The sequence below is a fragment of the Taurulus bubalis genome (assembly GCF_910589615.1).
Source record: "Taurulus bubalis genome assembly, chromosome: 12".
Classification (NCBI taxonomy): domain Eukaryota; kingdom Metazoa; phylum Chordata; class Actinopteri; order Perciformes; family Cottidae; genus Taurulus; species Taurulus bubalis.
The window spans coordinates 5,592,424-5,643,104 of record NC_136600.1 but is presented as its reverse complement, the minus strand read 5'-3'; the positions used below and the strand labels follow the sequence as shown (position 1 = coordinate 5,643,104).

General features: G+C 42.2%; 2 protein-coding genes across 3 annotated transcripts; both read right to left on the bottom strand.

Moving 5' to 3' along the window:
* Window positions 1–570: 570 nt before the first annotated feature.
* Window positions 571–10,973, bottom strand: LOC306744353 (protein LYRIC-like). Of its 2 annotated transcripts, XM_079226974.1 has the most exons (14): window positions 10,405–10,973; window positions 10,058–10,173; window positions 9,363–9,444; window positions 7,527–7,700; window positions 7,111–7,158; window positions 6,782–6,910; window positions 6,435–6,512; window positions 6,255–6,323; window positions 6,016–6,161; window positions 4,306–4,422; window positions 3,847–3,954; window positions 3,560–3,686; window positions 2,336–2,416; window positions 571–1,693 (listed from the first exon to the last, which is right to left on the bottom strand). In XM_079226974.1, exons 1-13 carry the CDS (start codon window positions 10,742–10,744, stop codon window positions 2,355–2,357), a joined length of 1,596 nt encoding a protein of 531 aa, XP_079083100.1. In that variant the 5' UTR covers window positions 10,745–10,973; the 3' UTR covers window positions 571–1,693; window positions 2,336–2,354. The 2 variants fall into 2 exon arrangements, with proteins under 2 accessions (XP_079083100.1, XP_079083099.1); XM_079226973.1 differs by having other exon boundaries at window positions 571–2,416.
* An 897-nt stretch (window positions 10,974–11,870) lies between these two features.
* ubr5 (ubiquitin protein ligase E3 component n-recognin 5) lies at window positions 11,871–50,350 on the bottom strand (the record flags this gene model as incomplete). Its single annotated transcript, XM_079227753.1, has 58 exons — window positions 11,871–12,633; window positions 13,427–13,512; window positions 13,662–13,806; window positions 13,937–14,050; window positions 14,489–14,644; window positions 14,738–14,822; window positions 14,975–15,153; window positions 15,347–15,407; window positions 15,539–15,669; window positions 15,885–16,029; window positions 16,125–16,212; window positions 16,412–16,757; window positions 19,327–19,447; window positions 19,684–19,901; window positions 20,303–20,416; window positions 20,970–21,142; window positions 21,255–21,328; window positions 21,652–21,885; window positions 22,561–22,772; window positions 23,770–24,032; window positions 24,142–24,399; window positions 25,393–25,524; window positions 25,648–25,759; window positions 26,021–26,144; window positions 26,839–27,078; window positions 27,241–27,401; window positions 27,618–27,747; window positions 27,868–27,994; window positions 28,161–28,279; window positions 28,479–28,625; window positions 28,763–28,854; window positions 29,956–30,113; window positions 30,448–30,545; window positions 30,694–30,817; window positions 32,976–33,071; window positions 33,848–33,999; window positions 34,145–34,271; window positions 34,502–34,712; window positions 34,871–35,068; window positions 35,157–35,311; window positions 35,394–35,505; window positions 35,637–35,783; window positions 35,955–36,067; window positions 36,486–36,595; window positions 36,765–36,949; window positions 37,115–37,232; window positions 37,564–37,718; window positions 37,899–38,009; window positions 38,164–38,280; window positions 38,500–38,711; window positions 39,396–39,545; window positions 41,114–41,273; window positions 41,476–41,779; window positions 42,266–42,385; window positions 43,743–43,819; window positions 45,153–45,234; window positions 45,367–45,411; window positions 50,289–50,350. 58 exons carry the CDS (start codon window positions 50,348–50,350, stop codon window positions 12,421–12,423), a joined length of 8,499 nt encoding a protein of 2,832 aa, XP_079083879.1. The 3' UTR covers window positions 11,871–12,420.
* Window positions 50,351–50,681: the final 331 nt, after the last annotated feature.

Below are 50,681 nucleotides of genomic sequence, written 5' to 3'. Positions count from 1 at the left end.
CAACTCATTTTTGGTTTTCAAAAGGATTATTTATAAAACAATGTGAGGGTTACAAGTGTGAATGAAATGTTTGTATATGGAAGATTTTATTTTTTCTTTATTTCGAATTATCTTATTTAATTGATAATGATTTAGGATAGGAATATATAAGCATTTTTGCTTCTACCTATACCTTTTCAGTCTTTCTGTTGTGTATATTATACAGAATATTGTATAGTATTTTATTGGAACGATTGACTGAATAAAACACAAACAAAAATCTATAGTATAGTATGTTCAAAAAAACTCAAAGAACAGTGTCTTGAAAAAGTATGTAGAACATAAAAACGTTGTTTTTGTAGTTGTAGTCATAGTAGTATTTGTAGAGATTGTAGTATATTCTTACACCGTCTCTCTCTTCTTTTCTCCTCAGATGATCACAGAGAACTCTGGACTTAAACTGATGACCGAGTTTCATGAAACATGAAAAAGTGAGAAAATGTAGTATTTAAACAAACAATGAGAATACAAAGCATACAGTAAACCTTAAATGACACAAATGAATGAGACAATAGTTTGATTAAAAGAATAAACATTTATACAGATGCCTGTATGTATGCCTGCTTATATTTTGAGCGTCTTTCTTTTAAAAGTATATTAATTATTTCAAACTCAGCGTAAATGAAAGTCATGAACACATGAATATAACACATTTCCATGACTTTTCCAAAACCTTTGGGATTTTATTTCTTTCCAAGGACTTTTCCAGGCCTGGAAATAACCATTTTAAAATTCCATGACTCTTCCAGGTTTTCCATGACCGCAAGAACCCTGCATACAGTTTGAAGCTGGGACTTTTAACTTGAGCCAAAATTAGGTCATAAATTAGGTGTTCATTGTTGATTTATTAATAACAGATATGAGGGGCTTTGACATTAATGATTTTTTTCAACATGACTGAATAAAAAAATAGAACATGACATTTATTTACACAAATTCAAGACACAAAGATCATGTGAAAAACATGGATTTTTGTTTTTGCTGTAGCTGATGTTTAATCATTTAAACTTTGTGCACAATCACAGACATTCACCATAATCGATTTGGACTTTAAGACTATTTTCCCGCTGGAACAAAAGGGAACACTCATTTTGTCTCGTGGACAATTCATCACATTTTCCCCCGACAGTGAATTACTTGACTCCAATTTCCAAAATGCTTGTGGTCTTTTTCTGTAAGGGACAGAGGTACATACAAAGTGTTGTGGAATGACAATACATTATCTCTGAATTATGAAAATACTTGACCACGCAGAGTATGTATTTTGTAAAGGTAAGCCTCGAGGCCCAAGGCAGCAGACTTGACGGCGAATGAAAAGCTGTGTTCCGATAGCGGAGTTAATTACGTCTTATTCATAGTCATCCGGTTACATTTACCGGTAACATTACACAGCAGTGGGTTACCGCCAAAAAAACTGCAATATAGAGTAGCCCAAATATAGAAAAACTGGCCTTTATTTAGTCTTTTTACATATGGCTTTAGCTTTTCTTACAAACTGGTTTTACAAAAGGTTCTGAAGACTTTTGAATCAACCACAGGTGGAAAAATCATGAAGAGGCTGATGACACTGCAACAGAACGTCTACGATCAGAGGCTCCAACACGGCTCTGGACACAGATAGTAAAAACAGCAAGGGAACGGGTGTCTGGAAACACTGCAGTACAAACATCAGACAAGGGACAGACCAGATGGACAGAGTCAAAATGGTGTAGTCACACATAAGAATGCAGAATTACAGAGCAGACGGGATTCCCTTTTCTGTCTCGTATACGGCACAAACGTTGGAGCCGTTCACGGGACACGGACATTTGATCACTCGGCTCTTTTCGACCAGCGGCGCTCACTGTAGCATCACGGCTCACGAAACATAAGAGCAAAATAAAAGACCGCAAAAGCAAAGGCCAACTCAGCGACACGGCCCAGCGTTGAGTGAACCTGAAGCACTTTCATTGACTATGCAGGAAACTCCAGGCGTTAGCCACCACCACAACATCAAGACTTCTAAACAAGGTCAGTATTTTCTACATCTAATGAGTACAATACAACTCTTTCAGTTACTTGATTCAGTGGAATTAGAAGACAGAATCAAGAGTATCAAATGCATACTTAAAAATCATTAACACCGCGTTACATTAGATTCAGTTTTCAAAGCTCAATCGGCTGACACTCGACATGTATAAAAGCGGTTTCATTTTCCAGACTGGTTTGGAAGGTTTAAGTCCATCATGAAGACCTTAGTTCAAAGTTCTTGTCACAAAAGGTGTTGCATAAACGGGATATGAAGTCTTTTGCATACAGAGGTCTGCAGAGGGGACTCATGTCTCTCTCCTCGCCTTCTTCTTCTTTGCTGGTTTGGGCACTTGGCTCTCAGGTTTTTCTGTGGAGACACAAAGAGTGCGATTAGTCTTATTGTGTGGCTCATGTGATTTTCACATTTTAAAAAGCTTCCTCAAATTCAGAGTAGGCCGTGTCAAAGTCAGGAGGATCACACATCCATTTGGTTCACTGCTGAGAAAATATTTAATTGACTTTCACTCTCATCATTCTTCTGCTAAAGAGCCAATATAATATGAAGGCTCAGTAAAATGATGACGCAGACACAGCAAGGACAGGAAATGTGCACAGTTTCCTGCCAGGAGGAAAGTTAAAGAAATCTGCCTCTGGTGCAGTTCAGATAAGAATCTATTTGCATTATTAACTCTGACACCTTTTAAATTAAACAAACTGGTTAGTAAAATAATATATAGAAACGGTTCTCTGTAAGTTTTCCTATGACAATTTATATGTATATTTATAATGAAGTGCATGTAGGGGTATCGTGGAAATATGGAATATTACAGGAAATGGATAGATACATCTTTTTCAAAAAGGAAATACAGAAAATGAATGTGAGAGTCTCATTGTTTAGAGGTTACTGCTAAACCCAGCCAATCAAAGGATGTCACTGATAAATAGCACACCTGATTTTTGGTCTTTATCTGAAGAACTACTTTGCATATTAGACACAGATTGTTTAGAAAACTCATGATAAATGTGAATTATAACACACTACTACAGAAAAATTCTGGAGAGTACAGATATGATAGTTTGATGGCGGAATTACAAGATTTGTGGATGGACATGGTTGGAAACACTACTAAATATCTTGGACATGTAAATCTCAATGTAATCTGGCATAAAAACATTCTCAGAATTCCAGGTTTTCAATAAAAGAAAAAGGACAACCGTTTAAAGATATGAAAGTTTATAGCCATTTAAAGTTGTATAATAACGTAATAACCCAATTTCCTAATGTCTGTTATTGCATTCCCCGTTTAAAAGCTTAACTAATGACGAAAGCTAATAAAGAAAGCTGGTTGGGGCATTTCAAAATGAAAGACCTGGCATCTGCCAGTAATATTTCTCATGCCTCAGTCATTTATGGAGGTGGACAAAATGACTAACCAATATGTTGGTTAGTAATTTATGCATTACATGGATACATATATGCAATATCTCACTAAGGTTCAATTGCACTTACTTTGTTGTGTTGAAGCAGAAAGGTTGTTCTGCTTGGCAGTGGGCTCTCCGTCAGTGGGCTTCTGTGGCACTTGTGTGACAGGGGGTTTCTGGGATATTTTGTCCTTCACTGGTTGCTCCGCTCGCACCTGCAAGGAAAGGGAACATTTCCCTTTTTGTTTAGTCTGGAGACCACCTCAGCAAAAGATGAGTGAACAAGTTAACAATTGTTATCAATTTTAAATATGACAAATCAGGAAAACGCGGTTAAGATGATCTGCTCTGGCGACCGATATCGGCGCCACTGACCTCGACAGCAGCTGCTTTGACGGGCTGGACGGCAGCAGCGTTCTCCTGAATGGGCGGCTGCTTCTTCACCAAGGCTGCGGGCGCCGCCTCCTTCTCTGGCCCCTCGCCCTTTCACGGGACACATGCAAAGTTTACACCCAAAACTGTGCAGTGAACTCAATGTAAACTTCAGAAAACGTCAAAGACCGTAATGTGAATCAGCTGATCAACAGGGTCAAGAATCCTTTTTGCATGTCAAACGGAGAAAAAACTGATACCAGAGAAGACTCCCATGTAATAATTAGTACTTAGCTATGCATTATTATGGGATTATATAGGTTATATCTAAAAGTACAGGTCACAAAGCTTTCTACATCGAATGTGCGATTAATCATACTACATTCAGGCTTCCTTGATTGTTAGACGCCAACATTTGCCACCTGCAGTCTGCATTTGTGTGTTATTCTCACTAGCAGTTACCTGGCCAGCCGTTCCTCCCTCCTCAGCAGCCTTCTTCTTCTTCTTTTTCTTCTTTTTAGTTTTAGCCGCTCCATCACCGGCAGTCTCTCCCTTGTCCTTCTCATCTTCATCCTCGTCCTGACAGAAACACATGGAATAGGCACATAGGAAACAGACCAAAATGAACAGCAAAACAGAGCAGCAAGTGTGACGTCTGAACATGTGGAGGAACATTCGGAACAAGAGCTGCAGGATCTCCGCTGCTCAAATGGGAAGAAGTGAGACTTCAGTTAAACGGAGCACTTCAAGCCTTGGTGTGGAGTAACTTCCTTACTTTGCCACAGTTCAACCACCACACTGAAGCAGACAGCAACACACACATGCCACGTGTATGTTAATAATGATCATATCTGCACCTGTTTTAATGCTTTGACAACACAACATGAAAATGGTCTTTTAACCCAGGTGAGAAGTGGTCTCACCTGTAAAATGAATTAACAGTGTGGGCGTGCAGAAGCAGTAAAACTCTGAACACAACAAAGGCTGTGTGTCAGCCAATATTATTATGAATTACATTTGAACGAACGTATAAAATAAATCAATATGTAATAATCTAAATGTTCAGTGAAATGACCTGTACGCCTGTGTCCTTATAAGCACTGCTGCTCAATCGTTGGCCGCAACTTAAAAAAGGGACAACTCCAGAGATTTTACACATCCAAGTCTGTCTCCAGGCCTTGAGGAGCACTAATGCATATGCCAACAAAGTCTTTTGTGGCTCCAGAGGGAACCGTGTAAAATGTGATAAATTGCATCAGGTGGGGTTGAAGACTACAACTTTAAAAATAGAACAAGATCCGGAAATGTGGAGTTAATTTCCCAGATCGCCAAGGGAAGATTGGCTGTATTTTACGTTATTCCATTTTAATCTGAATCCCATTTATATTGCCTCATTTTATAATTCATCATGAATCTGACAAAGTTATGGGAGTGCAGCGTAAGATTGATGAGGCGTTCGATCAGTTAAGGCATCAAGTGCAGAATTTAGAAATCTACCTCTGGCGCCATCTGGTGTTTGTACCAAAAACATTGACAAACAGCAAAGATGTCACTATAAATACATTTATGTTCATTATCGTAACAATTCAAATGTGTTGTTCAAATCATTCTGCCGGAGGAGATAAGGCTTACAGAATCAATAACTTCTTTTAAATCAGTTCTTAAAACCCATTTTTATAGAATTGCTTTTAAGTGACGTCGTCCCTTTATGATCTATTGTGCAGTTCCCCTGGTTTTGTTTGTATATTTTATTTATTTGTTTGTTTTCCATTCCATTTACTCCATTTGGTTATTTGTTTGGTTTTGTTGTATTCATTTCCTTTATGGTATGGTCCTTTTTGTTAACTGGTATTTAAGTTATGTCTATTCTTTGATTCTCTGTAGAGCACTTTGTAAACTTTATTTTGAAAAAGGTGCTATATAAATAAAGTTATTATTAATGATATCAATCACACCAGTATTTCTCATGCTGACAAAATGTCTGCCATGTGTGTAGTACTCTATTCTACTGCAGTATGTTGTGTTGAGTCACGACTATGAGCAGGGGCAGAGAACCAGCTGCCCTGGGAACTGCACCCAGAGGAGTCAATTACTAGGTTGTTATTTGTATTTTGTAAACTTCCAGGAAACTACAGTAATGCTTAGTCGTGACTTAAGCCTGGATATACTTACAGCCGCTCCAATCAACAGATCCACCGTGGCGGGCTCAGGGAAGGGTTGCTCCAGAGCAGGAGGGGCCTCAGGAGTGGGCTCTTCATAGTTGCCCCAGACTTCAGAGGGGGCGTTCCAGTCAGAGCTAGGATCCACTGAACTACCGTCTGAGCAACACAAACGCCATCAGAAAATAGCTCCAACTGTGAAGAGTACCTTAATTAGGAAGTCACATCTACAGTAAATAGCCGAGTCCTTACTGTGTCCAGACCACTCGTCTTCCACTCTGGGCTGACTGAGCCAGGGCAGGTTGCTCCCAGGCTGGGGCTCTGCAGAGACAAAAGACCAATGACTCAACCGGCCATCCTTAAAAGGGAGACTGTGGAAACTGCTGCCATGAGCCAGGTTAAACCCACCACCAGTTCTTATTGTATACTTACCAGCGGTACCAACACCCAGTCCAGGTAAAGACACCAGATTTCTCTCCGTTGTGGCCCTGTCAATCACAGTCCACGACTCTGAAACATTCCACAGATGGTAGGATGTCAATACTTAACACAGTTAAGCTATCAAATCAGCGCATCAGTGCGTTGATGAAAAACAGCTATTACTGCGTAGCCTTTGACATGATAGAAATCAACTCTGATCAATCATGTATTAGTCACTATATGAAAACCCAGTGTTGCTCTACAGATAGTTAAGTTTTATTCAAAATTCTGCAGGTGAGAATTTGCATAATTTAAAACAGCTAGGTTTATTAGGTTACTCAGCGGTAAAACATGTTTACCATCGATCTCCGCGGTCCACAGTGATGCTGGCTCTCTACTGGTTGTCCAGGGGCCCGTCTTTGGAGCAGGAGCCTTTACAGCCACGTCAGTCACAGGAGCAGCCGCCGCTACCACCTCACTGCTGTCAACTAGCACCAAGAGAGAAACTTGAATCTTCGGCAGAATAAAACAAAGATCAGGCTGGCAACACATTGAATATGAGAGTTCCTAGTGAAGCATCGAGAACTTTTGGTTGGTTAAAGACTTTGCATTAATGAGATCCGTTCTTGGGGTGTCTTTCTGAACCGATAACCAGTCAATGGGGGAAGCGTATTCTGCTGATAGTTACCTTGACATACAGACTCAATCTTCTCTGACTTCACTTTTGCGGAGTCTCCTGAAAGGAAAATATTTATTGTTTTAAACGAGAGCCGGTTAATGAAGGGAGCACGCACACAACTTGGCGCAAACACCTCCAGGGAAAACTCACTCTGGGAGTCAATTAAAATCATGCATTTAAAGACCAACCAAACGCAACAACAGCCTCTACAGAACAACAGTCAAAAACATCCCTCTCCAGGCACCATAGTAAAGCTGTTTGCCCAAGATGGTCTGGAGGGTTTGTGATTTGTGTGAACACATACAAGTAATACAAAAAAAACACTATTGCTAACTCATTTCCTCTTCCGATTGAAGAATAAAAACCCACTTCAGTCTAAATTAATATATACATGGTTCCAAGAGTCACGTCCTTTGAAAAGCCACCTTTTTTCTTCTTCTGGCTGGCCGGTGCGGGGGCTGCGGAGGCCTTTTGCTGCTCTGGGGCGATGCTGGCTCGCGTGTCCCCTCCTCCAGGACTGGCGGAGCCATCACTGGAACCCTTATCCTTCTTGCGTTGCTCGCGCTTCTCCTTGTTGCTGACCTTGGTCTCCCATGTGCCTGAAAAGTACCATCAAGTGCATGCGGAATTAGTTGCAAAATACTGCCGGTTTCATTATGCGATTAGTGAGGAAATGGATTAGGCAGGACAAAGGAAGACTGTTCAAATACACACAGAATATTTTTTTGCTGAGGGAAAAAAAGGGACCAACACAGGTCTTAATTTACCACAACATATTAGGTAGTAGGGCTGCAACTAACGATTATTTTATTAATCGATTGATTCTTTTTTCGATTAATCGATGAATCGGATAAAAAAGCAAAAAAGCATTAATTTCCAACCCTTTGTTCAAAAACAGAAGTGACAGTGCAAAACATGTTCAGAAAGAACAAACAGGTTGCTCCTTGAACATCCCTGAGCTGCTAATTAAAAAAATAAAATTAAAATGGACCAACACTAAAAACATACACATGCATGCTTTACATCTGCCAAATGTGAGCCCCCCTTTTTTTTTTTTTTTACTGTAATTGATCTCGTTGGAGCAGAGGCTGCTTTAGCATGCCCTGCTTTATTAATATGTATGAAACACTGGGACAGAGAGAAGCTGTACTGCTCCTCTCACGTCTGTTTTGACCGAAACCTCCAGGCCCAGCTCCACTTCATCTCAGTTCTGCATCAAGCTGTGCTGCATACAGAGTCCTCTTCCTTAAACTATTTCATTCTGGGCCTCTTATGACCACGAAATGATGTTGTTGGCTAAGCCCAACTACGTGATTTGATTCAGTCTACTTTGAGTAAAAAAACAACCTGCAGCCAGATCCGCCAGTGTGCCGGTTTAACGTTAACGAGTGACAGCGTGAACTGAACCAGACCGGGGGGTGACGGCATGTTTCACCACGTTACGTTTTTTTACAAGCAAGACTGAACTGTAACGGAACATAACGGAACTTTAACGACAATACACAACCAAACACGTTAGCTAACGCGATAGCAAGCTGACTAGCTTCCATTAAAAACAAGTTTGAGGGACATGAAGCCGCTGTAGACATCTTAACGCTGATTGGCCAAGACTCGACACATCCAAGATGTTCTATTTTTGCTACGATCACGACCTCAGCGTTTCTCAGTCTCTCACTCCAATATCAGACACGCTGGCGGCCAGTTGCTCTGCTCTTCTTTTTTTCCCTGCTTTATGACGCCGTAATAATCGCGCGACACAACGAATCGATAATGAAATTCCTTGCCAACACTTTTGCTAATCGATTTTTATCGATTCTTTGTTGCAGCCCTATTAGGTATACATCTTTCAATTTTTTTCAAAGTACACATTCAAATAAATTGAATAAAAACACACAATTCAGCCACTTTACACTTGTCACTTTCACATAATCACTTCATTCCGTGCACTTTATTTTAATTTTCTGAAGATCCAACTGTAAATATTCATGCTCCCTTTTTATTGCACTATGTTTTATGTTTATTGTTAAATGTTTATTGTTAAATATTAAGCATCTCCCGCCAGGACAAATTCCTTGTATGTGTAAACTTACTTGGCAATAAATGGTTATGATTCTCAATCCCTATGTGGTGCAATGACCTGGTCACTGAAAATAGTGGCTCACTATGACACAAAATGAATGAAGACAGGCCTCCTCAAAGAGGGGATACAGTACACAGACGTCACCTCGACCCTATTCATGATGCAATATATAATATTTCACCTTCTTCTGGTTCTTTGCCATCTGCAGTCCCCGTCTTTGTCTTCTTAACAAGCTGTTTGCCCTTCTTCTTGGACTTCTTTAACTAGAAGTAGAGAAAACAGTGGGCTTAAAGAAGAAAAGAAAGTAAAAACAACACACCTGGGATCGTGCGACCGGGTTTAAAGCAACAGTGGAGATACTTCACAGCAAAATTTCACCTCCAGGGACAGCAACTGGGCGAGCGGCCCCAATGCGGATTGAACCAAGGGCAGTCAATCAAGTCAGCATAGCTCAAGCCACGTCTATTTATAAGTGAAACTACATCCAAGACTCTTGAAATATGTTACGTGTCCATTTTGTGAACACTATTTCCATCTCTAAGTGTATGCATATTTACATCTTTTGAATCCAGCACCTTTGGCACCACTGGGTGCTTATCCAGAGGGTGGCATTAGATGATCAGGCTGCACCGTGTGCCGTCCAAAGAACGGCGCCACCTTCCAGGGTTGTACCAAGTTAAAAAATGTCACCCAACACTGCCAGCTGGTCTGGTTACATCATGGCAGGGTGATGGTGTGATTTACACAGAAGTGGAGCCAAACAAAATAAAGATTATTATAAGCAATTATTAATACAAACACAACCTGGGCACATCCATCACACTGGACAAATCAAGAGGTTTAAGGTCACACCAGCATGTCGTGCTGGTCTTTTACCTCTGCAACCTTTTCAGCCTTGACTTCTGGTGCTGGCGGCTGGTGATGTGGCACCGTCTCTTCTGACGCAATGGCTTCCTCCTGTGGTTCAGCAACAGCTCTCCCGTTTGGCTGGGCTTTCTGGAGTGAACATGTAAATAACAAATGTAGAGGGCTATTCCTTTCAAGCAATCGATATGTAACAACGTCCAAGGTTAGCATAGACAGGTTAGACAATAGCTTGAAGATAGCTAGGGGTTGTGGCCATGACATGATTCAACTGTCACTGTGGCGTTAGCTTGACAGCTAGCCTTGCTAACGACACAGCTATCAAGCTAGGAAAGCGTGTAGTTTTTTTTTTGTGCTACGTGCCTTTTCCGTCTTCTTCTTCTTTTTCTTCGGTTCTTCGGCTTTGACAGGTTTACCGACACCCCGCTTTACTTCAATGCCGTCGTCCACGACGCTTTCAACGAGTCGTTTCTTGAAGAGAGACCGGCAGGTTGAGGCCCACAGAGCGACCATCAGCACCAGCCCGGTGCATGCCGCTAAGAGGATCACCCATGGTGGAATAAGCTCAGGCTTCAGTCCCAAATCGACGCCGAGCTCAGTGCGCAGAAACCCCAAACCTTTGGACAACAGTTCATTCAGACGATTTGTAAGCAGCTTGAACTGCTGAGAGGCCGCGTCCTGCCACTGCTCCATTTGCATTGTTTGTCAAACAGACCGATTAGTCACGCTTTGCTCGCCGCTATTAGCTGCGCTAGCATGCAGAGCTAGCTAAAAATAACGGAACGACTTCGACATGATGGATGACAAATACATGTATCCCCTCGTTCGCCAGCAACATCGGCCTGGCTAGACAGCGACAAACTAAATTAGCTAACTAGCCAGCAAGCTAGCTGATATCATCGTAAGATAATACGCATCCGTTAGTTAGCTGACCACCACAATGTGACCGCGAGCTAGCCAGATTCACCTCATATGGCTCAGTTGTGACTGGAGGAGAAGCGTTGCCTTCATGGTCCCTTGTAATGTGCAGTTTCCGGGTGGTAAATCCCAACAGAGTACCGTTAAACAGATTATTGTCCAAAAAGTAGATTCAAAATAATGTTCGTAGCTATTTATTTTTTCAAGCCAACATGTATGATATATTGTAAGTGACATAATGAAGATTATGCAGAATTACAGGTGTAGTTATTTGGAATAACATACGTGTATGATACTTACTATTGGTTATTGATATGGTGCCATAGCCCTATGACATTCATTAAGGTATTCATAGTATGAATAGATTAATGTTTCGATTGTCTTCACTATATTCGGACTGTCCCCAACCTAATTAACTGAACGCACGAAATCCAACTTTTCCACAAACTCAAAAAGGCATCACAAACGGGCCATGACAGCGCCACAGAAATGGGCGAGGCTACGATTTCTCCCATGCTAATTGGCCAAAGTCCACCTACCAAAAGCCAGCTTGCGTTTAGTGTCTCGTCACTCTGTAGCAGCATTTCCTGCCATACAATGATTCTTTTTTAAAACCTTACTCTGTAGGATTTTTCTTTCACATTGTTCCAATTATAATATTGCTAATACACCAAAAAAATCCTCATCCAACCAAATTTAGTGCAAACAAGAAACTGGAAATGCTCCTATAAATAATACAGTAACCAGAACCAATGGCCTATGTAGGGATGGGGTCGAGTATAGATTAAACAGCGCTTTCAGCTGTGTGGTCAACACATCGTCACAGGTAAGCAGCCTCCTCACACTGATATCTACTACATGTAACCTAAACACTGAAGAAAAAAAATACAGGCCGGACAACTTATTTGCATCCAAGTTTATTTTGAAATTCCCTACTCCCCCTGTACAAGAAAAAAAAAAGGACTTTCCACAAAGGCAGCAGTGAACTGTCAGTGATAGTACTTTTCTAGGGAAGGAAAAAGAAAGAAAGTATAAATCACAGTGTGTCTTATCTTCTTTTAAATACTTCTACTGCTGTCATCTTTGGCTGGGTTTCGGCAGACAGCTTTCTGTCAAACCACATTCCTGGGAAGCAAAAGTTTAAGCCAATAGAGCAGGGCTGTGGGCTTTACGTTTTACAGTGCCAATGCAGGAATGTTCTGGACTGTATACCTCTTCTTCATTAACACAAAAGAAAAAAGAAAACAATAAAAATTGAAATAAAAATAAGCCGTTTGTGTTCTCAACACAAACAAATATTACCGCCTGGGGAGATAGCGTATGTCGAATTTCATAAAATTGTATAGACAAAAAATAAATCTACAAAAATGGAGCTAGGTAAATATTACACAACAGTAAACATGTTTTTATTGTATTTTTTACTTCTTTTTTTTTGTTTTTAAACTCTGGTCGAACCTCTACACAAAACCAAAGTTCTTGGTCTTAATGGCTAGCAGGAGTTTCTGTTTGAGTATCTGTTTTGAAGAATATAGTGGTACGTAGAGACGTGAGATGCAGGTGTTGGCTGTGGGGAGGTGCTGGTCATCTGGAGGCCGGATGGTGATGGAGGGCATCGGCTGGAAGCCCTCCTCGCTGGCTGGCAGGGAAGGGCTGGAGGTCCAGAAGTAGACCTGAGGACAAGCAACATCGTAAATCACGTCTGCCATTTCCATAAATGTTACTTTCTGAAAACTTTTGTAATGTTTGTGTGCTGGTAGAAGTCAGAAACAAATGGGAAATGAGAGAGAGAATTATAATATTGAAAACACTCTTGCTCATTCATATCACTTAAAGTCTGACGATGAAATTACAGACTAAAGGCTCGTCTCCACTGGATGCAACTATGACACTTATGTTTCCCTTCAATGGAAACAGAAAATGATCATTCAAACAAAAAGGTGTGGCTCTGTACAAGCCCGGGCTATTGCTCCGTTGCACACCCTAAAAAGATGTCTATGTCTATATCATGATCAAAAAAGTTAATGTTTCTTTTTAACTCAACACCTCCCGTTTGTTTCAAAATAAAAGCCCTCTAGCATCTTTCTGTGGACAAAACAGCTTTATTTGTTACCACAAGTTTTATATTCTGAAATATCTGTAGGACAGTGTTGTGGAGAATTCAGTGACTATTCATTTCGGGAGCAATGCTAGAGTGCCGAATTTTAGTTGATATTTACAAATGAGCAGACGCTGTCAAAAACGGATGTAAATGACATTTATAATGAAATGAATGACACATTCTGGCCAGTATTAAAGGCCAACTCAACGCTGTGTGTGAGGCATCCATCAGCAGGCAGTGTGGCTCTGCTGTGAGTCTTGCGTAATGTACAAACAGTTATTACCAATGTTAAGCATTGAACCACTGAAAGCCACAGGGAGTCCCTTTGTTCTGAAGGATAATGATCACGATGAGAACAGACTTACCAGATCTTGCCTCTCAGTCATGCTCATCTTTTCCACTATGGACCAAAACCAGCGTTTAAACTGCAGTAGCTTGTCTGCATTTTCCCCTGTTGGATGAAGTGCAAGTCTCACTTTGTTAAAGTGAAAACGTACAACCGTAAAACTTTCATTTCCGAATGAATGCAGGAAACCGATAAGACGGGGAAATTAATAGAAGCAGGCACAAAGAAGAGGAGATTTGGACACAGCAGCTTACCAGATTCATCATTGAAGGAAGTGAAGCTAATGAGCATCTGGACGTTAACTTCTCCGCAGCCGTTTACCAGCAGCCTGAAGTCCTCAGCAGTCAGGTCCTCCAGGGCGTTTTTAGGAAGCACATCAAGCAAACCCTTCCTCATTGCCTTCAGACACAGACACACACTACTGGTTTGAATCCACATTTTGGAGACCGACAAAAGAAATGGGTCTGTGTTCCAATAAACGGACACTTTGAGAAAAGGTTTGGGGAAAACGTTAAAGTGTTTTACTCACATGGAGAGGCTGCTCAGCCACCACCAGCATTCTGTGCTCAGCATACTTCCTCACATACTCGTACACGTTGAGAGGAGTCACTGGCATGTTGACCCCACCAGACAGAAGCTCCACCTGAACCACATCAACATATACTTTATTGAACAACATATTTCAGTATTCAGATTCTGCGTTAAAAAAAGAAAATCAGAACCTGAAGCTGTACATTTAAAATCATAGACTGATGCACATAATGCGTATAACTGAAACAGAAAAACTGGCCAATCATAATAGAGTTTCCTCATAAGTTATTGATATTTATATGTTGTATAAGGATGCACTGAATACAGCTGAACCTTAAGGTGTGTATAGATTTTGGCGCATTATGGGTCTGAAATTAGCACAGCATCTAAAAATGAAATAAACATTTCCTCCAGCAACATGCTCAGATCATTGCACCCTCTTGTCCTGGTTTAGTGCAGTGCTATTTTAACTATATACAGCATGGGCCAAGTATCACTTTGATAGCATGTTACAATGCACATGTGGTGACACTGACAGTAATGCGTTTACCTGTCCAGCTCCTTCCTCTTTGCAGAGGTCAATGGCGAAGGCAAGATCCATAGCAGCAAATACTGCGTCTGCTTCACCAGCCTGAGAATGGCGGATTAGCTGCCGCAGGCTCTCATACATGACCGGGTCGAAGAATGCAAAGTCATGCCAGTTCACCTGCAGTAACAAGGATAAGCACATTTAGCAACTTCAGTTGCTGCAAAGCACCAGCATCGGGTAGCGGGGTCCAACAGTGGGTGCCTCTCTTACCTTCCTCCCAAGCAGCACTTTGATGACATGTCTGTTCAACGTGATTGGACAGAGTTCATTTTGAAGCAGACATAACCCCAGTATTCTGTAGAGAAAAACAACATTTAACTTATTGAGTACTACGTTGTTAAAGATGCGACTCATAGTGCCCGACTCTGATCTCGTTTGAAGATTTTGACCAAACTATACCGATTGAAAGTCCCTTCATGTTGAACCAATAAAGCGGACAGTTCATACCTGCCGATGTTACGGAAGCAGTTCAACCGGGCTTCTGTGTTCTTGCCGGGCCGAGGGGAGTAGAAGCCTCTTTTGCCAGGCTGGTAGAAGAGAGGCGCATTGTCGTCCCCGTCGTCTGGGTCGTCCAGCTCCATGTCGACCACACTGCGGGTTGAACCATGGCGCTTACGGTTTTCAAGCTGCTACAACCACACAAAACGCAGGAGGCTGTTTAGAAGCATGTATTGGATGAAGGCCTTTATGTCATTTTATGACTACAGGAGAGAAATATTAGTTGGTATGCTCAACTACAGATTATTTGCGACATAAAACAAATGATTAAACTCTACACATTGGGAGAGGACAGAGTGGAAAAAGAGATGTTGAGTTTACTTGTGCTTTCTCTGGAGTCTCTAAAAGACCCAGGTCCAATATGCTGTCAGCACCATTTTCCCTGGAGGAGAGAAAAGATCAAAGGTTATAGTTACTTCATACAACCTTCATTATGATATAATTTACTCTACTCGCAGAGCACGCGCAAAAAGAGAAAAACAATGTTTGTCACTACAGAGAACAGATCGTTACCTTCCATGTGCAATGAGAAGCTCCATGGCCTCCTCCACCCGGGCTCTGAGAGAATCCTCACTAGCCAGCAGCAGCAGCAGCTGGGCAGGGGACAGCTCCAGCAACATGCCTGTGATTTTACTGGCAAACGCCTGAAGAAGAAGAAAACGCACAGCTGGTGTAAGCGTGGTGAAGGAAGGCTTCAGTTGTTCCAGTTTAGTTGTGTAGTAGTAGTAGTCAAAGTATGTTCCCACTCATTTGAAAATGCATGTGGCTCAATGACGATGATATTTGAATGTGCGACGCCAAATGAATGCAAATCTGCAAGAAGTCAAGAAATGTTGACCTGTTGCAGAAGATTTCTTACCGGCTGCATGGCGTGAACACGTGGGTAGAGCCTTTCACCCAGGGCTTGTCTGTGTGCAGGCAGCGGGTCGGGCTCGTCGCTGGGGTTTCCCTCTGACGAAGGCCTGAAAGGCCGGGTGTCTATGGACAGCTGCCTCCTCGAGTCTCTGCAGAACACAAACACAGGTTTCTCTCGGTCTCGCACAGCAAAAAAAAGTTTTTCGTTTGTTTATTTAAAAAAAGAATTGGAGTTGGAGTTTACCTGTCTCTGTCTCTACGAGATCCTGCTCGAAGCCCTCCGCTTCTCCTCTCTCTTTCCCGGTCTCTGTTTCTCAAGCGCTGCATTAGATCTACAGACACGAACACACACAAATACAAGTTCACAGTTAAGTGGGTGTTTTTTTATGTAGAAGAAAAAAAAATGTTTACTTATGTGATGACTGCTTTAAGCATCATAAAAGTACCATTGAATGCAACAATGAAAGTTCCATAGTACAGTATAGTTTCCATGTATTGTCATACTTGAATTGTAATCGTGATGACACGTACTGCTGGCCTGCATGCCCTTGCTGACACTCTGAACACAGTCCAGATTGGGCAGCTTATCGTTGGAGAGGAGGGCCAGGGCGATGGCCGTGTAGAAGCTGCGGGCAACGCCGCTGCCCTCGCCCGGCTCATCTTTGAAGGTGACCTTCACCCGATGCACGGCCATGGGTGTGGTTGTGCAGCGCCTGCCGAAGTGCGTGTTAAGCTGGCGCATGGTCTGTTGTATTAGCTGGTCTCGATCCCGGTCGACCTCCAGGGCGAGGTCGCGGGACTGCAGGTTCCTCAGCTTCTCCATCTCCCGACGGAACTTGGATTCCTTTACCTCAAAGCCGCCGAGCTCAGTGAGAATCTGGAAATAATAATTAAAACAAAAATCAGAGAGAGAGAGAGACCTTACGAAACTTCATCTGAATTTATTAATTTTTAAGGTTTTTGTTTTGGAAGCCTCTAGCATGAGTTGCAGCACATTCATATCATGTCTTGTCTGTCTACACAGTATATAAACTTAACTGTAAAAGAGATCACAAACACTCAAGCATAGGGACATCAAATTATTACACGAAAATGAAAAAAAAAAAATTAAGTTCCATGTTCTGTCATCTATAATTCCATTACCTTTTCTGATACATTAGTTTTTTTGCCGTGGTATTGTTTCAATATCAAAATATGTATGCAGGGTATCGTATCGGAGTACCAGTTTGGTTATTGTGACAACACTACAAACAAATAACTAAGAGTTGCCCGTCTGCAGCTCTTTACATCTTTTTGAACAGATTGTTCGCAGCCAAACCGGTAAATATTGGATGTGCATTCCACAAGTAGAAAGAAAGAGGATTTTATTGAGATGCCCATGTTGCTTCCTGCTGAGAGTGTCTGCCATTTTAGGCATTTGCTGCATTTCACATGATTATCATGCATGAAAACAGGTCAGGGGTGAAAAAGGTGAGAAGGACATTACTCCTCCGTGGTCCGGGGGCATGCTCCCCCGTAAGAAAAAATTAAATATTCCATATTTTAAAGCATCAATCTGATGCATTTTGAGATACATTTTTTGCCAACCTGGGGAGAGCTGGAGAAACTTAACTACAGCCATGAGTCAAACATTATTATGGCCTCCTTACTAAGTATTATGCAAGCCATTTCATGCCAGCCTGTCACTGCGTCTAACATTTACAGTCAGACCTGCAAACTCATGAGGGGGGCAGTGACGGGCGAGTCATTGCCAAACAGCATCACTCGTCGAGAAGCTGACAAACTATGATCATTATGGGTTTTAATTCTTCTTTTGTCAATACCCAAGTGTGTACACACACACACACACACACACACAGAAGTTTGGGGTCACCCAGACAAATGTTCAGTTTCTTCGCAATTTCTCGCATGGAATATTCTTCATTTCTAAGAACAAGAACAGACTGGCGAGTTTCACATGAAAGTTCTCTTTTTCTGGCCATTTTGAGAGTACAATGGACCCACACATGTGATGCTATGCATAGAAAGGCCAGTTGTATAGCTTCTCTCACCAGCATAACTGTTTTAAGTTGTGCTAACATAATTGCACAAGGGTTTTCTAATCATCCATTAGTCTTCTATGCAATAAGCAAACACAATGTACCATTAGAACAGAGTGATAGTTGCTGGAAATGGGCCTCTATACACCTATGTAGATATTTCATTAAACACCAGACGTTTCCACCTAGAATAGTCATTTACCACATTAACAATGTATAGTGTATTTCTGATTAATTTAATGTTATCTTCATTGAAAAAAACAGTGCTTTTCTTTGAAAAATAAGGACATTTCTAAGTGACCCTAAACTTTTGAACGGTAGTGTGTGTGTGTATATATATGTATTTTGTAGACTTAATAGTTACAATATGCAATACTGCTATAATATACTGAATATTGTTTTGCTACTACTACATTTCACTTCATAATATTACACTTGTATGCCATAATATGTATAATGTACCAGCCTTTTTATTTGACCATATTATGTCATACTGTTGTACCACTTTACTTTGAGGAGACGAGACGTCACTGTTAGTCTAGAACACTGAATAATGTTTCCACCAGGTAAACCTGAACATGCACACCTCTCTCTGTGTGACACGATTATAACCACATAACTATATAGATTATAATTAACTGGAGGATACACTTTTTCCTACACGTAGATCTTAAACCCTTAAATATAAACAGTAGCCCGGCCACCCTACAGAGGAAACTCATTTCGTTTTTTTTATTAAAATAGAAGTTGGATCAAATCGCCATTGTCCTCTCCTTATATGTAGTGAGGTGTCGGTAGGTAGAACTTATATGTAGTGAGGTGTCGGTAGGTAGAACTTATATGTAGTGAGGTGTCGGTAGGTAGAACTAACAGTGCCGCTGACTCGCCGCTCTCTGTCTGATGTCGCACGCTGCCACGGACTCTCCGCTGCCAGTAATCTCATTTGCTGTCTCTCCCAACAACGTTAGCTAACGTGTTAGCAAACTGACTAGCTTGCCATTAAAAAAAAAAAAAAAACTGGTGGGAGGGAAATGAAGCCGCTGTAGACATCTTAACGCTGATTGGCCAAGACTCGACACGTCAAAGATCTTCTATTGCTAAGATGATCACGACCTCAGTTTTTTTCCGTGTCCCACTCCAATCTCAGAAACGGCGGACAGTTGACGCCCCTCTCTCCCAAAAACAAAAACTCTTCGGATCTACACGATTCACGTAGGTTACCTATTTTGGTTTCAAAACGCCGAATTTCGCCGAAAGGTGAGGGATTTTCATGTCTGAATATGTAATGAAGAATCTATTTTTTTTTTTTAACTTAAAATGAAAAACAGATATACAAGTATAAAAGATGGGGTAGTGTTGAGATAATTCCTATAAATAACCTGTAAATAAAAATATATAAAAATGTACCGATCCAGGCTCGGCTCCGACATCCTCCATGAAGACGCGACCAAACAGCTCCAGTGACAGACGCCAGCGGCCAAGCAGCATGTCATGTGAGATCATCATCCCCATGAAACTACAGTGAGGTCTGGACAGACAAAGGAGCACACATTGTGATGCTGTATTTGCATTTTAATATAATTTAAAACAAACTATAGTATATTTAACAATTTAAGATTTTCTTCAGGGCTCGCTCCTGTTAAAAAAAAAAAAGAAGAGTAAAAACAGGCTAAGCCTAGCTAACAAGCTTATTTCTGAGGGGAAATATTAAATGTCACTTGACCTAAATCGACGTCACAAAGCAAGGATTAGTGTGTTTGGTACCTGAATGATGGCAGAGGGGGTCCATCACTTTCAGTGAGGCCAATCTCAGCAAGAAGGCTGCTCTTCAACTGGGCGGCAAGGTCATGAGGTGAAGGGCCTGGTTTTGAGGCCTCCAGCTCCTGCTCTGCTAGCGACTGGTTCTCAGTGCTCCGCTGGCCAGTTTCCATACTCATAACATTCTTCAGGTTGGCCGAGTAAGACATCTTTGTGGGCAGGATCTGTTCCAGTGGGGTTCAGTCGATCTTTAGTAACGTGAACATACGTCTTCTACGTTGACAGTGCGATGATGAAAGAATGGAAATATGAAAATGGGACACAGACCACAGGCTGTGCTCCAATATCCACACTTCAATTTCAGTGTCAGCAAAAAGAACAACCCAAAATATCCATTATTTCTTGCTGTCCATTATTTCCAATGCTCTCAAACGCCACTGGAAATAACGAGAAAATAATAAATCCTGGATAGTATTTTTTCAGAGTCCTATTAAAAAGCCTAGTTATATAAAACCTTTCTATTGTTTGATATGCGTGGATATTAGAACACAGGTGTTAGCGTGTTTGTCCAGTGAAGAGGGTGGTATACCTGAGAGGGGGAGGGTAGAGAGGAGCCCATGTTTACCTCCAGGCAGTTCCTGTCCATGCTCGCCTCAGCCAGGCCTTTGGTTGCCATGTACGAGGAAGAGTACAAGCCCTGAGAGGGACGACCGAACAGATCCTCCTTCCTGGCATTAGGCTGTTGGGGAGGAAGCAAAATTAACTGGAAGCCAAAGACTGCATTGGGCCATTATACAGCTATTGTGTCAATCTAGCTAATTAATTTGTCATGCAGTAAGTATCCACTGCCTCAGCCCAACAACCACTGAACTTGGCTGCAGAACTTTTTTTTTTTAAAAACACTGTTAAAGCTATCATTTAAACTAATAAAGTTGTGACTGAACAAAACTGGCCGGCGTTCCGTGCTTACGTTCACTGTGAGCAGCTACGTCCTGGAGAGTCATTTGATTTGTACATTGCATGCATAAAAGTCAGTTATGGCTGAGCACAAGGTCTGATTAAGACGTGTAGTATGAATGAACACAATGTACAAGATGGATAAAAACGCAAAGTCTGCCCGTTGTATAATTTTCACAGATATCCATTTCTCTTGCCAGCGTTGTTAGGGGATTTAGACGTGCACGTCGGCCATTGTGGTCCCCGGATGACATGCTGGTGTTAAAGGAGGTTTGTGCACTGTGCATCTTTAACCCTTTCATCTTCAAACAAAGAGACTGAACCGCAATCCTGACCTGCAGGAGGTGAGGCTGGTCTGCCAGTGGGATGGCCTCAGCCAGGGGAACGTCGAAGGGGTTGGGTGGGATGCAGCCCAGGAAGGTCATGGAGTCAGAGCGGCGGAAGAAGGGGTGGTTCTGCCCCGTTTCAGCTGGGACTGGGTCCTCATCCTTGTCCTGCAGAGTTGAACCTGAGGTGAAGCACAAACAAAATCTGTCAGCACACAGTCAATGAGTCATGAACGTCAAAAACAGCTTCGAACTGTCATTTTGATACATTATCAGATGAGTTATCTGGCTTACTCTGATTGGTGTCCTCGTCATTCTCATGTTCAGAATCATCATTGTCCAAACCCAGTTCCAGAATCTCTCGATTCCTGTGGATTACAAACACACAAAGAAGTGTTTTTAATGTAATAACCCATTGTTAATCAAATGGCCTAATTACCAGTGTTCTTGCCATTTGCTTCGTCAAGCAAGACAATAGACAAAATTGTGTGAAAACAGGGTTTTGCTCCGGTGGCCATCATATGCAATTATATGGAAGATAATTGTCTAGTGGGTCCTATGAAAATTAAACCCGCTGCAAAAACATAAGCCATGGGACTTTTCTTCTTGTGTGGCAACCAAACACAGCTGCTAAAGTAAACTCTAGTTTTTTTTAAAAAAGACAGCTTTTTAACTGATTTTCTTCAATTACCTCTTTCTGTCCATCTGTGGGGTGTCCAGTGTAGTCTGCTGGTTCATGGCCTTAATCCAGTAGATAAGTGCTTGGAAAACGTAGGCCACGTGTTTCAGCGAGCACACGTCCAGCACAGGGAGCACATCGGAGTGCTCATCATTGTGGGAGCGCATCAGCGATAAGGCGTAGTTCAGGAAGTCGCCCCGCGCCGACATCATGCCCTGGCGAGCCGTCAACAGGGTCGCTGCTCTCCTGAAAGAACACAAAACCAATAACAAGGTTCATACACATTCTGACCAATGATTTCCATGAACAAACATTTTGTGAAATCTCGGTGTAAACATGAAAAAATGAGAAGATGTAGTATTTAAACTAACAATGAGAATACAAAGCATACAGTAAACCTTAAATGACAAATGAATGAGACAATAGTTTGATTAAAAGAATAAACATTTATATAGATGCCTGCTTATATTTTGAGCGTCTTTCTTTTAAAAGCACATTAATTATTTCAAACTCAGCGTAAATGAACGTCATGAACACATGAATATAACACATTTCCATGACTTTTCCAAAAAACTTTTGGGATTTAATTTTTTCAAGGACTTTTCCAGGCCTGGAAATAACCATTTTAAAATTCCATGACTTTTCCAGGTTTTCCATGATCGTAAGAACCCTGCAGCGAGAACGCTACAAATCTGGAGTTCAATAAAAAAAATACAAAGTGACCAAACTATTAAGCGCAAGCACAGTTGGACTGGAATTTAGACATGGACTAAGTTTTATGGCGCTCCTGATTCTTTTCTGTGGTTGCCTCAGTCACTTGTCAGAATTTGGGTGTGTCAAGATGTTGTCCCATGTATTAGTCTGATCAGTTGATAACGGTTTGGTGATTAAGAAAAGATTCCATAATTATAATTTCTTTACCTGCGTCCCTCAAGGGTGCGGAGGCTGGCCTCCTCCCGGGCCGTCATGCGCTCTCTGCGAGCTGAGTGCTGAGATGCGTGGAGCGGGTGACTGGGGTGACCCGGGTCTCCAGCGGACGACAGAGCAGAGCCGTATCTCAACTGAGCCTCGGTGGAGTCCATGATCGACACCATCCAGTTCCAGGTGGGAATCAACTTTTCTTCAACATAGTTCTGGTCCCAACAAAGGAAAAACATTTCACTTTTATTCAACTTAGACGGATACAATTTTTTAAATTGAAAATATGATCATATTGAGCCAAATATGAGGGATAAAAATAAAAAATGTGATTACGTATTTAACAGATGGGAATTAGCAGGGATCCCCTGAAATTATATTTTGTTGCAATTAAATATTACAATACTTTTGGCATTAGCTTCTTTTTGTTGTGTTTTTCAGTCTTTTCAGACCAGTTGGTGTTTCTTCAAGTGTGCACCCCAAAAAAAAAAAAAAAGCACTAACATTAACCCAGAACTTAATATGATTTCTGGTGTTATTGGAAATGTTTGGAACGCACGCACGCACAGTGTGTCCAAACTTCCAAATGTTTTGAAAAGAAGTTAGATACAATTGTGTATTTTGGAAATAATCATATCTAACAAAATATTCTGCTTCAAATTTAAATTAGTTGTTCAACCCTTCTAAAAAATAAAAAAATAAAAAATAAAATAAAAAAAAAATAAAATAAAAAATCACTGCAGTGTGAATGTGGCAAGCTGGAGAGCACACAAGTGCTCTCCAGCTTGCCACATTCACACTGACGAGTTATATTCATTGAAGTTGATTTCATGAAAAAGACTAACACATGTAATCCAATGAATTAGTTATAATTGAGGATTTTGTGGGAGGATTTACATTTTCTGCTGATGGCAAAACCTTTGCAGATTCAAAAACCTCAGAAGATTAAAATGTAAAATAAACAATGTTCAGTACAGCCCTGCATATAAGATAATACACAGATATCATTAACCTCAGGATGCAGAATTTGGGCAGAGGTTTTAAACAACAATCAAAAAATAAATCAAATGATAGCCAATGTCCTCATACCACTATATCATGTATTCATTCTAAACTTGTGGAATGTTTGTTCAGTAATTATTTCCAAAAATCTTGGTGCCTTGACAGGGTAGTGCGATTATTTAGTTCACCACGCGATGGCAGTGATCTTACCTGCAGGTTGACAGCATCCTGGTAGGTGAGCTTTACAGCAGCGGGGTACTGAGAGTAGACTAAATGGTTGTACTTGGGAATCAGACTCATCAGGTCTGAGATCTGCCTTATGACGATGCTGTAAGCCCGGGCCAGGCTGCTGGCAGATGTCAGATAGCTACTGGAGTTGCTGGCCTCCAGAGCCGCTGCAGCCGCACTGGAGCTAATGGCACTGGAGCGACGCAGGTTGGTTGGGTCGATGTATATCAGGCCTGTAGAGCTCGCTGTGAAAGAGACAAAAGATCATTACAGAGACGATCAAGACGCAGCACTTTTGTGACATCCGGAACCACAAACGGACATTTCACAATAAAAGCCCACAGCTCCACTGACCGGCAGGTGTTGAGGAGCTGGAGGGAGCGCTGCCAGCGGCCCTCTGGCTGGGGGTGTTTCTAACAGCCCACTGCATGGAGCGAGGAGCCTGGGCTGCACTGTTGGCATGGGAGGTGCTAGTTGTCCTTTCCAGCGGCTCATCCAACAGGAACGTCTCCTGGTCTACGTCGTCGCTCTGACTGCTGCTGCTGTCCGAGTCACTGGAGTCATTGGACTGGGAGTCATCCTCTGAAAAGAAGGCAGGGACACTGCTGGCGCCTACAGGGAGGAGGAGGAAGAGGATATGGGATAAAGAAAATAAAAGGAGACCAGTTTAATGGCTTTTGTGATCATCTCACCTCCCTGTCTTATTGCTGTCACATCAGACTTATCCAGGCAGGAGTGCGGGTTAGTGAATCACACCACTACAAGGCCAAACACTAATATGATGGTGACAACACTGAAGTCAGAACAGCTGCACTCTGTTGATCACCTTGTGCTAAATAACAGTACTTAATTTTCTGGATTTTGTTTATATTCCTTTACAAAAATTGGAAATTTCCTTAGGGAGAAAGAACAGCATTGTCTCAAATGTACTTAACATTCTAAACAACACTATCATTAGTAAGAAATACATTTTAGATGACCAAGGAGAAGAAAAACACCACGCCATTTGGGAAAGCTTGATTAGTGAGTTACTTCGGTGAAAAGGACAACACTTGTGATGAGTTTTGGTTAAAAATGACAGACACGTAACGGTGGAATGTGAGAAAGTGACGAACTGAAGGAACTCTCAGCAGGAAACTGTATGCACTTTGCAAATTCACTCTTGCCCTGACATCTGTATATGCATTGAAGTAAAGAGGAGCTCCTACCAAAAATAGGAAATGCCAAGGACACCCTACTGCCTGCGAATGAAATACATGGGGTATTCAGCCAGGAACCATTTATCTGCTGTATCATTAGCTCTCCAAACATAAATCCCCACAATTTCAAAATGCTGACCGTTAGGCACCAATGATTTTGTGAGGACTGCATTAGTCTGAAATTCACGGAAAATACACCACAGTGCAGCAAGACAGAAATGCAATTTATATTTAGTAAGCAGTTGGAGCCTCGCAAAGATTTCAGTTTAAGGAGGTCGATAAGAATGGTGACCGCATTTCCACCAGAAAATTAAAAATTAAACAGTTTTGTGAAGGGAGGATGCCGTTGTGAAGAAAATCTAAAATGAAATCTAAACTGAAAGATTAAAAGCAGCCGTTGACCAACCTGCTTCGGAGCCAGCTGTGGCTGCTGTGACGACACTCCTGCGGCCGCTGGCGTTATCCTGGTTGCTGTGGTTACTTTCACTGTCGCTCTCCGTTTCAGCCGCTGCCAGAAGATCTAGCTCCATGTCGCTTCCTGAAAAGCAGAGGCGATGACAAACAGATGCTTTACTCGCTGTTGGGTGCTTCCAAATTCAAGTTCACAAAACATTATGATCTGTGTCATTAATTCCATTGAAAAAAGTAGGGTGTGTCTCACCATCTTCGTCATGCTCATCATGCTGCCCTTCTGCCTCTGCATTTTCCTCTCCCTGTTCCTCTTGGTCGTCATGATGGTCTTCCTCACCGGCTACTCCTTCTACAACTTCAACCTAAAAAGACAAACAAAACAGATCCTAAGAGGGAAAACTTTGAGGCAAGACAGAGCTCATTCTCACCTAAAAATATACAGTAATAGGAAGTGAATTAAAAAGATTCATCCAAAACTCAGTGAAATCATGCGTTGTAAATAACAACTCTCTAGGGCTCTAGGTGGCATCATACTTTCTTGGAAACTAGTCACCAATAAACATGTTTTCACTTGCATGCAAAGTTCATTAAGACCTTAATGACTTTATAATGAGGCTCCCCACCTCTTCCACATCTGCTGACACAATGTCATCCTGCTCCTCGTCTCTTCCTCTGACGGGCTGAGACTGGCTGCTGCGCCGAGGCTGGGGGTTCCTGATGATATAAGAGGCAGCTGTCTGACTGGAGCTGGGGGGAAATGAAGCACAATACCAGAAGTCATTACAGCTTGTAAATACAAAAAGACTAAAAATCAAGCATCTTCTGTTGCTTTTGGTTTCCTTACTCAAAGTGAAAATCTAGTGAATGACTCAATGATTTCACACGTGTCTCCATCTTCACATGGGGGCTTTTACCCGACTAATTGACCTTGCACATTTTAAATCATCCACAACACAGTGACAATAAAGATGGGAAAACAAGGGCACTACAACAGGGTTCATACACATTTTGACCAATGGATTTCCATGACTTTTAAATGACTTTAAACCAAATTTCCATGACCAAACATTTTGTGCAACCTCGGTGTAAACATGAAAAAGTGAGAAAGTATTTAAACTAACAATGAGAATTCAAAAGCATACAGTAAACCATAAATTACACAAATGAATGAGACAATAGTTTGATTAAAAGAATAAACATTTATATAGATGCCTGCTTATATTTTGAGCGTCTTTCTTTTAAAAGCATATTCATTATTTCAAACTCAGCGTAAATGAACGACATGAACACATGAATATAATACATTTCCATGACTTTTCCAAAACTTTTGGGATTTTATTTTTTTCCAAGGACCTTTCCAGGCCTGGAAATAACCATTTTAAAATTCCATGACTTTTCCAGGTTTTCCATGACCGTAAGAATCCTGTTAAAACAAACTGACCTGCTGGACTGGTCAGGTGAGGGTCTTGGAGGCAGCGGTTCCACAGAGAAGAGCTCCTCGCTGCCCTGAACGGCGTCTATGCTGGTGCTGGCCAAAGTGAACGGAGCAGTGGGTCTCGCTATCCCCATTCGCACCGGCACGATCAGCGACTCTGCTACGTTACACAGCTCCTCCACCGCGTACGGAAGTAGCGCTTGGAAAACCCGTCGACATTTCCCAATGGGCTGGGGGATGAAGTTGCTGGAAGATTTTAAAAAAATAATTAAAAGGCGTGTTTATTTGGTCTCATTGTGTAGTCCCAATTGTGTGGTAGAATTGAGCGGATGTAACTTAAGTTACAAATAATTCCAACAGCCTTTGATGAAAACTTTGCTTGAAAACCTTAACGAAGTGTGTTCTTACTTTTTCTTCTTGGACGAGGCCATCTCCACGCTGAGGATGACGAATACCCGGGCTACAGAGCGCAGGAACCTCCTGGTGACATTGACTGCCTCTTCTCTCCGGCCGGGAGTGTACTTGTTCTGCAGCTCTTTCACTAGTGTACCCAGCAAGGTGTCTATAAACTAATACATGAGAACAAAAACAAAACTGATGAACAAAATACTTACTCAAGGGCAAGTAACAGCAATACAAATCAAAGAAGGTGCATTACTGGTAATATGGGAGGTGAGAATTATTCAGAAATGGGACATTTTATTTCACATTGCGTCAAATAAGTGTGAAGTCGAGGAGGAAAACAATTGTCTTGTTCCTGAAGCAGACAAACTAACTGGACTTACAGTGATGTCAGGCGCACACTTGACAATGAGGCAGTGGGTGAAACAGTCAAGGCGAATGGTGCCACTTTGTTGATTTAAGTAGACCTGCTCTTCAGGGAGGAGGTGGGCAATTCTGCTGCTGGCACTCAGTCTAGGACATACAAAACAGAAATACTCAAAATACGTGCGTGTCACTTTTCAGTTATTTGAGCACCACAAACTAAATGACACTCAGTCAAGCTCTTCTTAAGCGTTTTGCAGCAATACTTACGGGTCTTTATTCTCCTGAGAGCCAAACATGATCATAGACTTCAGGGCGTTCCAGTCCTGCAGAACCCTCTCAAGAGCCAGCTGTGCAAAGCGGGGAGGTTCTAGATCGTGGTCTGGCATGTCAGAGTCTGAAAGAGAGGAAAGAAGAAGAACGTTGTCATACACCAGATGCCTCGGAGGATTTTATTTTGTAAAAAATCCCCCCTCTAGACCACGGTTAGTACTGAAAGAAGTGAGTGGGGAGATAATCTTGTGTAAAGGTTGGGTAATATGCGAGAGGGATCCTGAACCTACCTTCTGCATTCGCAGCCTTGCGGTTCCTGTCTTCTCTAATGCGTGGCGGCCTGTACTGACAGTGCTCAACACTCTGCCTGGCAACAGTCTGCACTAGGAATAGTAATATATGCTCTCCCCTGCAGATGGGAATAAAAAAGAAAAAATTGGTCAGAAATATAACTTCAGCCTCACTATCAAGTACCTTCTGTGTAAAAATAATATCATCACGCTGATTTAGTCAGAAATGCCTGCAGTTATTTGCCAATTATGAAGTACAGAAAAGACGCAACACTAACTGCAGGTTGGAGATTAACACAGAGAAAAGAGGGGTCTTACCTGCTGTTGGGTGTTGTGACCAGGTTGGTGGTTGTGAGTAACCTGTACAGCAGATCCAGACGAGCAGCCTTCTGACCGGCGATCAGCGTCTTACACTTACATTTCTCCCAGCAGTCACAGTATGCTGTGGGAGAGGTCCTCTTCAGCCTGGGAAAGAACAGAAACAAAGTTATGGCGATACGTACAAACCCAGTGTTGAACGCAGCCGGTGAAAAGTAAATGGTAAAAAGATGAAAACCTTTCACAAAGATTTAACGAGGCCAACGCTCAAAACTAGGACTTACTTGCAGTCGTGTCCTTTGTGACACACCCTTGCACACTCCGTGCAGCAGCAGAGGGACTCCAGCAAACCGCAGGTCCGACATTCAAAGATATCCTAAATGCAAAGTCAGTGATGAGAAACGGGCACATTTTCATTATAAATGGGTTCATACACATCTATACAAATACATTTCCAAGATCTTTGCCATGCCAACACTTTCTGGGTTCATGTATTTTTCCAAAAGTTCTCCAGGCCTGGAAATTGCCCTTTTTTCAAATGATGTGACTTTTAAAGTATTTTCATGACCGCATAAACCCTGATACAGAGAGAGATTAACAAAAACTGTCTCCAAAATTAGTGAGGTTACACTTATGAGGTGGAGGGCTCCCTGAAGCTACAAAAGTTGACCTGGCAAGCTGTTCAATGTTCCCTCAAATTCTTTTCAGCACTGAACAAATGGTTGTTTTTTTTCGAGCGCACATTTCAGCACTGTGAGCAATTCGCAACCACGCGACCTGCCGAAAATGACCACAAGCCTGCGTTAGCCATAGGGGATTCAAAGAGATGACAGCAAATGCATCAATATGTATACAAGGTTGATATTTATTCAATATCCTTTATAATGGCTGAGCCTTGGGAACATTTTAATGATGGTGTTTTACCAGTCAGTTTAGTTGAACTTAAAGGATCTTTGTTGAACTTCAATTAGGGGAGGTTATGACTGGTTATGACTGATAATGATATATATAAAAAATAAAAGTATCAAAGATGTTTAGTCATTTCTCAGCAGGTACAACATTTAAGTGGAACTTCATTGAAAGAAAAATGCTAATGCAGTGCTTAACAATAATTATAGGCCTATTAAATTGACATGGTGTCACTTTTCCTAAAGGTAGCCTATATAAACAATGTAATAACTTCATATTCTTCATATTTAAATATGTCTGAAAGTTTCATCCTACCTCTGTCAGTTTGGACTATTTCATCTAGCTACTCATGTTTGAATGTTAGGCAGACCTTTTTCTGGGGCGCCTGCTCTGCCTTTCTTTTCGCCATGGTAGCCTATAACTGCTGGAGCAGGGCCCCCCTATTATAACTGTAGGGGAAACACTGCAGTGTGTAATGCTGCTATAGAGCAGGCTACGACAAGTCACTTTTTCCCCAGATGAGTGCTTTTCCTCTCATTTCGGTGTAATGATATCCTCTAGGGCTGACCTGGTTTATGTGCTCAGCTCCAGTCCAAGTGAAACTGCAGGTGTCATTGCAGCAGAGAACATAGAGGGGCGAATCATCTGGGTTGGTCCCCGAGGGGCAAATCATTTCCATGAACACAGTGTCTGCTTCCTCCTTCTCCGCAATGCCCGGGTCACCCACTGTGTTAGACATTTGGAGGAAAATATGGAAACAGGAGGAATGCCAGTTACAACATGGAGTCAGCTGTTGTAAGCATAGCAGCTAAAGAGGTCAAGATTCACATAACTCAGTCAACCTCTAATGTCCCAGCTGTTAAATCACCTTAAAATGGCATCAGATTCCCAAAAAGTGAGATGTTTTCTCAGAATATGTTCACAAAAAGTAGTGGGTCATACAAACTTCAGTATAATGTGCACAATACTAGGCGGGCATTTGAATACAGGTTTGAAATCCTAACAGTCTCCCTTAAAATGACAAACTAGTTGACAACAGAAAGATGACTTATTAACTTACCCTTGGCCATTTTCTGAGCAGCCTCCAGTACAGTGATGGCTGCAGGGTAGGCTCTCCCACTGACTCCCAGCATGAATGGGGTCATTCCACGGGCATCCCTGTCAAAGAACATCAACAAGGACACACATGAGGGACAGATAAACAAGCTAAATAAACACTGAATGTCAGATAAAGAAAGGAAAGTGCATTCGTTTTGTTACAGTAAGCACTAAGGAAGTATGAGCGTATAGAAATAAAGAAACGTACTTGGCAGAGAGTAGCCCCCGTAGGTGTGGCCTCAGAACAACACTGTCACACATCAGCTTTAGGATAAGGTGGGCGTTGGCCTTCCTGTCTTTAGATTCTACCACAGATGGCTCAGTGGACGGCCCTGCTCAAAAGGAGAGGACAAAGCATTAGATGACAGACGCAACACGTGTGACCACGAGTGTATGAAAACAAAAAAAAGTACAGTCAAACCAAACCAGTTGATTTTAGTGTGTGCCGTTGAAACACACTAATCTCCCACAATGCAATACTCAAAAGAAGCAGAAGATTTGCTCACAGCCGGAAGGTTTGAAATAAATTGAGGGTGGTGGTGCAACAGCTCCAAAGAAATCCAGGAAAAAATAAATAAATATACTATATAAATATTAAATCTTTGGAAAAAACATTTGATGTCTCTTTGTGAAGCAGTAGTAGGACTACTAATATGTGTAGAACCAGGATGTAGTATAGGTTTGGGACACAGCTCCTTTTTGTTCCTCCTCTATGATGAAGATGTACCGAAATTTCCAGCATATAAGCCGCTACTTTTTTTTCACACGCTTTGAGACTGCGGCTTTTACAACGATGCGGCTAATTGATGGATTTTCATAGGCCAACAACCATAGTGCAGTGTTTTAGGTTTTAGAACAAGACCTTCAATGACCAGGGATGAAAACGGGTCAGGGGTGAAAAAGGTGAGAAGGATATTACCCCTTTAGGGAGGTCCGGGGGCATGCTCCCTCGTAAGAAAAATGTAAATATTCCATATTTTAAAGCATCAATCTGATGCATTTTGACATGCATTTTTTGCCAACCTGGGGAGAGCTGAAGAAACTTAACTTCAGCCATGAGTCAAACATTAATACGGCCTCCTTACTAAGTATTATGCAAGCCATTTCTCACACACACACACACACACACACACACACACGTTCAAAAGTTTGGGGTCACCCAGACAAATGTTCAGTTTCTTCGCAATTTCTCGCATGGAATATTCTTCATTTCTAAGAACAAGAACAGACTGGCGAGTTTCACATGAAAGTTCTCTTTTTCTGGCCATTTTGAGAGTACAATGGACCCACACATGTGATGCTATGCATAGGAAGGCCAGTTGTATAGCTTCTTTCACCAGCATAACTGTTTTAAGTTGTGCTAACATAATTGCACAAGGGTTTTCTAATCATCCATTAGTCTTCTATGCAATAAGCAAACACAATGTACCATTAGAACAGAGTGATAGTTGCTGGAAATGGGCCTCTATACACCTATATAGATATTTCATTAAAACCCAGACGTTTCCACCTAGAATAGTCATTTACCACATTAACAATGTATAGTGTATTTCGGATTAATTTAATGTTATCTTCATTGAAAAAAACAGTGCTTTTCTTTGAAAAAAAAGGACATTTCTAAGTGACCCCAAACTTTTGAACGGTAGTGTGTGTGTGTATATATATATATTTTGTAGACTTAATAGTTACAATATGCAATACTGCTATACTATACTGAATATTGTTTTGCTACTACTACATTTCACTTCATAATATTACACTTATATGCCATAATATGTATAATGTACCAGCCTTTTTATTTGACCATATTATGTCATACTTATACCACTTTACTTTGAGGAGACGAGACGTCACTGTTGGTCTAGAACACTGAATAATGTTTCCACCAGTAAACCTGAACATGCACACCTCTCTCTATGTGACATGATTATAACCACATAACTATATAGATTATAATTAACTGGAGGAAACACTTTTTCCCACACGTAGATCTTAAACCCTTAAATATAAACAGGAGCCCGGCCACCCTACGGAGGAAACTCATTTCGTTTTTTTTTTATTAAAATAAAAGTTGGGCAAAATCTCCACTTGTCCTCTCCTTATATGTAGTGAGGTGTCAGTAGGTAGGACTGCAGTGCAGCTGAGTCGCCGCTCTTCTGTCTGACGTCACACGCTGCCACGGACTCTCCGCTGCCAGTAATCTCACTCGCTGTCTCTCCAACAACGTTAGCTAACGTGTTAGCAAGCTGACTAGCTTGCCATTTAAAAAAAACTGGTGGGAGGGAAATGAAGCCGCTGTAGACATCTTAACGCTGATTGGCCAAGACTCGACAAAGATCTTCTATTGCTAAGATGATCGCGACCTCAGTTTTTTTCCGTGTCCCACTCCAATCTCAGAAACGGCGGACAGTTGACGCCCCTCTCTCCCAAAAACAAAAACTCTTTGGATCTACACGATTCACGTAGATTACGGAAATTACGGTACTTTACCTGGTATGGTGGAGGTGCTGGGTCCCTGGCTAGTCCCAGTGGAGGCAGTGGTGAGTGAACCCACAGCTGGTGCTAGAATGAAGTCAATGTCACCGTCTGTTGATTGAATAAAAACAGTCTTTGTATTTCACTTCAGTTAAGAGAGACTTCACTGCAAAGTATCATTCAAATCAGGCAGAGGAAGTAGAGTTTACAACACAGCAGTTGATACTCTTTCAATTCAGGCAGGATTTTTAGAACTTTGGAAATCTTCCACACGGTCTGGACTGCACTGTGGCCAAAGTAGAGAAAGGATCTCGTTTTTGGCTGGAATACCGCATTGTAACGCCTCAACTGGGAGTCCATTTATATTATTGCTTTTTGCTGAAGACATTTTTCTGTCTGAAAGGGACAGGGTTCATACACATTTTGACCAATGGATTTCCATGACCAAACATTTTGTGAAATCTCGGTGTAAACATGAAAAAGTGAGAAAATGTAGTATTTAAACTAACTATGAGAATTCAAAAGCATACAGTAAACCTTAAATGACACAAAAGAATGACACTAGTTTGATTAAAAAAATAAACATTTATATAGATGCCTGTATGTATGCCTGCTTATATTTTGAGCGTCTTTCTTTTAAAAGCATATTCATTATTTCAAACTCAACGTAAATGAACGTCATGAACACATGAATATAATACATTTACATGACTTTTCCAGAACTTTTGGGATTACATTTTTTTTCAAAGACTTTTCCAGGCCTGGAAATAACCATTTTACAACTCCAGGACTTTTCCAGGTTTTCCATGACCATAAGAACCCTAAAAGGATCTTAAAGGGCAGACAAAGTTAATCTGAATTATACAATCTTGCAGAAAAGCACTGACCAGGGTCCATGGGTGGGGGGTCTGGCACCCAGCTGGGCGGGGCAATGGGTGGAGACACTGGGTCTTGGTGGTCGCTGGATGACGGGCCGGACTCATGGCGGCCAAGACCTGCAGCTCTCAGAGACCTCCGCATCATCTCCCTCAGACGAAGCCTGGTGACAACACAAAATAATTAACAACATATGGCTCTGAAATTAAGACCACCGCTGTTTTCAAATTACTGGACAACATTGGAGGCAAAAAGTTTCCATTCTTATTCGAGAGCCGTGTGTGAAAATTGCGTAACGGGTTACTTGCCCTCTGCTGCTGGAGGAGCCGGTCCTATTCCCAGAACTGTTGCTCGAGACCACAGAGATGGCGTTGGCAATTGCCTCCACAGCAGATAGACGCTCTGCAAATGTGTTTCTCTCTGACCGTTCAGCTTCTGGAATAAAACAGCATGGTCACTTTGCATAGAGAAAAGAGACGCAGGCATTCAAAGTAATTTTCTTCCTTTTCTAATAATGGAAAAGAGACACTGGGAAAAGAAATGTGACTAACAAGGAAATCAAAATACACTACTTTTGAGATCACACTCAAACGTCAAAAGGATTTATTATGTTGACTTTAGGCCTAGCTCTCCTGATATCGATTGTCTCTGAAGCACCAGCTTACCTTCCTCCTCTTTGGTCTCCTTGTTACTAACAGGGAAGCACACAGAGACGGCAGCATGGAGGATGTTGCGGTTCCCATCACAGCGATGATTCAGAAGTGCTCCGAGGGCCTGGCTACCCTGATCCAACAGGAACGCCTGCTCAAGGTTCACCAGGTACTGCCGGCACGCCTCGTAGTCACAACGCAGCACATGCTGCATCAGCGTTTGTTTCTGAAGGGCACAAAGATGAAGGGAGTACCGATTAGTATTGATCATTTGGACGCCTTGGCTGTTTCTATAGATTTATGGTTAGAAAGCAATAGAAACACTACACTAAAAACAGATTTATTCTCTTTTTTACATTGTATTCATAAAGAGCTTGCGTTTACCTCGACAGCCATGATAATAATAGCAGCTTTCTTTTTAATTGTAGAGTTAGAAGGGAGGTTGGCCAGAGAGTGCACCCCCATTCCCAAGCTGTTTATAGGAGGCAAGTCCAACCAATCAGGATCTCGAATTCCACCCATGCAGTCTTTAGCCATGGGGTAGATTGTGCCGTTTCCATCTCTAAGGATGATGGGAGATTCCTGGGAGAAAAACAACATTTTAGATTTGTATATATAAGGCGTGTGCAAAACTGCAAAAACATGTCACCTATTTGGGAGATGATCTCACCTGTCCTGCAGTAAAGATGGCCACATTGCGCTCACTCTGGCCCAGGAAGGCCAGGTTACTAGTGGGGAAGTTATTCTCCTGTTCAGCTTTGCCTGTGGCCAGGTCAAAGATACAGTACCTCACCCAGTTACCAGTTTTCAGCACTGCGTGAACTCCTGCAGGACAGAGAGATGTTTAAGGGACATTGAAAAACTGTATCAAGTATTCACCGACGTAGAAAATAAGACAAAGACTCACCTTTGGAGTCAACATTCACAGCCAGAATCTCCGCCTTTTCCGGGATACAGAGCTTTTTAGGGGTGCGCTGAAAACAATCCGGAACTTTAGGAGTCCCGCCAGTTTTGACCACCTGTCAGGAGCGGATTGAGAGAGACAAAAGGTTAAATCAATATGAATGCCAGGAGGAGAGATGCTCACACCTGCACAGTTACATTCACACTAAAATACTGCGAGAAAGAAAATTTGAGCAATTATCGTTACCTGCAGCTCGTCGATTCTGAGGAGCCTGCAGTCCTGCAACAGTGACGATGGGTCGGAGTCAGTGGGAGCAGCAGTGGTCTGGTTATTCATGCTGCTGGATGTCCCTGGAAACTTCACAGCAACATATGCACCATCCACTTTAAGCACCTGGAACATAGTATGAAGATAAGACGTTGTGAAACTTCAAGACAAACCAGGGACCAGGTTGATCCAAAAGTAGCCACTGACTTGATCACCAGCATTATATATTATTCCAAGATATTACCACCTTGGCAAACATTGATCGTCTACGCACTGACACATTTCAGATACACCCACCTTTCCCACAGGGACATTTTTAACGTCCTCCACAAACACCACCTCCCTGAGCGGCCACTGCTCCTCGTTGACCTTCTCTTCCTCTTTGGGAGCCGGGGTGGAACGCCTTCGCTCTGCAAGTAGCAAGGCATACTAACTGTTAGTCCTTTAAATCACAGAATAATCAGATATGGCACTTAATTAGTATTCACATCTGGTGATTACAAGTAGTTCTGCATCATACACCTGACTAGGACAGTAAAAATAATCTGGTGACCAGGTGGACTAGAGGAAATTACTAATCAACACAGACAGCAAGCTGATATGGGGAGGTAAAAAGAAGAAGAAAGAAACGGTAATCAAACCCCCCCCCAGCTGGGCATACACAGGAAAACAGGCAGGGAGAAAGAAAAAAAACTTGCTGATAAAAGCCTGCGAACCATCTGTTTCAAAGTCAAAAGACTAATGAGAGCGCAGAGTGAGGAATAAATTGGTTCTGTGCCTGGAAGATAGAGTGTTGTGAGAGTTAGAGGTCAAGAGATACTAACGTACTGTAGGGCAGCGAGGCACTGCTAGCTATGGAAGAGGTATCGCTGCAGGTAGATGCCGGGGAGGGAGGGGGACCCATCTCCGTCTTCACCAGCTCAGGCTTGCTTTCCGTCCTATGGATTAAGACAAAGATACATTAGAGTTATTCTCGCACATCTCTGTAACCACGGGGACTGAAGTCTATGTCTTCCAATTGTGGTTAAAAGTGTAATGAAATACAATTATAGAAGACCATTCACATATAAATTACCAGCTTTTTTTTCTACACTAAATTAAACTGACTTGATTTCCAGGGTCTTGGTGGTCTTTTCCATGTTCTTGAGGCTCTCTGGGGAGCGCAGCTGGAACCTGCAACTGTCATTCATGTTCCAGACAGACTCCAACAGGACGCCAACTTTGGGAATCCCAGCATTGACAGAAAAGGCCACTGCGCCAGCATGGTAGAGGGGGTTATTCCTCAAGCACACCTAAGGAAGGGAACGGCAAATTAATTTCAAACAAACCGCAAGGCTTGTACTGAGCTCAAACCAGAAAACAAACATATAATAAACATTAAAATGGAAACAGAAGAGGTACTTAGTCCAACGCTGCCATACAAAATAATAACACGCCAGAGCAAACGACTGTCTCACCTGTGTTCCCACGGTGATGTTTGGTATCGAGGAGATGCCAGCGCTGGACTTTGGCTTTTTGTTCTTGGCTCTGGCCTTTTCAAGCATCTTCTTCCGTTGACTAAAAGGCACAACACCCCTGCAGACAGATGACATGCAGTTAGACATTCGTACCTTTCTCTGACACGTGCAGTTCTCACGTTTAATTGACAGACATCCATATTCTAACCCTTGCTTGAATGCCACGTTATAGCACCTGACAAAACAAAGAATCGTTCCCCATCAATAACCCTGTGAAAGAGAAAAGTGTAATAACCTATTGTTTTGCGTGTGACTTTGATGAACGCTCCCGCTACACCTGGCAGGATAACAATGTTATGGTGACATTCGGGAGGCAATGATATTGTTAAAAACATAGAATTTGAATTTCGTTCAGTGTGGTTTAATGGAAAAACTGTTTCTCTTCTCACCACCAGTAGAGGCTATTCTCCAGCTGTGCACACGTGTAGAGCGCGCAGCAGTGCAGCGACACCATGCGCTCCCCCTGCAGCTCAGGGAAAGCCTGAGCACTGTGCTCCAGTTTAGAGGCCACAGTGCTCAGTGTGTCGTCCACCCATGTTGCCACCTATGCCACACACACACACACACACACACACACAATTAAATAAATATTTGTAGGATGGCTGATTAGTCAAATATTTCTTTAGCCAATCTTATGGTTACACATTGCTGTGGTCGAGTGCTGCTACCAAGAACAAAGCCGAGCACACGTGTTCTCGTGTCAAGAGGAGCAATCATAATCTACCTTGTTGGTCTCTGTGGCTACAGTGGCTCTGATGCTATTGGCAGACAATAAGGTGATCTTCTCATTGGCCAGGCCCAGGAAGGATACACGCGGGTGATGAACAGAAGGATTCTGGAACAAATGACAGAAAAGTGTAATAAACTACCAGTGATGTCCAGCCATTACATTAAGCATGCTACAATAACAGGTGGATGCATACTGCTTAAACAAATTAAATGTAGTATAGTTCTTTGGTAATTCCAGTCACATAGGTTGAATTCTCCACCTGTGCATTCCTGTAGGGTTCAGGTTCGCTCCACTTCCACTGATACAACTCTCCTTTGGAGCTGACCGCCACCAGCTCTGAGAACATGGCTCCGATGCTCACAAACTTTACACCATCCTATAAAAGAAAATTAGAGCTGTCAGGTGAAGCAAAATGCAACCATAATTGCCCAGTGAACTGAATTTGCTTCTAGCGGACAGCAATCAAGTTGCAGCAACGTCTCAAGTAGGAAAACGGAAATAGTCAAAACTCCACACGCAATGTCGTAGTAAAGGTTTGTACTTCTGTGTTTTTATATAACCATTAAATCAACATTTGTGTTTGCGCTCCTCCTACCTTGTCAGGCCACCACTGGAGCTCCTCTCCCAAGGAGACAGGGCTCTGGACCGGGATGCTCTTCTTGTCCAAGCTGGGCTCGCCCTCGCGGCTGGTGGAGCCTCGCTCGGTGTCGAACGAGGCCCCATCCAGCCAGCGGCGCTCACGCAACCTCAACACGGACTCGCGCTCGCGCAACAGCTCAGAGTCGCGCTCTAAGGGAAGAAGGAGAACTGGTATGCAATAAGGTCACACCAGTGGGATAGAAGTAAGCCACTCTCTGGGAAAGACCCGTCAACATTGTTTTAAGGATAAAGAGAGAAGAGATACGATTCTTTAGAATCAAAATTGCAGCGCTGAAGATTGAGTGGGAGTCTAAATTATACTGGTGAGTCAGTATGTTAACGTGTGAGGTAGAAGAGGAAGAGGATGGACAGAAAGAAAGAAAGCATGCATATGGGCTACAAGTGGGCTAGGTAGGTTTTTAGAATAGACTGCCTTTAAAAAGGGTCCCTGTTAAGAAGGTGGGCCTAGCGGGCCTTTCTCAGAGAGCTTACGTACTACAGCCATGCAGCAAACAACACCAAACATTTATAGCCAGTGACACCAAACACCCATATACAAATCAAGCTGAACAGAACATTTACAACAAGCTAAAACCATTGCAAAAAAATCATTGTATATATTTAGCAGAGAAAAGTTGTATTTATATTTTCTTGACATTTGCAATCAATCCCCTTTTTTTTTCTCCAACACTTACAGACAAAAACGGGCTTGCTTTTGCAAATGTTACTGTACTGTTGCCTTTTCTTTTCTTAAGCTATTAAAGCTCCATCCTCACAAAAGCAACCAGTCACCGAAGGCCTCTCCAACACCTCACCTTCCCTTCACTAGTCAGAAATGAGTTGTTGAGTTACCTCTGGAGGATCCGAGGCGAGACAGTGAGGAGCGTCTAAAAGAGGGGTAGCCAAAGTAGCTGATGTCCTCAGAGAACATAGCATCAGCATCAATAATCACACTGGGATGGGCTGAGTGAATGTCTGCATCCAGTAGGGACATCAGGTCCTCTGCGTGGGCCAAGGAACAAAAGGATGCAACGTGTCACACACAAAAATAATTAAATAAAACAAAGTATTTTTATGAATTTGGCAAATACTGTCTCGACCATTTCAATGATTATAATTCAACCATTTTGAAACTATATTACTCTTTACACAAGTCTATTTGTATATACTGAAATGCAGCTAAGCCTGAACTCCAATCTTAAAAAAGTGTTTAAAGAAAAAAAAAAACATCTCACACACACACACACACACACACACACACACACACACACACACACCTAAAGGATTATTAGGAACGCTATAGTAATACCGTGTTTGACCCCCTTTCGCCTTCAGAACTGTCTTAATTCTACGTGGCATTGATTCAACAAGGTGCTGAAAGCATTCTTTAGAAATGTTGGCACATATTGATAGGATAGCATCTTGCAGTTGATGGAGATTTGTGGGATGCACATCCAGGGTACGAAGCTTCCGTTCCACCACATCCCAAAGATGCTCTATTGGGTTGAGATCTGGTGACTGTGGGGGCCATTTTAGTACAGTGAACTCATTGTCATGTTCAAGAAACCAATTAGAAATGATTGGAGCTTTGTGACATGGTGCATTATCCTGCTGGAAGTAGCCATCAGAGGATGGGTACATGGTGGCCATAAAGGGATGGACATGGTCAGAAACAATGCTCAGGTAGGCCGTGGCATTTAAACGATGCCCAATTGGCACTAAGGGGCCTAAAGTGTGCCAAGAAAACATCCCCCACACCATTACTCCACCACCACCAGCCTGCACAGTGGTAACAAGGCATGATGGATCCATGTTCTCATTCTGTTTACGCCAAATTCTGACTCTACCATCTGAATGTCTCAACAGAAATCGAGACTCATCAGACCAGGCAACATTTTTCCAGTCTTCAACTGTCCAATTTTGGTGAGCTCTTGCAAATTGTAGCCTCTTTTTCCTATTTTTAGTGAAGATGAGTGGTACCCGGTGGGGTCTTCTGCTGTTGTAGCCCATCCGCCTCAAGGTTGTGCGTGTTGTGGCTTCACAAATGCTTTGCTGCATACCTCGGTTGTAACGAGTGGTTATTTCAGTCAAAGTTGCTCTTCTATCAGCTTGAATCAGTCGGTCCATTCTCCTCTGACCTCTAGCATCAACAAGGCATTTTCGCCCACAGGACTGCCGCATACTGGATGTTTTTCCCTTTTCACACCATTCTTTGTAAACCCTAGAAATAGTTGTGCGTGAAAATCCCAGTAATTGAGCAGATTGTGAAATACTCAGACCGGCCCGTCTGGCACCAACAAACATGCCACGCTCAAAATTGCTTAAATCACCTTTCTTTCCCATTCTGACATTCAGTTTGGAGTTCAGGAGATTGTCTTGACCAGGACCACACCCTACATGCATTGAAGCAACTGCCATGTGATTGGTTGATTAGATAATTGCATTAATGAGAAATTGAACAAGTGTTCCTAATAATCCTTTAGGATTATATACATACATACATACATACATACATACATACACACACACACACACACTGTTGTCCTTTCGGTCTCGTTTTTTTGACAAACCTCCAGGGAGGTAGGACTCGCTGGCTGTGTCGTCTCCATCATCTCCATCTTCATCATCCCGGCTCAGCAGGTTGTTGACGGCGAGGTTGACATCCAGGTTGGTCCTCTGGAGTTCCCTAATGATCACGCTCCTGGACTTCCCCTGGAGGACTACCTGGGCCTAGGACGGCGCAGTTGAGACAAAGTAACAAACGCATTTATCGATACTTTTGTGAAAGCAGATTAGCAAGTAAATGTGCACCGTTTGCTGTAGGGTTGAATTTGTTTCAGTACGGAAAAGGCTATTAAATCACTTCTGTAGCTTCTGCTGTTTTTTTTTTTTCAAAGAAAAGATATACACACACACGCTGAGAAGTTGGTACCTGAGTAATAAGTTCTTCAGGGATGACAGAAGCTGGTATGACTGGCTGAGGCTGGCTACCCAGCAGGCCTGAGCCGCGATCCCTCCCTGTACGAATCACCCGGGTCTGTCGACGGGAATCGCGAGCCGCCGTCGATGACCTCCCCGACGTGCCTCCGCCTCCACCGCTGCCTCCGCCGCCGCCTCCGCCACCGCCTCCACCTCCTCCGCCGCTGCTGCTGCCACCTCCAGCTCCGCCACCCCCTGCTCCTCCTCCACTTCCACCTCCTCCGCTGCCTCCGTTCACGCCAGAGCTCCAGCGACTCCTGTTACATACAGTGCAAGGCATCAGACACAACTGCCCAAAAAGGAAACACCATCCGACTGACATTTCTAGGATTCGAAGGGATTCATCATCTTTGTGACAACGAAGACAGGGCACTCCAAATTAATAGGGTTTTGCAAAAGCACCATTTGCAGGAAGGGAGACATTAAAGTGGTAATCTTCCTAATTTAATCAGGCATTGTAAGAGGGAAAAAAAGCATGATTGCATCATTTTGTTTCTGTTAAACATTAAACTGTAAGGAACTCCGTTCTCCAGTGGTCAACATAAGACAGTCGATGAACGTGGCCATGCTTTTTGATCTATGCCTTCGGTAGACACATTTTACAACACGCTGAAGTTCTCTCTCCAGAATGAGGAACAATGCGGGGGGAATACAGCCCTGCTCCGCTGCAGCGAGAAGGCTGTGCTCTCCAACGCTGCGCTTTCACAGAACCGTTTGTCTCCGTCAACCTTGCCAGAACTTACCCAAGGGTGTTGCCTGCCAGTCTGCCCAGTGTGTCAGAGCCAGACAGGAACCAGGGCGGATCACTAGTCCTGCCTGGCCTGGAGCTCCTTCCTGTCCCTGAACCACTGCTCAACTTTGAACTGGAAACAAAAGATGGGAGATCAGTTACAAACCTACAGAGGTCCCACACAGGACCTTATATTATTAACTGGGTTAACATAAGTTAAATTGACCCACGGTCTGTTAAATTGGACCCCTTGGGTCGGGATTTATATTATTTATTTATTATCGACTAGCATGGCAACACCCTTGAGAATCAGAATTGGCTGCAACTCGTTCCTCGTTCAAGACTTTCCTCTTTTAAAGGTTCTTGGGATTTTGGGGCTGCGACTGCTTTCTCCCATTTCAACTTTTCTTACCGTGGAATGCCTATTAACCAAAAGTAGTTTACTTCAATATTCTTAACTAAGGCGCTCTTCATATAATTGGTTTAAATGGTGTTTTGCTGTGGCAAGGGAAATGACAATTTCTGCCAACGTTTTGTATAAACAGGGACTATAGTTACATTGAATTACAAAGTCCAATGAAATAAATAATTTAGTATCAGATTGTAATGGAAGACAATAGGATACCGAAATGGGGATTACAAATTATTCAGATACAATACAAACAAATAGCAGAATTAGACAGACAACAAGCTGACACAAACCAGAAAGATGTTTGACCTTGTTCAGTGATCTCGCAAACTACCTGCCACTAGGACAACCTGCCACACTCTTTTCCCATAGCATCCCTGCAGCCCACAATGGTGCCACTGAAAAACCAATTACAATGTGAAAACCACCTCCCGTTTGGAGCAAGGACATCCTCAGGCTGCTACGATCTGATTCACATGCACATTTAGCAGCTAGTGGTGCCTTGAAAGCTCTGAAATCACAGTTGGATGTTGTTCTGCTGGAAGGATACCGACAGCTATCAATGAGACATGCATCATTGCCAACAAATAAAAGAGAAGAAAAATGTATTTTAATTAAATTGCACAGACTTGCGCAACAATAAAAAGGCAACTGGCAATTAGAAAGTTACACAAACGTCAGTTGTTTGGTGTCAAGATTGGAATAAAAGCAGAAAAAAATATAAAATTGTCCCTGGAAGCATATAACTTTGAGGAAGAAAAGCAGCTCTGTGGTGAGAATGGCTTAATAGGCATCATAATCACAACAAGCCTCCTTCAGTCACCCAGCGACCTGTTGGGAGGACTCCTTTTGGGAACAGACCTGTTTTCAGATATTTGTTTCACTCCTGCAAGATTGAAATCTTTGGAGCGAAGAGTGCAAGCGTCATACTCTGCCGAGAGGCGTCGCAGCAACCATCAGTGAGCCTGAGCATGTCCGGTGCATCTTGTGCTAGAAATCTCCCCAAGCAATCGGTTTTCCAATTCGGTGCCAAAGCTAAAACAGTTTCCGGGACAGATCCCATCATTAAGAGGTCTCTCACCCATCACTGCCATCCGGTTTGCTGAGCTCCAGGCGGTCGGGCTGGACAGCGAAGCTGATTCTGCACACTCGTCCATCCTAGAACATAATGCATTTACGGTTTTCAATGTCACACATTTGCCTCATGAAAAGGAGGTCTATGGCCGTATTGTAATGCGAGAATAAAAATAATAAAATTAGGAATTTGACACATGCATCAATTCAAACATTAAATATCATAAAGCCAACAACTTAGCAGCCTTCTGCCTTTTCACAGCTTGAATAAGGAAAGCAGCGCCGTAGTAGTACTTAAATGTTACTGACTGATAGCACTTTGTAGTTTAACTTTATTTAAGAAATTGTACTTTCTTGATTCTTGTTGTTCTGAGTTTGTACTCATGGTTGAATGCACTTATTGTAAGTCGCTTTGGAGTCAGCTAAATGAAATGTAATATATAAGGCAGTCGGAGTCTATATGCACAGCATTTTTGCTGTGCATATCAGTATAGTTATTTTAGAGGCACTGGAAGATATAGTTAATTATTTAGATAATGTTATTATTATTTAACATGAACACACTACTGTGTGTGTGAATGCACAATCACATTGTTGAGAATGAAGGCACAACATTTGACTGCACACTCATCCTGGACACATTTCTACCTGCATGCCTCAGTTTGCTGACATTTGGCAAAAGCTCACAAAGTGAGGTAAATTACTGCATGCCTCCTCGGTGTGTCTGCGGCCCCTGTTGAGACCAGATTAACCAAATTGAAGTTTGCCAGGGAACCAGACGAATCTGCGAGCTTGTGTTTCATTTGTCCGCTTTGGACAGATTTTAGAGCAAGTTCTGACGAGCCAATCGGAAGGAATTTACTAAAACGACCAAGATGGCTGCCGCTGATACGGAACTTTCGGTTGAAGTCACTATCTTGTCACTATTTAACTAACTTGACGCTAAAAGAAGAACAAATTAACTGCACTTGAAGCTTTTCTTGAGAATAAAGCCGTTCGCTGCACTCATTTTCTACATGACGCTACACCATCACCGCTCATCTCTGCTTTTTTGCTCAGCGCTACGTCAAATGTTCCATTGCTCCGATTGGTTGTAGTTCTATACAATTCAGGGGTATTATGGTCTACACACATTGATAACACCTCTTAGTTCCAGACTAATGTGCGATTTGGCTTGGCGATGTCAGGCTAAACTGGGGCCATGTCCTGAATATAAACACATCAAATCCAGTCTATCTCTAAAATAAAAAGAGAAGCAAATCACCTAGAGTTTTATAGCACTGATAATAGTGACCCGGTTTGAATTGAAATCTCCATATTATACTGAACTGTTTGGTGGGCAATAATTATACATTAAACCTACACTCTAGATCAAGTGTTTCATTAATGCTAATTATGTAGTATCTTGTTGCATTACCTCAAGGAGAAATCCGGCATGGTTTGGACCAACAACACACTGTTTTAGGGTGGCCTGCTCCAGCAGACTGAGGTGGGGATGACTTCATTAGAAAAGAGGGAGGAGAGAGAACAAAGAAAAATGAACCGATGTAGACATGATTATAAAACCCCATCCTGTACAACAATTGATCAAATTAGACAAAAGCAGTGTTCCAATGTTGACACAAACGTACCTGTTATAGCTGTATTTGTTGAGTTTCTCCGAGACTTCACGGAGCCTGGAAAGAAGATGAAGACTATATTAATGACAGTCAGAACAGTTTAAGAACCAATTAATGCAGATTAATATATGCAATTCAGAAATGCAGGGCTGGAAGATACGTTTTAAAACATGAACCAATGATGTGCAAACCAGGTTTATTTCAACTTATTTAACTGTCCCCGTAACACAGACCATTAAAGGGCATTTCAAATCTTTTAAATGTCCTACTCGGCAGTATTAAATGATTTCAAAGTGACAAAATGTCTGAAAAAATGGGATTGTTTTTCTTGCTCTCATCAGCTGTGACATATGGTTGACCAACGACTAGGTTATCAGAGCAGAGGTCACAGCCCAGAGTTGGTGTGAAACTCTAATCTGATGATGCCAGTATTGAATCCAAAAGTGAATTTAAAAAGAGTTATAGAAAGATCTTTAGAGTAACAGAATTGTATGCTCAGTAGTTGGATGCATCTGGCTTGAGAGGGGGCGGGTGTGTGTATACATACACACACACACACACACACACACACATTAGGGCTGGGCACGTTAACGCAGGAAACTATTAACGGCGTTAATTATTTAATCATGCGTTAACTCGTTGTTTTTTTGCATTGGTAGGGGCTTAATGCTCCTGCACACAGGTGCTGCAATCTTTCCCAGACGGCGTAGTTCAGACCTGGGCATTTTACGGCTCTCCCAGTCCGGCCCGTGTGAGGTCAATCAAAAAAGAAATAAATAACGTTACGGCCGCTACTAATATCAAATTGCAAGTGAGTGGTGAATAACGATGGCGGTCCTTTTCGCCGTCAATAAATTAATGTGTTTATTTGGAGAAAAAAAAAATACCGTGATATACCGTGAAACCGCCAGAATCTTACAAAATACTGATATGAATTTTTGGCCATACCGCCCAGCCCTACCTCACAGGGACCCTTACTACTGAACAGATTGTTTATGTTGTTCCCTGATAAAAGACAAATGTTTCTTCTTCAGCATGATATTAAGCTGTTTTACTTAAGCAATAAGGTATGAGAAGCAGTACTGTGTCGTGCAATAATGTACTGTTCAAGGGAGTTGTTAGGCCCGACGCGCAGCGGAGTGCCGGCAAACCCTTGAACTGTACATTATTGTAGACACAGTACTGCCTCGAGTACCTTATTGCTTTTATAATACGGTACCTGTGAATTTATAAATAGTAAGCTCCCTTTCAGTACAAAATAGTTGTTGCCACCAACCGTTGTGTATCTCATTTCAGCGACAGAGAAAATAGTCCCGGGACGCACAGGACGCACATACGGGACTATAAAACTGACTGCCTGGTCAGTAAATCGCAGATTTACTGACCAGGCCGGTTGGAAGCAGGTGGAGGATGACACGCAGCCACCGATGTAAAGAAGTGCTCTCGCTGCTTCTGTCCGTCTTTTCTCCGTCATTTTTCTCCTCCATGATGTTTAGAGAACTTGCCTCTCATCGGGAAATTACCGACGTAAATATCTCTCACTAGAAATTATCACGATTTTGTGGTCAAACCCTTTTCATTCCTCATCTCAGGGAGGAAGTGACGTGTGTGTTGTCGTTCGTTATGCTAGTGTGGGGCATGCTACGTGAGCTTGTTAGCTGTTCCGTTTGAGCTAACGTTACTGTTAGCGAAGAGCGCCGTTGCAATACTGTGAACACTCAAGCAATACACCTGCAAGTTAAGGAAACCAACGTATGCGAGTCGTTACTGTGGACGTTACAATCAAAGTTTACACGAACATGTTTGGTAACTGTGAAGCTTGAAATAACAATAACAGTCGCGCAATTTAAATCTACCTGTTATTTTAAGTGCGCACTGATAAGGAACGCTCTAAATGTAAACAGGCTGTACAGTACTTTATGGCTGAATAAACTACACCTCGTGACTCACTCAACCAATCAGAATGCTTGATTTGATCTACCCGTATTATAAATTAGAATAAAATAGTCTATAACATCTGAAAATAAACACAATATTTATTTGAATGTCATATAGAAGCATTACAAAAATAAAATACATTTTTTTTTTCTTCCCTAGCATATATTTTTGATTTATATACTGTTGTTAACTTGCTGTTGCTCCAGAGTGCCTGTTATATTGTTCTGATTACATTACTTTAAAATAAAAGCACGCAATACACTAGTTTTTACTTCATTATTGAATTTGGCGCATAATGCGATTAATCTCAGAAAAATTATGCGATTAATCAGTTAATTTTTTTCAACTTTGCCCAGCCCTAATATTAATTAATTAATTAATTAATTAATTAATTAATATATATATACATATATATATATATATATATATATATATATATATATATATATATATATATATATATATATAGAGAGAGAGAGAGAGAGAGAGAGAGAGAGAGAGCTCATGAATGCACAAAAAACAAGCATTCAAAAGTGTCAGAATTTAAATGCGTTGGTTCACTTTCTATTGTCCATGTCATCCCACTGCTTGATGAAATGTGCCCTCACAATTACAAAATGTAAAACACTTCAAAAATCTCTAACTATGCGAGATGCAAACGGTGACAATATAACTCCTCTTTAAGCCTAATTTATGGTTCTCCGTCAGGAAGACGGCGTACCTACGCCGTAGCTACGCCGTCGACCCCTACGCTGTAGCCTGACGTACACCGCATGCGCTGTGATTGGTCCGCTCAGAACGTAATTTCCGGCAGTTGCTTTTTCCCCAGCCTCGACCGGTTTAGTAGTCGTACAGACCACCTCCGCAAACGTCTTCTGTCGCCTGCGCTTCAACATTTGCAATATAAGCATTTGCTCTTCAATATTGATGAGCTCCAACTCCAAATGCAGCCGCTCCAACTTGGTCGCCATTGTTTACTGTGACCGGAATTCGGCTATAACCCCTGAAACCACACAGGCACACCCCCCTGGCGGCATGGCGGTTAATTGCAGAGCAACGCGGTCCCTCGATGCAGAACTTCGAATGCTCAACGACGACGTCAGGTCGTACCTACGCCGTCGACCTGACGGATAACCATAAACTAGGCTTAACACGGAAGCATATTAGCTGCACGTGCAGCAGTCCAAAAACTACAAGGAGGTTATAGAAATGTACTTGCACAGCATCCAGGTCAGTCAAACAAATGGCACCAGTCTGGCACGGACACAAAGTCTACCCGCCCCAATGACCGATTTAAAACCGTCTCACTGAAGCACAGCAAAAAAACAACGTACTAAACATCCATTGCACCACAGGAGGAAAGCTATTTGCTATTCCACTGTGTCAAAGCAGACCTTGGTTATGTCAAGCAAACCACTGGCACTTGGTTGAGGAAATCTGACCGGATGTTCATGCTAGGCAATCACTTAAAATGAGCCAAGCTGTACCAAGCCTTTTAACTTCAGATAGAGGCACTTATCTGCTTTGACAACTGCAAGTTCCTTTACAGGGAAGAGAGAGGAGGCCTCCCAGCAGCACATGGTGACTGTAGCATGCATGGCATGCATGCCTGGGGATGAAACAGCCATGACCTCTTTAAGGAACCAATGGTCCAAACCACCAAGATGTTTGAGTGAATTTTTCAATAACCAGCAGAGTAAAACCGAGCTTTCCTGTCAGTCAAACCAAAAAGCCCCCCCCCCAGACTTAGAGGGTACACCAACCTGCAAAAAGCATCCACATACGCAGAGCCTATATCCAGTTGTTAATATCAAGGTCATTCTAAAACAACTTATTGACCTCTTTGCCCTTAAGTAGAACAGCTCAGTAATCAGTTCAATCTCAATGGATGATATAAAAAGGTTTATCATAAATCACATGTTCTGCAAAATACAGGTCGCACACATTTTCCTGGACATTTTGTTTTTCAACTACTGTCGTCTCATGATCTTTTCAGTTTCAAAATGTTCCTAAAGAAACTCCATTAAACGCAGTGTGATGCATGCCAGCAGCATGCCACTGCTAACAATATTGTGTGTAATTGAATTACCTGTCCCGAGTATGATCTGGGTATTTGGGTAAGAGTGAAGAAATTAAGTGTATGATCACGTGAACGCTGAGGAGTCCAGCATCGATCATACACACTTTGTACAGCCACGGCTGGCCCCCATACTAAAGTAACGTTAGATAACAGGATTAATGTGAATGCAATGTTGCTAACTGTGCTTCACTGCATATTTGAGATATTATCTCGGTACGCAATGTTCAAAAAGGGACAATTGTGAAAACATTATTTCCGACGATGTTAGCAAGTAAATTGTGCCATTACACTTTCGAATGATACACTGCCACAAAAGAACACGAAACACAAATATGTGGCTTTGTCAAGAGCGTGGCAGCGAATTAGCTTGCTAGCATTAGCAGCTAGCTATCAGTTAGCTGACGTTAGCTACTTCATTGATCATGATAATCAACGCGACACCCACAAAACAAACACTGACACATGTCAAAAGATTGCATATGCGAGTTGTACACGAAAACGCGTATTTTTTCACCAACGTTGTGTTTTACGACCCCTATTTCCCTCTCTTTTCCCCATCCCCCAACCCGCATTGTCTAACTCAACTTTGACTGCGAGCCAATCCTTCCAGAGAATCAAGGAAACAGCTTGCTAGTGTTAGCTAACGCTATTCGTACGATGGCCAGTTAACGGGTTAGCATCTAGCTAGCACTGGGCAGACTGTTTAGCTAGCAGCAGGCTAACGAGGATTGTTCCAAGATGCCGGGCCCGGTTTCCCCCGGGGGGGCGGGGGGGGTCATTTAAATTATTTAAACCCGACTGAACACGCATGACAATGTCAACATAGTTTGTAATGACAATATCGAATACTATATACCATAACCCGCAAGTAAGTACTGATTAAAATTCTTCTTTTCCACGGGCCGCAACAAAATACCTGTCATTGAGCTGATCCTCAGTCCCCGGCAACGGGTGAACCACGAAGTGTATAGATGTCATGGGGTCAATCCAAAATCACACACGGACGTGTGAAAGATGCGGAAATTGTTGTTCTTTCGATTACTGTATATATGTGGATTCATAGGAATCGTTTAATGGCGAAAACCCTCGAGTTTAGATCCCAGCCTCCTCACCCACATGCCGCCATCTTAACTCTACCAAGCTTCTTCTCCGTGTGTTGATTAGTGCACATGCAACCACTGCGCTGGTTGGACCCCGAGCACAAACAGGAAATGTGTTAAATTGGACGGGATTGGCCTCGCGAAGAAAAGCAAGACTACTGTAATTACAAAATACTACACTTTCACACTCCAACGTCTTTGTTCTCACC

What these genes read in the sequence shown, in the direction of transcription:
- LOC306744353 (XM_079226973.1), bottom strand. Translation starts at nt 10,744, where the DNA reads ATGCAAATGGAGCAGTGGCAGGACGCGGCCTCTCAGCAGTTCAAGCTG. An exon ending in AGGGAGGAACGGCTGGCCAG is followed by an intron (nt 3,955 to 4,305) that starts GTAACTGCTAGT and finishes GTCCCGTGAAAG; the next exon opens with GGCGAGGGGCCAGAGAAGGA. An exon ending in TCAAAGCAGCTGCTGTCGAG is followed by an intron (nt 3,687 to 3,846) that starts GTCAGTGGCGCC and finishes CTTTCCTTGCAG; the next exon opens with GTGCGAGCGGAGCAACCAGT.